General features: G+C 33.6%; 2 protein-coding genes and 2 long non-coding RNA genes across 5 annotated transcripts; 1 reads left to right on the top strand and 3 right to left on the bottom strand.

Annotated features, from left to right (window-relative positions):
• Positions 1 to 7,709: 7,709 nt before the first annotated feature.
• LOC111881899 (uncharacterized) lies at positions 7,710 to 11,910 on the bottom strand. 2 transcript variants are annotated; one of them, XR_008232407.1, is made up of 5 exons: positions 11,328 to 11,910; positions 10,996 to 11,120; positions 10,184 to 10,239; positions 10,008 to 10,075; positions 9,796 to 9,933 (listed from the first exon to the last, which is right to left on the bottom strand). It is a non-coding gene; the product is annotated as an uncharacterized LOC111881899 (long non-coding RNA). The 2 variants fall into 2 exon arrangements; XR_002846980.3 differs by lacking the exons at positions 9,796 to 9,933; positions 10,008 to 10,075; positions 10,184 to 10,239 and adding an exon at positions 7,710 to 8,910.
• A 17,078-nt stretch (positions 11,911 to 28,988) lies between these two features.
• On the bottom strand, positions 28,989 to 30,689 carry LOC111881902 (uncharacterized). The gene is made up of 3 exons (XR_002846981.3): positions 30,279 to 30,689; positions 30,015 to 30,064; positions 28,989 to 29,783 (listed from the first exon to the last, which is right to left on the bottom strand). It is a non-coding gene; the product is annotated as an uncharacterized LOC111881902 (long non-coding RNA).
• A 4,175-nt stretch (positions 30,690 to 34,864) lies between these two features.
• On the top strand, positions 34,865 to 37,030 carry LOC111881844 (putative glycerol-3-phosphate transporter 5). Its single transcript, XM_023878234.3, has 2 exons — positions 34,865 to 36,098; positions 36,174 to 37,030. Exons 1-2 carry the CDS (start codon positions 35,114 to 35,116, stop codon positions 36,716 to 36,718), a joined length of 1,530 nt encoding a protein of 509 aa, XP_023734002.1. The 5' UTR covers positions 34,865 to 35,113; the 3' UTR covers positions 36,719 to 37,030.
• A 12,567-nt stretch (positions 37,031 to 49,597) lies between these two features.
• Positions 49,598 to 52,127, bottom strand: LOC111881882 (probable protein phosphatase 2C 27). The gene is made up of 4 exons (XM_023878265.3): positions 51,812 to 52,127; positions 51,193 to 51,384; positions 50,883 to 51,094; positions 49,598 to 50,297 (listed from the first exon to the last, which is right to left on the bottom strand). Exons 1-4 carry the CDS (start codon positions 51,911 to 51,913, stop codon positions 49,736 to 49,738), a joined length of 1,068 nt encoding a protein of 355 aa, XP_023734033.1. The 5' UTR covers positions 51,914 to 52,127; the 3' UTR covers positions 49,598 to 49,735.
• Between the last annotated feature and the right edge of the window lie 19,962 nt (positions 52,128 to 72,089).

A 72,089-nucleotide genomic window follows, 5' to 3' on the forward strand; every position in this document is an offset into this window, starting at 1 on the left:
AGAAAATCAGGTGGTGTAGTAATGTGGTTGTACATATGCTTCAGCTGGTTGTACATTGATTACATGTTGTAAGAACAAAAGCAGTGTGCTTGGACTATCTCCGACACATCTCAAATTTTCCCCGAAGTAAAAAACATAGGAAATAGTCTTTCATCTCTAATCTTATTTCATTTTTTATCCTATTTTTTACTCTAAAAAATATATTTTTATAATATTTTATTTTTATAACTGATATACATTGTCAAATACACTCCTCTATTAATTAGATTTTAACAAATATATATATTATATTTTTTTATTACAAGAATATTACAAATTATATTATCATAAATAAAACGTTTAAATACAATAAATTCATATTAATTACTACTTTATTATAAATAATTATTAAATAAATAATCTTATATTTATAATAATTATATCAAAATAACGATCATATTTGATTACTATATTTTATAAATTATGTTATTATGTTTCAAGTCTTTAGTATATATTTAATTTTTTATATGAATTCGATAAATAAATATTAAACTGTATATTTATGATTAATTAATATAAATTAGTATATAATATGATATTACAAATATTAACTATTGCATTTAAATTATAATTAGTAGACAAAAACAAACTAAAAATTTATAAAATAAAAATGAGAGAGACTAAAATTGGCAACCGAAACTTCAACTCCATTTTTAGAGATATGAATAGTATTCCCTCATATTTTATTTTCTGAGATATAAATAGTATTTGGGGAATACTATTCATATATCCAAAAATGGAGATGAAAATGAGGTAAGGTTAGAGGAGAACGGGGGAAGAAATGGGAAAAAAAATAGAGTTTGGGGGTGGGTTGGAGATAGCCTTAGTGGCGGTGATGAGTTTTCTGGCAACCAAAGTTGGTGGTAGGAGAAGACGACTCCACCATGGAGAGGGTTAAGTTTACTTATTCAAGCTTAATAGGGGAAGGATTTTAAAACATGCTATTTGTAATTTGTTGTTGTTTTGAAGTTTTTTGAATTTTTTTTTACATTTTTAATGAAATATATTTGAAAGACCCTAACTTTTGTATGTATGAAAGATCCAAACTTTCATACTTGATAATATAGTTACTCCAAAACATGCTACTTGCATATTTATAAAAACAATATTTTACATTGATAAAGAGGTTACAAACTACTGGATACAAACAGATTATTTTAAAGTGTTATATATTACTTCCCATGATTCTATAGTTTTATACATATGTGAATGCAAAATACAATAGTTTCAAACTATTCATAAGCTTCTATCGATACAATAGTTTCAAACTATTCAAAAATCTTCTACTAGTATATAACTATATTGGATGCTTATCTCCTGCAATTTGTTAAACGTTGAGAGGGTAAGCGGTGACGCTTAGTGAGTTTAATAATAGATACAATATAATGTTATATCATATATATACTTCAATATGGCAGAAGCAAAGAGGAACAAGGAACAACAAGACGATATGTGAATCATGTGACAAACTTTCCATATCAATCATTGATTTGATTCAAAGATATACAATCAATGAGACATAACAATTTCCATACTTGATATACATCAATAAAGCTTTGGCCCAAATGGCACAGAAGACATACAACTTCAGATTTAACATTTTGGTAGATTTCAGGCTTATAGCCCTGTCTAACCTTCTGCCAATACCATAGAATAGAAATCATTCTCTTACGGAGAAATGTTCTACATGGACAGAGGCTACATACCAGTACCAATGTGAATCTAAGTCCTTTCACTGATCACATGGTCAAATGTATTTCTTTGCTATTAAAAATAGTGAATAAAAATAACACGGCAAAATAACCCGAAATAATAACACTAAAAAGCACGTAGCACATATAACACATAGCATACAATTGTTCCTATATATTAAACTCACCGTGAAATAACCGGGGGCTAAAATATTAATTTAGACAGCACTTTGGCTCTAAATATAACTTTATTCTTTGAAAACCGGAAGATTTATTGAAAACCGGGCTCTGTGAAGGTAGACTTTCAAAACCGAAAAGATAAATTTTCCGGGCTTCTCGGGAGTCTCGGGACATGTTTCGGGCTTTGGAATTAGTACCGGGGCTTTGGGGGGAGTGGAAGTAGAAGAAATATAAGTTTAGGGGTAAAAAGTGGCAAATTTCTAACATTTACCTGGGAGGTCTCGCACCCCTTATATAGGGCCGAGGTTCGGATCCAAAGCGAGGGGAAGAGGACAGGTGGCTGCGAGGCTCGGACCAGCTGGCTACTTCAGCGAGGCTCGGGTGCAAGCGTCGTAACAGCTGGCTCGCAGACAGCAGCTTCGGATTGGACCTAACTTCGGTCCAATGGGCAGGCTTCACGTAGGTGCGAGGGTCATCCGAGGGGTGTCTCATGTGAAGGTGTCCGAAGCTTAGTGGACCGCGGAATTGGTCCAATCAGAAGGCGACACAGCAAACCTCGGTCCTATCAGAAGGCGACACATGGAGGTTGCATGCGAGGGATGACGTGGCAGCATTATTCATGCGAAATTTCTCGAAAAATGTGCCAAATCTTGTAAAATCCATAACTTTCTCATATGGGCTTTGTTTTTGACGTTCTTTATATGCACGCGTAGGTAAAATTATGCTCTACAACTTTCGTTTAGACTTCTTCGGCTAATTTTGACTTTATTTTTAATATTATTATTTTTAACAGACCGGGACAGGAAAATCTGTTAAAAATTCATAACTTCTTCATTTGACATTCGTTTTCGTCAGACTTTTTACCGTTATACTAATAATGAAGAGAAATTCAATTCTCGTTTAGGTTGTGTCGGCTAAAAATCACTCGATCTAAAATTCGAGTTTTTAGCTGTCTACTGCTAAGCTGAAACTTTGAAAAATCATAACCTCCTCATACGAAGTCTGATTTTGGCGTTCTTTTTATCGAAATTCTCGGTTTAACGAATACTACGACTTTAATTTAGATTACTAAGGCTAAAAAGTAGTTTATCAAAAAATCACTTTTACGTCATTCGGCGCCGTGCCCGTTTTTGTCGCGGATCTTCGATTGATCATAACTTCTTCGTTATAACTCGGATTTCGATGAGGTTTTCGCCTAAATGTTTCTAACAAGATTATCTACAACTTTCAATAATAAAATTTTACTTATTCCAAATTTTATATTTTCGTTAAATTTCACTATTTGACATTTGATTGGAATCTCATAAGACTTCCAATACTTTCTGAATGATTCTAAGCATAGTTTTACTTCAATTCTAGTAAAAACAATTTTTTAGAACTCAACATTCAAATTCACATAATATTATTTACTTAAAACACAATTTCAAAACGTGTATGTTACAATATTTCATGTTTTGAGACGCACATCAAGTACTCGATAAAATGCCTGATACACACACCACTGCTAGTTTAATTTGTTTGGGACATTATAATGTTTTACTATTCAATTTATACAAAATCCTTCTTCAATTGTGATCTTGAAGGTAGTTTCTAATTTATAGTTGCTGAATGAAACTTTTCTTTACTTGGTTTCCTACTTTGTACAAGAGAGAATCTATCGGCTACATACCTGGTATTTGATTATTTATTTATTTATTTATTATTATTTTTTTTAATATTTAGCACTTACTGAGTGTTAATCAACAATTCACACCTAAAATAATGGTAATATTGCTTAATTGGTTTTTGAAAGATATTTTCCAAATGTGATTTTGGTCCTTCTATTAAAGCTTAATCAAGTTAGAGCAAATAACAGTTCTTTTCTTTCCCCCTGTTTTTGGTGTATTTTAATAGCAACAATGTTGAATATTTTGCGATGTAATTAAGAGCAAAGAGCTGCTTAGCATATCTTTACAATTTTTTGTTATGGAAAGTTCCAACATTGTTCCTGCATATAACCAATTTAGTGTTCTGTACTTCTGTTTACACTTAGCTTTGTACTCGACAGTTCCAATAAACCATCATTGTAGGAAAATGTTATGATATTTACTCAAAGTGGAGAAGTAGAAGCAATTCAAGGCAAGTCATGTTAATGTGTACACATATTTTCTCCTTTGATCTATTAATTATGTAGAAAGTATTTGTCTTCTTGCATTAATTTCATTACTTTTTGAAAGATAAATTTAGGTTTTGCTCCTTCTTGATCTTGAGACTCTGCCAATTTAGCAAATAGGAGTATTTTGTCATCCCAACTTGTATATTCAAAGATGTAAGGGTATGATGATAATTTTTATTAATCGATAACAATTGGTTTCTTAACTTAGCCTACTTATGGGACAAAAATGTTAAGAAACGGTACTAAAATTAAATTGTTTTTTCTTTATTGTTTAGAACACTTATATTTGACATAATAGTTCTCATGCTATTGTATAGTCCATAATTATCTATTTTTGTTGTTTTATTTGCTCTTCAACTTCAAGTTTAGTATTGCCATAGTAAATGACTTTAAAAGTATATGAGGAAAAAGAAAAATGGGGCTTTAGGTAATTCTTTACGCTTGAAATTTTCATTTTTATTTATCTGCTTTTAGTTTAATATAATATAAATTATGATGATTTTGACCTTGCTATGTTATGCAAATAGAAATGTAGTTTGGTTGATGTTGATGTTGCTATTTGATAATTTGATATAGGTTGGTGTCAATGGGTATTTCATGCGTGGTTCTCTTTCTATTGCAAGTTCCATTTTAGTCCCTTAGGTTGATGCTGGTGTTGCATTTTATGGATTTCCTCCTAATGACCTTGCACATCTACCAACATTAAAGTATTTGTACAGCCTTATTTTGGTGAAGTTCATAGTATTGTTGTATTTTCATGTATTAAGGTGTGATGAATGAATGACCATATTTTAAATCAAATTTTATAAAAAGCAAAGCATATTATAAATCAACTTTTACTTTGAAAACAAATTTGATATAAAGCAAAGCATATTTGAATGTAAAAAAGATCATTTTCTTCGTTTTGAATATGCAAGTTAACATTCCACTCAGAAAGATGTATTTTTTTTAAATTACTCGATTTATATAACTCCCCAAAATATCATATGATTAATATATAAATCTTTTTGTATGAACAATACCGCTTCCCTCAAGGTAAGCTTTTACATAAGCTTTCAGTCACACCCGCTCTCTCTTTCTCTAATATATTTAGAAAAATAAAATGTTAATTTTGTTATCAAATGACATTCTTTTGTTTTTTTTCCAGGTCAAATACATTTTTTTAATCATATCACATCTTTTGGTTTCAATGACAAGAGCACTAGGTTATGCAAATGACTTTGAAAATAAGGTAAAGAAGATGTATATATATATATATATATATATATATATATATATATATATATATATATATATATATATATATATATATATATATATATATATATATATGTAATATGTTAGGTTGTAATTTCTATGTCACTGTTACTGCTACTGTTACAATCCCCCATCCCCCACACACATACACACACATAACAGTAGCAAACATTTCATCGAACACCTAACACACACACACACACAATTTTCTTGCTTCTCATCTTAATTTGTTTTCAAATATGTAGCAGTGTGTAGTTTCTTCCTTGGAGACCTTGAGAAGATGTACTTTCTTATATTGCCTTTGAATCTATGAATAATTTTAGGGCATATCAAATTATCAATGATACTTGTTTCTGGATGACATTGCTATAATTGGGTACAGATTTTTCAAAGTAGAATGTTGCATAGGAAGAAATTGAATGCTATAATTTAATGAAGAGTAAATTACCTTTTTGGTACTTGAGTTTGTTCAAAAGTTTCAGTTTTGGTCCTAAATAGTTTCCTATTGTATTTTGGTACCAATTATCAATTGTTGTAACCATTTTCGTCCCTATAGGCACCAAAATTGCAAAAAGGAAACTATTGAAAATATTGTTTTTGAACATTCTTAGGGATCAAAATTGTTACACAATTAAAAATAGACACTAAAATTTCAAAAGGAAACTATTTGGGATTAGAACTGTAATTTTTTACAAAGTCAAGCACCAAAAATGTATATTACCCTTTAATAAATTAAGATGATGTATGTTTCTTTTGCAGTTATCACTGGAGGGCTTGATTCAAAGCTTATAATGTGAGACTTCTCCAAAGGAAGCCCATTGAAAGTTATGAACTTGGGTATGATTATGCCAAATTTATATGTCCAAAAGATGTTTATGACTTGCTTAGTTTTAAATATATATATTTTCTTATTCCTTTAGGTAAATCCGATCCATAGAGCAGCAGTAATAGGCCAGTGCGTCAACCTTGCTTTTGTCCATGCAATTGCGGTTCCTGAAGTTGATATGTTGGAAAAAATTGACAATATTTGTGTAGTGGCAAGAAGTGGTAATTACATTTACAATTGGAACAGTAAATTTTTTCTGATTTTTAACAGGACACACATATGTTGTCTCGAAAGGAGCCATTTCAATTTGTATATGTAAATGTTTCTTTACTCATTAATGAGTTGATGATGGAAAGAAAAGAAAATCCCTCATATTAGATATTATCTACCATATTCTTTAGATTTGGATGAACACGATTCCTTTTTCTAACCCATGGAAAGCATGGGCTTCCCTTCTAGTTTTTATAAAACTCCATGTGAATATACAATTAAAATTTCCACTAACACGACAATTTTGTTAAATGCAATTCGAACTAACAAATACATTGAATATGTTTTCTTGAAACATGGTTGCAAATTTGACATAATTTTACACTGTCATTTTCGTTCAATGATCTAGTAATTGTCTTCGCCTTCAAAGATTTTCAATCTTTTATCTATAAAATGTTGACATCAAACGTTAAAGATAAAGATAAACACACGAATAAAGTTAGGAAATAATTATGAACCTATATATGAAAAATAATATATTCAGATATATATTGTACTATCACAGTAACAGTGACATAATTTTTCATCAGAGAATATTTATTGTGGTGGTTATTCAAATTCAAATATGAATATAGCAAGGGGATGGAAGCCAGCCAAGAGATGATTGAGGACTACACGTATTAAAGATAAATAATATAAAAACCTAGACTATTTAAGTAGAACTCAGATATACTAACAATCATTGTTTTCAAGGTATCTCCTGCCTCAAATATTATTAGGGCTTCTTCCCCGCATCCGAAAACGAAGAATCAACCCTCGAGAGACGACTAAACTATACACGACGGGTGGTTTAAAAGGGAACATATTAATATGAATAATATCGTCTTCCATTGAGAATATATAACAAATAGTCACAAATAATATTTATGATGAAATATTAAAATTATCATAAACATAATCAAATTAAAATGCATATAACAATATATTTTCTTCCATGATAAAATACAAAATGACAAGAAACATAATCAAACTAATATTCATTTAAGAAGTATGAATAATTTTCAATATATGCCTACTAATAAAACTAATATTCACATAATAATTAGAACGAAAGATATGTAGGTGGACATATGAATCTAATATGATTTTTTCGTAGATCAAGATTATAATTTTTTAAATGAAACAAATTTATAACTATGGTAGTTTTATAACCTATTAGACGAAACTCATATTACATGGTTAACACTTTAAATGTAAAAGATTGTCGAGCCAATCATTTTCCGATATGATAATATAAACCGATAACAATAAAGGCATTATACAGTCAGTGCAAAGTCTTATGGAAATATACTTGTTAGAAAATCATATGAAATTATCATTAAACGCATTTACTTTAAACTATCATATTCATGTGACCATATTGTATTTCAATAACCCAATATCAACTCATAAACTAATTAGTGTCAATGTGAGTCCAACTTCCCAATATGTCATTAATTAGTGTCGATGTGGACAAGTTAACAATCACTCCGCCACAATCCCCCATCCCCAACACTTCTGAATAATCACGGATCCAATGCCAATGTTAATCCAAACCTCGATCGTTTGTTTAGATCCATGCAATCGACTTCACAAGTAGCTGTGATAAGCGCCCTGCGGGAAAACTGGTGCTGAACTAGGGCACTTAGTTTACCCATACTACTTGCACGGGCCTTAATGATCGTCTCTGGGTTTAGGGATTCAGAGTTTCAGCTATGGTTGCTGATGAAACCAACCTCCAACGCCACCTCTCAACTTTCAAACGAGCAATACCCACCTCCTCCAGCATTGCCCCTTCGCAGACGACACCAACCTCCTCTTGGTGAGTTATTATCTGAAATCGAGATAAAATCGTTTTTGTTTTCTGAGTCTTAGAAACTGTGGTATAAAATTGAATTCATATGACAGTATGAGCTTCGATGTATGTTTATAGTTCCAACTGAGCTTTCAATCAAAGTACTAATAAGTCTATTTTTTTTTAACACAAATGATCATGTCAAACTTCTTTCTGTTTGTGTATACCATTCTCATGTCTTGGATTCATGTGTATATTAATCATGCAACTTGCAATATAGAACATGTTTTCTTTGTTTCATCATAATGAGAAAACATGTTCTATATTTACAATTTTCTAATTCATTGTGTAATAGTCAAACCACATAAGTATGTCAAAACTAAAGGACAAAATAGATGAGAAGGAAGAGTCAGTTGCCTTCTATATTTTACAAGTAGAAAAATCCACATGTCAAATTGTGTCATTGGATTTCTAGATATTTTTTATGATTATAAAAAGTTTGAAGTCCTTTCACCTCATTATCTGACCATATATAGTATTATATTAAGTCAAACTCATATTGTAGAATGTGAAAAGGTTCTACAACAGCCATAATGTGTATAATAGCAAATACATATCTTTTGCTTATTAGATGTGACATTGATCAAATGATAAATTCTTGGGATGTATAACTCTGATCACAAGATTATTCTCTATCATTTATGAACTAGTATATGTTCTATTTTTTATTTTATTTTTATTTATTATTATTATTATTTTTTTTTTTTATGTCATTACATACAAGATTCTACAAGAATGGGGGGCTTTTGCTGCTCAAAAACTTTAAGAAGAAAACAGGAGGTTCTTGACTTCTTTCTCTCTTGGCATTTAATTTATATTTTTCTTGTAAATGTTAACACCATTATTTCTGATTTGAAAATTGAAAATGTATTATTGTATGTAATGAAGACCTCATATATAAAGATTATGAGACCGAGTCCAAGCTGAAGCTATCAACCCATTCTGCCAACGGGGTGGTATAATTCTAAGATTATTCATATTTTAAGAATATATTTTTCCGACTACCGTATTAAAGTTTTATTTTTCACAGGGTCTTACAGCTTCAGCCTCAAAGCTAGGGAAGATGCATTTTGCTGATGTTAATTTGGAGATGAAGCGCCAAGCAATCACTTTCGGAATGAAAGTAAAATCTGACTCGAATGTAAGAAATTTTCCTATATGTATATGTATATGTATACGTATACGTTAACTTTTTTCCTATTGATTATAGGTTGCGGTGTCTGCTATGCTCGGAGACCCTAACCGGGATTTGACAACACATCTCACTTTGAAATTGCCATCTAAACATGCAATGGTATTTTAGTAAATATATATATATATATATATATATATATATATATATATATATATATATATATATATATATATATATATATATATATATAGCATGTTCAATGTTCAATATTTACTAAAATACCATTGCATGTTTAGATGGCAATTTCAAAGTGAGATGTGTTGTCAAATCCCGGTTAGGGTCTCCGAGCATAGCAGACACCGCAACCTATAATCAATAGGAAAAAAGTTAACGTATACGTATACATATACATATACATATAGGAAAATTTCTTACATTCGAGTCAGATTTTACTTTCATTCCGAAAGTGATTGCTTGGCGCTTCATCTCCAAATTAACATCAGCAAAATGCATCTTCCCTAGCTTTGAGGCTGAAGCTGTAAGACCCTGTGAAAAATAAAACTTTAATACGGTAGTCGGAAAAATATATTCTTAAAATATGAATAATCTTAGAATTATACCACCCCGTTGGCAGAATGGGTTGATAGCTTCAGCTTGGACTCGGTCTCATAATCTTTATATATTAGGTCTTCATTACATACAATAACACATTTTCAATTTTCAAATCAGAAATAATGGTGTTAACATTTATAAGAAAAATATAAATTAAATGCCAAGAGAGAAAGAAGTCAAGAACCTCCTGTTTTCTTCTTAAAGTTTTTGAGCAGCAAAAGCCCCCCATTCTTGTAGAATCTTGTATGTAATGACATAAAAAAAAATAATAATAATAATAATAAATAAAAATAAAATAAAAAATAGAACATATACTGGTTCATAAATGATAGAGAATAATCTTGTGATCAGAGTTATACATCCCAAGAATTTATCATTTGATCAATGTCACATCTAATAAGCAAAAGATATGTATTTGCTATTATACACATTATGGCTGTTGTAGAACCTTTTCACATTCTACAATATGAGTTTGACTTAATATAATACTATATATGGTCAGATAATGAGGTGAAAGGACTTCAAACTTTTTATAATCATAAAAAATATCTAGAAATCCAATGACACAATTTGACATGTGGATTTTTCTACTTGTAAAATATAGAAGGCAACTGACTCTTCCTTCTCATCTATTTTGTCCTTTAGTTTTGACATACTTATGTGGTTTGACTATTACACAATGAATTAGAAAATTGTAAATATAGAACATGTTTTCTCATTATGATGAAACAAAGAAAACATGTTCTATATTGCAAGTTGCATGATTAATATACACATGAATCCAAGACATGAGAATGGTATACACAAACAGAAAGAAGTTTGACATGATCATTTGTGTTAAAAAAAATAGACTTATTAGTACTTTGATTGAAAGCTCAGTTGGAATTATAAACATACATCGAAGCTCATACTGTCATATGAATTCAATTTTATAGCACAGTCTCTAAGACTCAGAAAACAAAAACAATTTTATCTCGATTTCAGATAATAACTCACCAAGAGGAGGTTGGTGTCGTCAGCAAAGGGGCAATGCTGGAGGAGGTGGGTATTGCTCGTTTGAAAGTTGAGAGGTGGCGTTGGAGGTTGGTTTCATCAGCAACCATAGCTGAAACTCTGAATCCCTAAACACAACAAAAGAGCAGCATTCGTATGGAAATCAATAACAACATTAACTTAAACATCAAAATTACATTACACTTTATTCATAAAAAAACTGATCAATTTCAAATCTAATTGACATTGATAGAGTAAACAGTCGATGATTTGATGATTTCGATAATAATCACCCAAAAAAACCCTCGGTTCATAGGTGGAGAAGAGAATCTTACCGGCTAGGCGCTGGGGTGGCGGCGCTTATGTCTGGTGGCCGGAGGTAGTCGCTGATGGAGTGGCGGAGGAAGTCGCTGGAGTGGAGGCGTTAGGGTAAAAGCACGCTGATGGAGTGGCCAGAGGTATCGCTCAGAGGTGGGTATCGCTAGTTTTGGAGGAGCACGCTGGTGGAAGCCTGAAAGGGGCAGCCTTCTTTTTCGTATAAGCACCGTGAGTCTCTTAATTTAATTAATTGATGTTGTTGTAACACGTTTTTTGTTCTCCCTACCCCTTAATTTAATAGTTTGCATTTTTATCATGTGCCTACATCTCGTGTCATTTTTGGGGATAATTCTCTTGCAATAAAAAAAGTGAATTTACACGGTCTATGATGACATCTAGGAATCTAATTATCATCACCCTTGGTCCTGATTCTAAGGCTGGAGGGAGTGGTGCCACCGAAACCGCACTCCCTCCCTCGCCACGTAAGTGTCACGTAAGCGCCACGTCACAGTTTACCACTTAAGTGTGGTTTCTTGCCACACCAAGGGTGTGGTGTCATATGTATATATAGATGGAGTAAAAGGTTTAAAAAAAAAAAAAAAAAAAAAAAAAAAAAAAAAAACAATTGCATGCAACCAATCTTTGAACGGTCAAGGGGAGAGAAACCAATCACAGAATTGATGGGTTTTATGCATAAGAACAATCTTATGTGCTCATACAAACCCTAATGCTTGGATCTAGGTTCCTCTATTGTACATGCTTTGAATCCAAGACTAACAAACTTAGATCTAACATATTATAAACTGAATTAGGGTTTATAGAATTACCTTTGATTGTTATATAGCAATAACAATCAATTCCTTGCTTGGATTGGCCTTAGAAAGCTTAGTGCCTCAAGTGCTGCACCTCTAATGGAGTCACAAACACCATATACAACTTGGATGAAGAGGAGAAGAAAGGGGAGGCACCAAAAACGGCTGGAAACCCTAATGGAAGTGTTGTCCACGTTTTTGGGGCATAGGGGCCCTTTATATACATGTAGGCTATTAGGGTTTACAACTAGGAAACCCTAATTTGACTGCTTAGGCCCTAAGCAGCCCATGGACTCCTTAAACATATCCCTTGGACGATTTCTAATGGGCTTCCCATAGAATTCGTCCAACCTATATATTATTAGGTGATCCATAGCCCAATTATAATTATCTTATAATTACAACTTCAGTCCCCTAAGTTTAATTAATCTCTTTTAGCCACAAAATTAATTAACAATTAATTCTTGACTAATATTAATTAAACAATATGATTTCTCCTTTAATATATTATTCTCATAATATATTAATAAACCATATTTAAACCTTTCTCTGCTTAAATCATCCTACATATTGCTATGGTGAAGGCAACCCAAAAGGACCATGCTCATAATCGGGTCAAGTACATACCAAAATAGTTATGGACTTAGACACTAATCCAACAGTCTCCCACTTGGATAAGTCTAATAACTATTTTCCATATGACTTCAGAACCTGATCAGCAATCGTAGCTTTCAAAAGCCGCTGTCAACTCTGATCTTATCAGATAGCGTGTCCTCTAGATAAGGGATTATATATTCCTCCATTCTCAAGATATCGTATAGACAAAAGACATGAGTTTCAATCATTCTCTCTATACTATTTCCCGACTTCCGATTTATGACGACTGACAACAGACTACAATTGAACACATCAACTTAGTCCCGGCTTGGCCAAGCGCTTAGGTGTCATCATTAAATCATCGAGAGGCCCACAGATATCGCTTTTATCCCACTTTGGGTAAAAGGAATGGATAAACTTCGACTCAAATGCTCGCTTGCATTTATTGATCGAGTCACACACAACAATAAGTTTTATAACACCAAGTTACTGGTGCGTTTACTTATTATCAATGTGCAACCGACCAACAAATAACAACTCACATGTCTCGGTTTCAAGAATATACAATATTATCGTCTCACTAATCACTCGTGATAAAACCATGAAGTGATCCAAGTGAGCGTGGGTTTAATCCAATACTTTAATCTTATCAAAGCATTCATGAACTCTGCAGCAAACTTGTGCTATGTCTAAACACTTCGGACAATCTACAGACAGATTCATGACAATCTTCCTTCATACTTACTCCCAACGTATGACCGACTGTGGATGTTTGAATAACCTAGTTATTCTGGAAGTCAAAACATACAAATTGAAACATAACAATAATTCTTAATCCTATATGGCCCCAAACTTGTGAGATTAAATAAAACACTTCTATTTAACCACCATATTGATTACTCATTATTATCGTTTACTGTTTCATAAAATCAACTTATTACTTAAATTACAACAACAGTTGTCCCATGCATAAAGCGTGCACACTATGTTTCCTATGGTCCTTACTTTGTGAAAATAGATTAATTGAAAAACTTTTTCAATGATGCTCATTTCACAATTCCTTAATCCCCATTGTTAGTGTAAGAACACAAGGTTCTTGCCACTACTAGAATATGCTAGATTCTAACATTTTACGCAACGATCCTTTCGTAAAGTCATAGCACAAAAGTCACCAAGACTTGGCTAATGAAATTACAAAGTACTTTCTTAGAAATTGTTACAAGACAATTCCATAGACGTGAAGTCTCACATTCAAAGTACATTCCTTTGAACATTCTTCTTGCATAAAAGTTTCTAATCTAGACATAGATTCTCAATATCCAACTCCCAATATGGAAACATTTCCACATTTGCCATATGACAACTCATTCTTAATAGAATCTTATCTATTCATAATAATGTCGATATGGTCCATCCAATACCATACTTCCAACTACTCACAAGCGACCAATCCTCAGCGAACTTTGGATCGTCCTTTGATAGTTGTTTAATTATTTTAGTCAAAACCAATTCTAGTCCTTTTTCCTTCTTAATGCACTAGACATTTGGAAAATTTTAGAATGGTAAAATATTATAGCATTTGCAATCGATCCTATACCCGAAGTGTATGGGACACGATGCATAATATCTTACATAAAGATATGATACTTTACCAATCTTTTGCCATAATATTTTATGTGTCATGTTCTCACAATTCGAACTATGAAGAGGGATGCCGTAATCATAATCGAATTTTAAGAACACACAATATATCCTTTGACTGAAAATATTAAAATTTCTCAATCTAAGCTTTAGATTTTGAAACGAAGTATAATATTCTCTCCCTTAATTATATCAAAACAACTTTTCAACCCATGCAACTTTGCAAATTGAATCTTTGTTTTTCTATAATTAATATTGCTAACTTGCAATACTCGCCACAATAATCATACAATCATAACACTTATGCTCCCACTATCATGATGATTACTATCATATAAGCATAACACTCATGCTCCCACTAGCTTTGACATGTATTCAAAGAACAAATGAAGTTTCAGAAAACAATGCCTATTGAATATCTGAAATTTATATTTCTAATACCAAATGCTTCGATAAGCCTACACCTTTGCCTTAGATAGCTCATATGTGTGTTTAAACAATTTAGAATTTATGTTACTAAGTTCCAAATGTTCAAACTAATTGCCAAATCTCACAATTCGAAATATGGAAAGGGATGCTGTAACCATAATCGAATGTGAGAATACAATTTTCACAATTGCTATCTTCTTAAAACCTCTCTTAGTGAAAGTATTTCCTCACAGTCATTTTCATGAAGGAGGGAATCTTATGACACTTAGATTTTATGGTGTATGAGTTCCTATCCATGTGAATTTGCCAAAACCAAGGTTTGCGACAAATCCAAACTCATATGGACTGAACTTTCTTAATCTTGATTTCTTGCCCTATGGTAACACGAGTGCCCACCATGTCTTCCAAGTAGTTTAGTAACTTGTCCTTACATATCAATGTACTTTACATCGACTAAGGCTCTAGTATGCATTCAAATGAGAACTCATAGAACTCACATACGCAACTAACTCAATTGGAATGGCACAGAAACAAGATAATGTCAGTACGACAGGTTGTAAAACTCAAGTCGTGTGCTAGTGATGATCTATAAAGTTTATTCTTGATTTGTTCTTGAAACCTTTCAAGACCATTAAGACTCCCACTGACTCCTTGATATATAAGATTCTTTTGTCAAGAAACATTTCTTGACAAAGCAAATATTCAAGAGTTAGTGTAGTTCTTATCAAGATAAGACACTTCACATAATTGGTCCTAGTTGGTCTTTGTCTTATCCAAGACAGCACAACTTACCAATTTCAAATGTGCAAGAATAAGAAAACTTTTCCAAGTTCCACATTTGATGAGTGTTATAAACCTACTTAAGACTTTTCACTCAATGTCACAATCTTGGAGTATGAATCCAAGACTTGATATTGGAACGAAGTACGATTGACTCTTTGATTTAACCATTTCTACAATTCTTGATTTCTCTTCTTAGACATGCAAATGCACTAAGACTCACTTAGAGGATCAATTGAGATATGGTTCTTAATCATTAAGACTTCATCATAAAACACAATAAAAGGTACTCTCCCTTCTTCTTAGAATGGAGAAACTTTTATCTTTCTGCCTTCTTGATTCTTCTTATTCATTCTGCTATTGATTGAAACTATTTCAGTTAACTCAGAATTATACTCAATCTTATAAGTATAACCATATTTACTAAACTTTAGTAAATCATGACGAATGTCTTTGTCACTCTTGTGGTAGACTTGATCAACGTACGACCTAGTGTACTCGATCTCCTAGTCCTTCAATTGACACTTTGCCAAAGAATTAGTCTAAGTTTCCCAAATGTGAAAGTTTTTTCATTCATCACACAATACACATTGCATGATTCCAAGTTTCTGTCCAATTGAAACTTGGGTGATGAGAAACTCTCCCTATTTGGTAAACTTTTGACATTTCCACAAATAACATAATTAAGAATCAAATCCATTATTGCTAATAATAGAAACATTCAAACATCAATTTTTCATATATTTCACTGCAAGGATAAACAAATAAGATAAAAACCAAAATTTATTTTATTCATAAAAAACAGCGGGAAAAATTTTGTCCTTACAATGCAATTCAATTGAAAAACTATGTTATTACATATTTCTTAACAATCTATTCTAACTCTAAGTAGTAGCTCAAGAATCCATTCGTCAAGTAATGCGATCGAAATCCATTTCTTCATGATTAGATTCAGCTCACTTCTTTTCTCAAGCTTCCTCTCTTTTCTTCGATCCTACAAAACATCAAAATGTAATCTTATCACATCATGTATTAAGAATCTAGAATAGGAACTCAAAAGAGTTAGGTAATGGATTTTACCTGGAGTAGATTCATACATCTTGACTCTCCCATCTCTTAGATCTTTCAGGTAGTTAGGGCAGCTTCGTCTCCAATGCCCCTTCTCTTGGCAATAAAAGCAAATGGACTCCTTTGCCACAGCACATCGGACAATCACAGACTTAGTTCTTTCTGGACTTCCAATGTTGCCAGTGTCTATTGAAGTTTGGGAGTTTGATTCACTAGACAAATTTGCTTTACCAGCACGCCAAATCATTGCTGATTCAGCAGCTATAAGCAAATAGGTGAGATCAATTGGGGTCACGTCGTGGTCCATCATATAGTACTCTCTAATGAACTCACTATATGATTCAGGAAGTGACTGAAGAACCCAGTCAACAGCCAACTCGCTTGAAATCTCGACACCCAACATGCTTAACCTATCAAAGTGTGACTTCATCTCTAAGACGTGTGCGCACACAGGTTTCCCATCTTCGTGTTTACTTGCCAAAAGGGCTTGAGTGAGCTTGAACTTTTCAAGCCTTTGAACTTGTGGGTCAGGGAGAATAATTGGAGGAGGTGGAGGAAGTGAAGCATGACTCTCATTTCCTCGATCGTATCTCAGAATGTCATCTTCATTTGGAAGGCTTGTTCCAAAGGGTTTGGGAAGACCATTGTAAGATTCAGACATCTACAAAACGGGAGAAAATTCAAGTTAAGTTGATTAGAATTCTTGATGCAACACCCAAATGAAACATCAAGCTAGGATCCAACACAATACTCTACAACCTAGAAGAGGGATGCCGTAATCTAGTTGTAGAATATTTGAAGGTAGGTAAATGACGATTTACCAATTTCCACCATGAAAAACGAAAAAGAAGTTTAAGTTTTAAATGAATTGAAACTCCTAGATCTTTTGAGATTCATTGAACTTTTCAATGGCATGTTTAATCTTGATTATGCCCTACTATTTGTGATTGGGATGCCGAGGATCACAAATAAGGTGTGAATAACCATACGAATCACGTGGTGCACCCAATGCTACAATCACCTAATCAATGTGCCGGTTAGCCACACACGCTCCATTGATCTATGATAAGCATCGAGCCACCCTTCGCCACCAATGTCATCCCCAAATTAGTGTGCCGATTAACCACACACGCTCCACTAACGTTTGACAAGGGTACGAAGTGTAATTCCATGGGTTAGCATACAATTTCACATTTTTCCTAAAGTAACTATGATTTGGGAATTTGTAAAAGCATTTAGTTACTTCGTACTTCATTATACTTATAATGGAAGGTTTCTGTCCTATCCTACCCGTTCGGCTAACGACCCTCCACTAGTCAAGAGTGCGGTGGGTAAGAGTGGATACCCATTCAATCGCCATTTTATAGGCAATTTCCTTAAACACCCCTTATAGACCAGCTTCGTGAATGAGGCCTACTAACGGTAAGACTGACTGTTTACTCATACATATATATAATATTAGACTTTTAATGTTATATATAGTATAGGGTGTATTTTACACTTTTAAAATACTAGGTGGTTTAATTTAGTAAATTATACTTTTAATTTAATTAAATGTAAACCAAAAGCTTTATGGGTTTATTAAATCACTTTTAACTATACACTTTAATTAATTAATAAAAACCATAAGGGTGTGATTTGAACTTTTCAAATTACTAGGGTTTTAGAATTTAGCATTTCAAAATTAAACTTTTAATCAAATTTAAAATTCCAAAACTTGAGGGCTAGTTTTGAAACATTTCAAAACATTTGGGTTTAACGTATTTAAATTTCATAAACGAAACTTTTAAGTTCAAATTTAAACTATAAAATTTAAAGGGTGCAATTGAAACTTTTTCACATCACAAGGATCAAATAACAAATAATATAAGTTAAACAATTAATTTATTCATTATCTATATTTGACCTAATCTTATTTTAGTCATTAGATAATTACCAAATAATTTGAAATAATCCATATTTATCATATAAACAACCAATATTTAAAAGATTTGAAATTATCTATTGTTTTGGCAAGGATAATCACTAATTTAAGATAAAAATCGGATTTTAACTTCAAAAAACGAATTAGGTATCAAATCCAAGTCAAAACAGCAGCAAAAACCCGGAATTCCCTCTGTCTGACCCCTGAACTCGCCGAGTCAGGGACAGACTCGTCGAGTTCTCCACTGACTCGCCGAGTCAGGTCGGGCAGAGGCCAAAAATCGATTTTCCAGCAAATAAAGCAGTTAAGCATCACATACAACTGAAACCAATCAAGGCTCTGATACCACTGATGGGTTTTATGCATAAGAACAATCCTATGTGCTCATACAAACCCTAATGCTTGGATCTAGGTTCCTCTATTGTACATGCTTTGAATCCAAGACTAACAAACTTAGATCTAACATATTATAAACTGAATTAGGGTTTATAGAATTACCTTTGATTGTTATATAGCAATAACAATCAATTCCTTGCTTGGATTGGCCTTAGAAAGCTTAGTGCCTCAAGTGCTGCACCTCTAATGGAGTCACAAACACCATATACAACTTGGATGAAGAGGAGAAGAAAGGGGAGGCACCAAAAACGGCTGGAAACCCTAATGGAAGTGTTGTCCACGTTTTTGGGGCATAGGGGTCCTTTATATACATGTAGGCTATTAGGGTTTACAACTAGGAAACCCTAATTTGACTGCTTAGGCCCTAAGCAGCCCATGGACTCCTTAAACATATCCCTTGGACGATTTCTAATGGGCTTCCCATAGAATTCGTCCAACCTATATATTATTAGGTGATCCATAGCCCAATTATAATTATCTTATAATTACAACTTCAGTCCCCTAAGTTTAATTAATCTCTTTTAGCCACAAAATTAATTAACAATTAATTCTTGACTAATATTAATTAAACAATATGATTTCTCCTTTAATATATTATTCTCATAATATATTAATAAACCATATTTAAACCTTTCTCTGCTTAAATCATCCTACATATTGCTATGGTGAAGGCAACCCAAAAGGACCATGCTCATAATCGGGTCAAGTACATACCAAAATAGTTATGGACTTAGACACTAATCCAACAAGAATGCGGTCTTCTAGGGCCGTAGTGCGGTCTCCACGGTTCCAAACCGCACCCTGGGGGCGGTGTTCATGTCCCACGTGGCATGAGTGCGGTTCCAAACCGCGTCCCACACCGAAGAGTCTAACATAATATCTCTATTATAATAAATGGCTTTAATGAATGAGGTTTTCATGGATTATATTAAGAAATTTTTACTGTTTTTTTTCTGAAGACATTTTGATTTTCAGTGACAGCCTCGATAGCCACTTGCAACACTTGAGGATAGTGTTTTCAACTTTAAAACAACACAAGTTGTTTGTGAAGAAATCGAAATGCTCTTTGGTCAGACTCATTTCTACTACCTGACATTTTTAGAGCTTCATTGGTTCAATGTTAAATTTCAAAAATACCCTCCTCATTACGATTCAGGTTTATTTCATGTACAAATGTATTATTGTCGAATCCCTTTTCCCGTTAATGTTGATTCTTATTCTAATCATCCCCAAATTTAAGACCATATTTTTTTCATTCTCCGTATAATCAAATTGAAAATTTAAACCCAGCCATAGCTTTTCATACTCTTTTGATTTTTTTTTTGTTCAAAATCCGATTTCAAGCCAAAGAAGATAAAAATCGGTTGGTTTCAATTCGAAGGAAACTCCATAAAGCCGCTATCATAAGCCATTTCTTTCTACACATTGTAAAAAACCTTCAAGCTTGAGTCAAAGCGATTAGACCATGTCTGTTAGCATACACATTTATTATGTATTGTATTTGTATTTAGATAGTTAGCCCATTCGTGGCCCTTGGCCCATTGATGTATATCTGTATAAATATGTGTAATATCCGGATTCCCAGGTATATTATTGTTGGAATAGTGTCTAAGCCCGTAATTATATTTGGTATGTACTTGACCCGGTTGTGCATGGTCCTTTTGGGTTGCCTTCTCCAAAGCAACTTGACAAGGTAATTTAAGGAGAAAGAGAGAGTATTATGATTTATTAATATATTATAAGAATAATACATTAAAGGAGAAATCATATTTATTTAATTAGTATTGGTCATAAATTAATTAGGAATTAATTTGGTGGTCAAAAGAGATTAATTGAAGAAAGGGGTATAAACTGTCAAATGTATGATAGTTGAGTTTTGGGTTAAGGAAACCTAATGGGCTTAAGGGGGAACGAAATTATGATGGGTAACCATCATATTTTCGTCCAAGGGCCTTATTCCAGAAGGTTCCATGGGCTGCTTGGTGGCTAAGCTGTCCATTAGGGTTTAGACTTAAACCCTAGTAACCTGTAAGTATAAATATGACCCCTAGGGCATGAATTCGGCTACCACCTTGATTCGAAGAGTATCCTAGGCCGATTTCTAGCCTCTTTATCCCTCTCTCATATTGCCTTCTTGCTTGTGGGGTTTGTGAACCATTAGAGGAGTTGCATTTGTGACTCTAGGCTCAAAAGAAGAAGAAAGAGAAGAAAGGTATGTGGGTGGACATATGTGTCTAATATGAATTTTTAGTAAATCAAAATTAGAATTTTTTAAATGAAACAAATTTATAACTATGGTGATTATATACGTATTAGTCGAAACTCATTACATGGTTAACACTTTAAAAAGCAATATTTAACATTCTAACACAATATTTGAGTGATTATACATGGAAAAACGTAAATGTAAAAAGCTTGTCGAGCCAATCATTTTCAGATATGATAATATAAATCGATAACAATAAAGTCATTATACAGTACAAAGTCTTGTGGAAATATATTTGTTAGAAAATCATATAAAAATATCATTAAACACATTTACTTTAAAATATCAAATTCATGTGACCATAAAATCAGACTAATATTCTACTTTAAAATATCAACTCATAAACTTGGTGTCATTATATAGTTAATATTCTATTTCACCAAAATCAGACTAATATTCTATTTCACTAATATCAAAGTGCAAACTATAATCTTATTTCCAAAAAAGATCAAGATACCTTAAATAAAATGTAAATAACCTTGATCACCAAAGGTAATGGTATGGAAGATATTGAGAATTGTGATGAGTATATATATTGACTATAAATAATTGAGTAAATTACACCAAATGGTCGCTATGGTTTGGGGTAATATACGTGTTTAGTCTCTAATTTTTTTTTTTTTTTTTTTTAACTCGGATCATCCCTATAATTTGTTATTATTGGACGATTGGTCCATGTCTCAACTAAAAAGATTATTGTATCCTTATAAATATCTTTTTTTAATTAATTCTATTATTTATGTATTTCTAGATAGGCCCACTTGACCCAACCCCAACCCCAACCCTCGTTCCTTTCCCTTCCCCTCCTATCATGTGTCATGTTTGCCATTTTTGAAACCCGTGTAATACCAAGAAAATGAAATTAAATCAAACCGATTAAATTGAGCTAACAACCAAAGAGTTTTGATGAAGAAAATTGTGTCTTGGTTTCCTCTCCTTTTTCTCACGGGTTCTTATCTCTATCTATCTCTCCAAACTCTCTCAGGGTGTGTTTGGGTTAGTTTTTTTATCGCAAAAGTGATTTTTAAGAAAAATGTTTATTAGCTTATGATTTTTAGAAAAAATGGATTTTAAAAAATGTTTGGATAAGAAAAACTGTTTTTTAGGAGTAAAATGACTAAAAACTAGGATTTTCCATCTTTTTGAAAGCTTTATTTTTTTCAATCCAAAAGGTTGTTTTAAAAAACGCTTTTTAAATACACAAACACTTTTTTAGCTTATTAAATTTTTAAAAAACAAAAAAGCTAATAAGCTATTTTCAAAACTATACCAAACACCTACTCAGATCGGTATGGTTAAAGAACATGTTTCCACATCCCCTCCCTCCCCGTCTCTGATGGTAACAGTGACTCGAGCCATTGTATTCGCCAGGTTAAAGGTTAAATGTTGGTGAGTTGGGATTCGTCATCATCGACTCAAAGTTCATGAGCCGTACCCATTGTCATGAATCAATGGTGGATCAATCAGATTCAATGAATTCGAGTTTTTGGTAAATGGTTGATATCATCGGTGGTGGTGTTGTTGGACGGAGAAGACGACTAGTACAAGTGGTAGTGCTTGTTAAAGAATATGACCAATGCCCGGGTAAAGAAACCCATATTGTAATCACAGGGGTTACTGGTGGGGGTTATAGATTGATGAGAGGCGGCGACGGTATTTGGTGATGGTTCCATCAAAGAGAGGAAGGAGATGGAGGAATGGTCTTCTTTTTTCAACGTAATTGTCTCCGATTGATTTCTTTGTGTGTGGGGGTTTTCTGATCAGAAAAATCAACGGCGGCGATTTTGATTTAGATTATCAAATTTCTCATATGGTTACTAAAGTGGTTTAGTGGTTGCATCAGGTTTTTTTTTGGATTTTTTCTGGTTTGATTTCTTTGAGCTCACTGGAGAAGACGATGTAGGTGGGGAGGGGATGGTGGTGTGTGGTCGGAGAACACAGAAAAAAAGGGAATGGAGAAAATCAGGTGGTGTAGTAATGTGGTTGTACATATGCTTCAGCTGGTTGTACATTGATTACATGTTGTAAGAACAAAAGCAGTGTGCTTGGACTATCTCCGACCCATCTCAAATTTTCCCTAAAGTAAAAAACATAGTAAATAGTGTTTCATTTCTAATCTTATTTCATTTTTTATCCCATTTTTTACTCCAAAAAATATATTCCTCTACTAATTAGATTTTAACAAATATATATATATATATATATATATATATATATATATATATATATATATATATATTATATTTTTTTATTACAAGAATATTTCAAATTATATTATAAATAAAACGTTTAAATACAATAAATTCATATTAATTAATACTTTATTATAAATAATTATTAAATAAATAATCTTATATTTTTAATAATTATATCAAAATAACGATCATATTTGATTACTATATTTTATAAATTATGTTATTATGTTTCAAGTCTTTAGTATATATTTAATTTTTTTATATGAATTCGATAAATAAATATTAAACTCTATATTTATGATTAATTAATATAAATTAGTATATAACATGATATTACAAATATTAAATATTGCATTTAAATTATAATTAGTAGACAAAAACAAACTAAAAATTTATAAAATAAAAATGAGAGAGACTAAAATTGGCAACCGAAACTTCAACTCTATTTTTGGAGATATGAATAATATTCCCTCATATTTTATTTTCTGAGATATAAATAGTATTTGGGGAATACTATTCATATATCCAAAAATGGAGATGAAAATGAGGTAAGGTTGGAGGAGAACGGGGGAAGAAATGGGAAAAAAATAGAGTTTGGGGGTGGGTTGGAGATAGCCTTAGTGGCGGTGATGAGTTTTCCGGCAACCAAAGTTGGTGGTAGGAGAAGACGACTCCACCATGGAGAGGGTTAAGTTTACTTATTCAAGCTTAATAGGGGAAGGATTTTAAAACATGCTATTTGTAATTTGTTGTTGTTTTGAAGTTTTTTGATTTTTTTTACATTTTTAATGAAATATATTTGAAAGACCCTAACTTTTGTATGTATGAAAGACCCAAACTTTCATACTTGATAATATAGTTACTCCAAAACATGCTACTTGCATATTCATAAAAACAATATTTTACATTGATAAAGAGGTTGCAAACTACTGGATACAAACAGATTATTTTAAAGTGTTATATATTACTTCCCATGATTCTATAGTTTTATACATATGGGAATGCAAAATACAATAGTTTCAAACTATTCATAAGCTTCTATCGATACAATAGTTTCAAACTATTCAAAAATCTTCTACCAGTATATAACTATATTGGATGCTTATCTCCTGCAATTTGTTAAACGTTGAGAGGGTAAGCGGTGACGCTTAGTGAGTTTAATAATAGATACGATATAATGTTATATCATATATATACTTCAATATGGCAGAAGCAAAGAGGAACAAGGAACAACAAGAGGATATGTGAATCATGTGACAAACTTTCCATATCAATCATTGATTTGATTCAAAGATATACAATCAATGAGACATAACAATTTCCATACTTGATATACATCAATAAACCTTTGGCCCAAATGGCACAGAAGACATACAACTTCGGATTTAACATTTTGGTAGATTTCAGGCTTATAGCCCTGTCTAACCTTCTGCCAATACCATAGAATAGAAATCATTCTCTTACGGAGAAATGTTCTACATGGACAGAGGCTACATACCAGTACCAATGTGAATCTAAGTCCTTTCACTGATCACATGGTCAAAGGTATTTCTTTGCTATTAAAAATAGTGAATAAAAATAACACGGCAAAATAACCCGAAATAATAACACTGAAAAGCACGTAGCACATATAACACATAGCATACAATTGTTCCTATATATTAAACTCACCGTGAAATAACCGGGGGCTAAAATATTAATTTAGAAAGCACTTTGGCTCTAAATATAACTTTATTCGTTGAAAACCGGAAGATTTATTGAAAACCGGGCTCTGTGAAGGTAGACTTTTAAAACCGAAAAGATAAATTTTTCGGGCTTCTTGGGAGTCTCGGGACGTGTTTCGGGCTTTGGAATTAGTACCGGGGCTTTGGGGGGAGTGGAAGTAGAAGAAATATAAGTTTAGGGGTAAAAAGTGGCAAATTTCTAACATTTACCCGGGAGGTCTCACACCCCTTATATAGGGCCGAGGTTCGGATCCAAAGCGAGGGGAAGAGGGCAGGTGGCTGCGAGGCTCGGACCAGCTGGCTACTTCAGCGAGGCTCGGGTGCGAGGGTCGGAACAGCTGGCTCGCAGACAGCAGCTTCGGATTGGACCTAACTTCGGTCCAATGGGCAGGCTCCACGTAGGTGCGAGGGTCATCCGAGGGGTGTCTCATGTGAAGGTGTCCGAAGCTTAGTGGACCGCGGACTTGGTTCAATCAGAAGGCGACACAGCAAACCTCGGTCCTATCAGAAGGCGACACGTGGAGGCTGCATGCGAGGGATGACGTGGCAGCATTATTCATGCGAAATTTCTCGAAAAATGTGCCAAATCTTGTAAAATCCATAACTTTCTCATTCGGGCCCTGTTTTTGACGTTCTTTATATGCACGCGTAGGTAAAATTATGCTCTACAACTTTCGTTTAGACTTCTTCGGCTAATTTTGACTTTAGTTTTAATATTATTATTTTTAACAGACCGGGACAGGAAAATCCGTTAAAAATTCATAACTTCTTCATCTAACATCCGTTTTCGTCAGACTTTTTACCGTTGTACTACTAATGAAGAGAAATTCAGTTCTCGTTTAGGTTGTGTCGGCTAAAAATCACTCGATCTAAAATTCGAGTTTTTAGCTGTCTACTGCTAAGCTGAAACTTTGAAAAATCATAACTTCCTCATACGAAGTCAGATTTTGGCGTTCTTTTTATCGAAATTCTCGGTTTAACGAATACTACGAATTTAATTTAGATTACTAAGGCTAAAAAGTAGTTTATCAAAAACTCACTTTTACGTCATTCGGCGCCGTGCCCGTTTTGTCGCGGATCTTCGATTGGTCATAACTTCTTCGTTATAACTCGGATTTCGATGAGGTTTTCGCCTAAATGTTTCTAACAAGATTATCTACAACTTTCAATAATAAAATTTTACTTATTCCAAATTTTTAATTTTCGTTAAATTTCACTATTTGACATTTGATTGGAATCTCATAAGACTTCCAATACTTTCTGAATGATTCTAAGCATAGTTTTACTTCAATTCTAGTAAAAACAATTTTTTAGAACTCAACATTCAAATTCACATAATATTATTTACTTAAAACACAATTTCAAAACGTGTACGTTACAATATTTCATGTTTTGAGACGCACATCAAGTACTCGATAAAATGCCTGATACAAACACCACTGCGAGTTTAATTTGTTTGGGACTTTATAATGTTTTACTATTCAATTTATACAAAATCCTTCTTCAATTGTGATCTTGAAGGTAGTTTCTAATTTATAGTTGCTGAATGAAACTTTTCTTTACTTGGTTTCCTACTTTGTACAAGAGAGAATCTATCGGCTACATACCTGGTATTTGATTATTTATTTATTTATTTATTATTATTATTTTTTTTAATATTTAGCACTTACTGAGTGTTAATCAACAATTCACACCTAAAATAATGGTAATATTGCTTAATTGGTTTTTGAAAGATATTTTCCAAATGTGATTTTGGTCCTTCTATTAAAGCTTAATCAAGTTAGAGCAAATAATAGTTCTTTTCTTTCCCTTGTTTTTGGTGTGTTTTAATAGCAACAATGTTGAATATTTTGCGATGTAATTAAGAGCGAAGAGCTGCTTAGCATATCTTTACAATTTTTTGTTATGGAAAGTTCTAACATTGTTCCTGCATATAACCAATTTAGTGTTCTGTACTTCTGTTTACACTTAGCTTTGTACTCGACAGTTCCAATAAACCATCATTGTAGGAAAATGTTATGATATTTACTCAAAGTGGAGAAGTAGAAGCAATTGAAGGCAAGTCATGTTAATGTGTACACATATTTTCTCCTTTGATCTATTAATTATGTAGAAAGTATTTGTCTTCTTGCATTAATTTCATTACTTTTTGAAAGATAAATTTAGGTTTTGCTCCTTCTTGATCTTGAGACTCTGCCAATTTAGCAAATAGGAGTATTTTGTCATCCCAACTTGTATATTCAAAGATGTAAGGGTATGATGATAATTTTTATTAATCGATAACAATTGGTTTCTTAACGTAGCCTACTTATGGGACAAAAATGTTAAGAAACGGTACTAAATTTAAATTGTTTTTTCTTTATTGTTTAGAACACTTATATTTGACATAATAGTTCTCATGCTATTGTATAGTCCATAATTATCTATTTTTGTTGTTTTATTTGCTCTTCAACTTCAAGTTTAGTATTGCCATAGTAAATGACTTTAAAAGTATATGAGGAAAAAGAAAAATGGGGCTTTAGGTAATTCTTTACGCTTGAAATTTTCATTTTTATTTATCTGCTTTTAGTTTAATATAATATAAATTATGATGATTTTGACCTTGCTATGTTATGCAAATAGAAATGTAGTTTGGTTGATGTTGATGTTGCTATTTGATAATTTGATATAGGTTGGTGTCAATGGGTATTTCATGCGTGGTTCTCTTTCTATTGCAAGTTCCATTTTAGTCCCTTAGGTTGATGCTGGTGTTGCATTTTATGGATTTCCTCCTAATGACCTTGCACATCTACCAACATTAAAGTATTTGTACAGCCTTATTTTGGTGAAGTTCATAGTATTGTTGTATTTTCATGTATTAAGGTGTGATGAATGAATGACCATATTTTAAATCAAATTTTATAAAAAGCAAAGCATATTATAAATCAACTTTTACTTTGAAAACAAATTTGATATAAAGCAAAGCATATTTGAATGTAAAAAAGATCATTTTCTTCATTTTAAATATGCAAGTTAACATTCCACTCAGAAAGATGTATTTTTTTTATTTTACTCGATTTATATAACTCCCAAAAAGATCATATGATTAATATATACATCTTTTTGTATGAACAATACCGCTTCCCTCTAGGTAAGCTTTTACATAAGCTTTCAGTCACACCCGCTCTCTCTCTTTCTCTAATATATTTAGAAAAATAAAGTGTTAATTTTATTATCAAATGACATTCTTTTATTTTTTTTTCCAGGTCAAATACATTTTTTTAATCATATCACATGCTTTTGGTTTCAATGACAAGAACACTAGGTTATGCAAATGACTTTGAAAATAAGGTAAAGAAGATGTATATATGTAATATGTTAGGTTCTAATTTCTATGTCATTGTTACTGCTACTGTTGCAAACCCCCCACCCCCACACACATAACAGTAGCAAACATTTCATCCAACACCTAACATACACATACAATTTTCTTGCTTCTCATCTTAATTTGTTTTCAAATATGTAGCAGCGTGTAGTTTCTTCCTTGGAGACCTTGAGAAGATGTACTTTCTTATATTGCCTTTGAATCTATGAATAATTTTAGGGCATATCAAATCATCAATGATACTTGTTTATGGATGACATTGCTATAATTGGGTACAGATTTTTCAAAGTAGAATGTTGCATAGGAAGAAATTGAAACATGAGAATCGGTGAATATATAATTTTTTTAATATTTGCCATATTTTTTTTTTCAGGTAGAACTCATGAATATAAAGAAAAATCTAGCACTGAGTGAGAGTATCGGTATACAAGGGCATTCATTTCTGAGTTGTTCAACTAATGTTGGAAACAAGAAGATCTCACTAGGAGCAAATGTCTCTTTTGGTATGAAATGCCAACATCCCACTACATGTAATATTGGTTTAAGCTACACCAAAAATGATCTCATGACATCGTTCACATTGGTGAATACCTCTCTCTTTTTCGATTAAAACATTGTACTTTTTTACATGGCTTTATCATGTTTTCCGGGTTTGGGTCCTTCGGGTCCGGATAAACTGATTTTGACAACCGGACCAGTTTTTGAAACCCGATTTTCTAGTTGTAGACCCACTTTACCCGGTCCCGTACCCAATTCCAGTATCGTACTTTGCTATTTCTTGATTATGTCCTCCTTTAATATAGGTCGGAGAAAGGAGACATCCTTAGCTTTGCTTATCATTAGGATGTAAATCCTTTCATGAAAGAAGCTGTTGGGGGTGAGCTGACGCATATTGTGTCGAGCAATGACTCGCTGATTCTTGGGTCCAACATGACTTGGACCCAGAGACGATCATTAAGTCCCGTGCAAGTAGTTGTAAACTAAGTGCCCTAGTTCAGCACCAGTTTCTACATTGCGCTTGTCACAACTACTTGTGAAGTCGATTGCATAGATGCAAACAAAAGATCGAGGTTTGGACTAACATTAGCACTCGATCCGTAATTAACACCAACACTTCCGAATATGTCATTAATTACTACTAATTAGTGTCAATGTGGACAAGTTACACTCAAGTCGGATTTTACTTTCATTCCGAAAGTGATTGCTTGGCGCTTCATCTCCCAATTAACATCAGCAAAATGCATCTTCCCCAACTTTGAGGCTGAGGCTGTAAAACCCTGTGAAAAATAAAACTTTAATATGTAGTTGGAAAAATACAATCTTAAAATATGAACAATCTTAAAATTATACAGGGTTCATAGCTTCAGCTTGGACTAAGTCTAATAATCTTTATATATGAGGTCTTTATCACATAAAATAACACATTTTTAATTTTCAAATCAGCAAATAATGGTGTTAACATTTACAAGAAAAAAAATTAAATGCCAAGAGAGAAAGAAGTCAAGAACCTCCTGTTGGAGGTTGGTTTCATCAGCAACCATAGCTAAAACTCTGAACCCTAAACACAACAAAAGAGCAGCATGCGTATGGAAATCAATAACAACATTAACTTAAATATCAAAATTACATTACACTTTAAACATAAAAAACTGATCAATTTCAAATCTAATTGACATTGATAGAGTAAACAGTCGATGCTCTGATGATTTGATGATTTCGATAATAATCACCCAAAAAAGCCCTCGGTTCATAGATGGAGAAGAGAATCTTACCGGCTAGGCGTTGGGGTGGCGGCGCTCATCTCTGGTGGCCGGAGGTAGTCGCAGCGCTCAAAAGATGGAGTGGCGGAGGAAGTCGCTGGAGTGGAGGCGTTAGGGTAAAAGGGTATCGCTAGTTTTGGAGAAGCACGCTGGTGGAAACTTGAAAGGGGCAGCTTTCTTTTTCCATTAATACATTTCAAACTGTTTTGAAAACCGGACCGGCTGAACCAGTTTTGTAATAGCCAAAAACCGCTTCCAAACAGAACCGTTAAGAACCATCGGTTGACTGAAAAACCGGTCAAACCGTACCCGGTTAAACCGCTGAAAAACCCGTTTTTTATAAAAATAACTGCGAATTTTAATGGGCCACAATGGGAGGTCCACAAACTTTAATTGTCGGGATCCTACTCATGCAACAACGCTTCTCCTGATGCTTAGCTACACCTTCTTTTTTATAAAGGGTCTCATCACCTCCCATTTTGTTTTTCTACCGATGTGGGATTGATTTTAGTTGTTCTTTGTATTAATATTTAGTACTTATTTTCTTAAAATAACACTCATTTTAAAAAGCTAGAAAAAAAACAATCGATAATATTAAAAACACACACACACACATATATATATATATATATATATATATATATATATATATATATATATATATATATATATATATATATATATATATAAAAACATACACATGCAAACACACACACACACACACACACACACACACATATATATATATATATATATATATATATATATATATATATATATATATATATATATATATACCGGTTCATCTGGTTCTTGAGACCGGTTGAACTGGTCCGACCAATCGAACCAATTAGACGGCCGGTCCGGTTTTCAAAACATTGACATTTCAAATCCGGCCATTCAGATGGTTACTGAACCATTCAGAAGCGTACAAGTGACCAAGTTACAAAACAAGGGCAGTGTCAATCTCTTAGGGGCTGTTTGGCAGGATCTTAATTTTTAAGAGGTCTGAATTTCTAAGAGGGTCTGAATTTTTAAAATCTGAATTTTCAAATACTGTTTGGTTGAAACCTCTGAATTACAGTGCTGAATTATAAAAATGACAATTTTACCATTTTGTGTTGTTTTTTGTTGAATTTAACGTTTTTGCTTATAAAATAACCGAATCAACTACTTGAATAACTATAAAAAAAATATAAAAACACCATATAAAATCTAAATTAAACATAAATGAAAATTAAACATTTATCCAAATCAAACATACCTCTATCATTACTTGATTATACTCAAAGGAACTAATTAGAATAATACAAGAAAATCAAAGATTATACCACAAATAACAAACCTATTTCTTAATTGTTGTACCCAAAACAATTAAAAGTTCCAAAACAATGATAACCTAAAACATATCTAAAAAAGTAAAAATCTTCTATTCTCATGTTAATTTCCACTTATTCCCAAAATACCCTTTCCGTGTAAACCATAATTTCTTTACTTCAATCCATAATAAATATCATAATAAATATGATGTTAATGAATTCTTGGTATGAAAAACAACAAATCAAAAGAAAAAAAATACTTCATTTGTTGTTGTTGGAAAGTAGAAAAACAAGAGAAACAACAAAAATCAAGATTTCACAGCAATGTTTTTCACATATTTCAGCAACATTTCACAATAAAAACGAAGAGAAATAAGAAATCAGCAAGATTTTCAGAAAAATTCAAGAAAAAACAAAAAGAAACAAGATTTCACAGCAAAAACGAAGGAAAAAAAAACCCGCGATTGCATAAAACTATACGCCATCTAATTTCAAAAAAAAAATAAAAGAAAAAAAACAACAAATTTTCTATGAAATCACCCAATTCATGGAAACAACAAAACTATACACCATCTGATTTCAGAAAAAAAATAAAAGAGAAAAACAACAAATTTTCTATGAAATCAAACATAAACTTGCAAAAATCATCGGTAGCAGAAAACGATAGCACATCTGAGTAATCACTGATTTCAGAAGTTATTTGTGTGTGTGCGTTGATGAGAATAAAAGACCGAAGGTGTGATATTACCTGTATGAGTCGTTGCACAAGTCGTCGAAGGTGGAGCCGAAGGTGCTGTGGCGTAGCAATTGGAGGTGGTGTCGGAGGTGCTGTGGCCTAGCAGTCGGAGCTGGAGACGGAGAAGAGGCCGACGACTGCGACGACAGGGAGGGAACACAACTTCGATAGATTGATGGCTGCGTCTTTTTTTTTTTTTTTTAGATGAGGGGTGAAGTCTGATTTTCTAACACCCTGCTCCCGAGTTGAAGCAAAGAAAAGAAGAAAAGAGAAAATAAAGGAATGAGAGAAAATAAGAGAAAAGAAAGGAAAACAAATTTGACTTTTGTGCTCCCGAGTTGGAAAAAAATGAAAGGAAAATTAAACATTTTATTTTTTCTTTTCAAATCCTCCCAAATCGGAAGGAAAGTTAGGAGGGAAAGTGATCCTTCAATTTCCTTCCAATTCATTCCTTTAATGAAATTCGAGAGCATCAATCTCTCTTATTTTCCTCTCATTTCCACCAATTTCCTTTCTTTTCTCTCCTTAAGTTGAACTCGGGAGTGGGGTGTAAGAGGCATTTAACAAATTCAATGTGTATTTTAAGAGGGTACCAAACAAGCCATATCTGAATTTTTAAGAGGTTGTCTCTTAATTAATGAAACCCTTAATTGATATTGTTGTTTTATATAGTGGATATATAACACAATTTTTGTTCTCCTACGTATGAATTTAATGGTTTGCTTTTATATGTCATACTAAAGACAACATGACTTGTTAAGATAATTAATTTTTTGGTTTGTTCACATTTGGATAACTAACTTTTTTTTATATATCTAGGTAACTAAATTGTTGGAAGTGTTCACATATGACCATTATGACATGTTGTAGTAGGTTACATCCGGCTACAGCAGGTCATAATAGTCATATGTAAACACTTTCAACAAGTTCATTACCTAGATGTGTACAAAAAAATTGTTACCCAAAACGAAAAGTAAGAGTAAATTACACGAATGGTCCCCGTGGTTTGTGGGAATTTGTGAGTTTTGTCCATAATTTAGTTTTTTAACTCGGATGATCGACACTGTTTATTTTTATTGCGCGCTTGGTCTCTATCTTACCCACTGTTGTAAAAATCCCGACTAGGTCCCGATTAATCTCTGATTAATCCCTAGGCGCTACCTGACCGATTAGAGGGCGTCTAACACTTAATCCCTACCTACAAAATGTGTAAAGTGTTAGAAAATGATGAAATTTTAACACTTTGAATAAGTTCTAACTCAATAGAAACTATTTGACGAATGATTATTGTTATATTAATCATATTAACTTATTTTATTATGACATTAGTGGTATTTACGATTTTTTTTATAATATTAGTCATATATATATTTTTTTAAAATTCAACGAATTAGAAATTAATGGTCCGCGATTAATCCTCCGATTAATCCCCGCCTGGCTGATTAATCCGTTAACCTTAGTCCACCGACTAGCTAACGTCGAACGGTTTTTTACAACTTTGATCTTACCTAAAAAGACTATTGTGCTCTTATTAATTAATTTTCTTATTTATGTATTTATTCTTTATATATGTTAAAAAATTAATAGACCATACATATGTGTATCTCCTCACCATCCTATCTTTCATCCTCCTCAACTTCTATTTCTTTTCTATTTTTAGTGATATCGACGTCTTCATCATTCCTTGTTTTTTCGGCCTTTCAACTTCGTTAAACCAACACCACAACCCATTAAAGATAAAGAGATAGTGAATTATGGTGTTGGTTCGCTAGAGTTGAAGGACCAAAAAAAGAAGAATGGTGAAGACGTCGATGTCACTAAAGATGGAAAGAAAATAGAAGTTGGTGACGATGAGAGATGAGATGATGACCGGTGAGACCTAGATTACATTTCTCAAATGTGGTTTCAGGTTTACGGTGAAAAAATACATATATGGGGGTCTATTAATTTTAAATATATCAAAAATAAATACATAAATAAGAAAATTAATTAAAAGATAAATTAATAACGGCACAATAGTCTTTTTTAGGTAAGACAATGATCAAACGCGCAACAAAAATAAATAGTAAAGACCATCCGAGTTAAAAGAAATAAGTTAGAGACCAAAAGTACAAATTCCCCCAAACGACATGGACCATTCGTTTAATTTACTTTTACTTTTCGTTTTGTTCATATCTGGGTAACTATTCTTTTTGTACACATCTTGGTAACAAACTTGTTGAAAGTGTTCACATATGACCATTATGACCTGCTGTAGCCGGATGTAACCTGCTACAACAAATCATAATGGTCATATGTGAACATTTTCAACAAATTTGTTACCGAGATGTATAAAAAAAAAAGATAGATATTCAGATATATGCAAACCAAAAAGTTAATTAGCATAATAAATCATATTTTCAAACCAAATCAACAAGAAATTATAAAAAATAACGTAGTGTTGTCTATTCTTATCTATTGTCGGTGGTACCATGAGATAAAAGTAGTGCTTGAAGGCCATATTTCGGAACCAAAAAAAAAACATAGGTTTTATATATTTTTATTTCCGCAATAAGACCATGGTAAAAGGTTTCACCTTTCAATAAAGAAACCGATTTGAAATAAAGTCAAACTTCGTCAAAATAAAAGTCAAACTTGAATTCTAAGAAATCTGCAAAATCTTGAAACACACTCTTTCCTTTTTCCCTCCCCTGTACCAGAAACTTGAATTCTAACCTACCATCCACCATCATTCCTCCATCCCAAATCCTCTGTAACACAATTCGAATCCAAATCACTGTATAATCAATTTCATGAAAGATCCAAAAACCCTAACCCTAGATCCACCACCACCACAACCACCGCCGGCCTTTTCCCTTTTTCCTACCCTCAACCCACCACAAAAGACCCTAACTTTCCACAAAATCTCCACCCTTCTCATTACATTCGTTGCCTACGCCGCCTTCCACGCCTCCCGGAAACCCCCCAGCATCGTCAAATCCGTCCTGGGTCCTGACCCCAATTCACCACAAACCGGATGGCCGCCGTTCAACTCCTCCCGCGGCCCCCACCGTCTCGGCGAGCTCGATCTAGCATTCCTATCGGCCTACGCCATTGGTATGTACTTCTCCGGTCACGTAGGCGATCGGATTGACCTTAGGGTTTTTTTAACAGTTGGGATGATCGGTAGCGGCGTTTTCACTGTACTTTTTGGATTAGGGTTTTGGCTTGATGTTCATTCGTTAAGCTATTTCATCATGATTCAGATTTGTTGCGGAGGTTTTCAGTCGATCGGGTGGCCGTGTGTGGTCGCCGTGATGGGGAATTGGTTTGGTAAATCCAAAAGAGGATTGATCATGGGTGTTTGGAATTCACATACATCCGTTGGTAATATCATCGGATCCATCATCGCATCATCCGTTCTAGGGTTCGGTTGGGGTTGGGCATTTCTGTTGCCCGGAATTCTCATCGTCATCATCTCCATTATCGTCTTCTTGTTTCTTGTCGTAAATCCCGAAACCATTGGTCTCAAATTACCCAGCGAAGAAGAAGAAGCAGAAACAGAAATCAGCACCGAAGGAATGGCATTGGTAAACCTCCAAAAAGTCGACTCAGAAGAAGACGATGATGATGACGATGAATCTACTTCAAATGGCGTTGTTTCTTCTTCACCTGCAATTGGTTTTTTAGAGGCATGGAAGCTCCCCGGAGTAGCACCATTTGCATTTTGCCTCTTCTTTTCAAAGCTCGTTGCTTACACCTTCTTATATTGGTTACCCTTTTACATTCGTAACACAGGTAAGCTTATATTCCACCATTTTTATTTTTCAACATCGATCTTCTTAAACTTACCATTCGATTTCCCATTATTAGCTGTTGCTGGTGAGCAATTATCTCATAAAACAGCTGGAATTCTCTCAACAATATTCGATATCGGAGGAGTACTCGGTGGGATTTTGGCCGGATTCATTTCCGATCAAATCGAAGCTCGTGCAGTCACATCAATCATGTTCTTGACACTATCAATTCCATCCCTAATTTTCTATCGTTTATATGGAAGCATTTCAATGTTCAACAACATTTCCTTAATGTTTTTATCTGGGTTACTTGTAAACGGGCCATATGCCCTTATTACAACAGCAGTTGCAGCCGATCTTGGGACACAAACATCGATTAATGGGAATTCCCGAGCCTTAGCCACCGTGAGTGCAATAATTGATGGGACTGGTTCGATTGGTGCAGCCCTTGGTCCACTTTTGGCTGGGTATATATCGACTAGAGGGTGGAATAGTGTATTTTTTATGCTTATATTGTCTTTATGTATAGCGGGTTTGTTGTTGATTAGGGTTGTTAGAAGTGAGATTAAAGGAAAAGTGAATGAAGGGAAATGGCTTTGGTTTAGTGCGATTGCATGTTGATGAATGGTTTTGTGATTTGAAAGCTGTTTTTTGGAGCAATGTTTGATCACATCGATTCTTCCTACAACTCCTGAGCTGACCCATCATGTAGGATGAAGCATCATGTGAGATATATCAAGTAGTTTCAACACGATCGAATGAGTATTTGTGTATTCTTTATTAGCGAAAGATGATTCTTCTTTTGCATGGGGTGTAAATCCATTCATTGTAATGTACATCTTGTCAGATATAAATGTATCATATGAAACAAGTATGTATTGAGGTATCAGTTTACTAATTATGATATTATACAAAAAAAAAATTATTAGGGCATTTTGAAAATTCTACAAAATTATTCTAGTGAAAATTGTTTTATGTTAAGATGATATTGCCGTAATTGACGTATTTGACAGATTTTTTTTCAATTACAATCTTGTAATTAGAACAAATTAAAGTGAGATACAGTAATAAAAAAAAAAAAAAAAAACAAAGGAAGAAAATACCTTTTAGAAACAAATTATTAGGAGATATAGTTTTGATTTTACTTGGACCTAATACATAGGCGGATCTATGTAGGAGCGCAGGATAGCCCGTGCTACCCTCAAATGGAAATGTTTTGAGAAAATTTTCGGTTATAGTGTAAATTTTCCGGTGTGCTATCCCTAAAATTTATAGGTGCTAGTCCTGACATTTCATTCTGGCTACGCCACTAACATAGGACATCGGTGATTAAGGTATTATTAGAATGTATAATACATCTATCCTCTCTACATGAATATATTTATAAAACCTACCCAATACAAAAATAAATAAATAAATAAAACAAACAAAAACAAAACAAAACAAAAAAAATCAAAAGACTATTTTACCCCTCTAGTTGGAATTTAAAACTAAGCAACCCTTCTGCCGAAATACTCTTCCTAATCCTAACTCTCTCCACCGCCACCTGTGGCGGCACCTCCTCCTGAAAACATATAACAACCACCGTCAAATTATCCACCACCCCTCTCTTCAACACCTCCTCCACCATCTCCTTACAACATCGCTTCACATCATTATGTTCTTCCAATATTCTCCTAACAAAATCCTCCGCATTTTGATTCCTAAAAACATCCCAAATCCCATCATTTCCAATAATCAAAAACTCATCTTTTTGAGTTAAAGTGACCATTTTAACCTCGGTTTCGGCACTTAATGGGCTAAAATTTTCAACATTTCCTTTCGGACCTTTGATGTGAAAGTTTACCTATAGCTCGAGTTATAGTAGGTTGGCAGGTCCATAGATTTTTCATTCCCTGGGCTTACAAACTTAATTATGCCCCTAGTTTTAATGCTTATCTTAGATTATATATATATATATATATATATATATATATATATATATATATATATATATATATATATATATATATATATATATATATATATATATATATATAGTGTAAGTACAAATTACTTCTATTTCACAATATTACATTATTTTTTTTATTATTATCTGTTCTTTTAAATTGAATACTTGTACCAACTAAAAATGCTAATGGTTTTTTATGAACGTCAATAACTACATAGAAAAAAGAAAAAAAAGAGAACCAACAAAAGTTTGGCAACATTATAGGTGAGGAGAAAAAGATAAATTACATATGGACTGTTCTATCCCTAACTAGCAAAACAACGTAAACACATGCTACACCTACATAAAACATAGAAATATGGCCCCAATTTTAATTTTAAGGTTAGTGTCGTTCAAAAGAAAAGAGCAGCCCAAGGACCATAAGACCTATCACGGCATCCAAAGTTAAATCTTTTATACAACCAAAGCAATTTCTTTCTTTTCTTTTTTTTTTTTTTTCTTTTTTTTTTTGTAATATTGTTTGACATAGTAGAGTAAATTACACGAATGATCTTTTAGTCTTACAGTTTTTCTCTGAAATGCTCTTTACAAAACTTTTTCCCTAAGATGGTCTCCTACGGAACAAACCTTGCACACAAATGGTCGTTACCATTAATGTACGTTAGAATAATATGTTAAGTTGAAAGAATTTTGGATAAAAACTATTTATGCTATTGAAACTTACCATTTATCAAATTTTACAAAGGGACCATTTAAAATATTACACTTTTAGTCTCTTATTTTTTCTTTTTAACATTTCGGCCCACTTTTTTCACAACTTTTTTCTTATATATTTTTTTAAATATATAAATAATTTTTGTTGTCTAGATTTTATCTATAATATTTAAATTACAATACATAATTAAAAATTTTCGTTTTCTATTTTTTATCTAAAAATATTTGAAGCGTAAAAACATCTTTTTATTACTTTTTAATTTTTATATTATGTAATTTTTAAGATTTATCTTTATTTATCTTATACCAATATATTTATTTTTATGAAAAAAACATGATATGCTATTATAAAAAATATGTTATTATAGAAATAATAGTATGTTGCTATTTTATTTTAAAAATATAAATATGTGGTTTTGAGTTAAAGATAAAAATAAGTTTCGGTTGTGAGTTCATAATATAAGTACAGTAAATTCTATATTGCTTCGATATAAAATTTTGATATTTAATTAAAAAAATATTTAGTTTATCAAATTTTGAATATATTCCTTAATAATACATAAACTTTTTGTAACACCCAGAATGAGAAAGATCAAGAAAGGAAAGAAAACTGTAAGTCAAATGGGTCAACTCGTCGAGTCCAAGGAGGAACTCGACGAGTCGGAGCGGGAACCAGGGGATCGGGTAAGTGACCAACTCGGCGATTCGGCCTCAAGGACTCGGCGAGTCCGGTCTGAAGAGGGAAAACCCTAAATCCGGGACTTTGGGCACTATTTATGCATCTTATTCTCTCAATTAGGGTTCCTTGTAGCCCCTATAGTCCAGAACCCCAAACCCTAGCCACCATAACCGTTTTTGGAGCAAGATCTACCCTTGGTGAAGTAATTTGAAGCTTGGAAGATAGGAGATTCATAGTGGTGCAAGAGGAGGCCTTGGATCCAGAGTTGGTGGAACTTTTTAGAGCATTTGGAGGTAATGAATGGTTATCCTTGGTTTTCTCCTTTTTAGATCCATCTTTCATGGAGTTTTAGGGTTTCTTTGAGAGTATGTGATGAGAAGTTGGTGCACAAGTTAGATCTGGAATTGAAACTCCAGATCTGAGCTCTATTTGGATCGAAAATGCTGAAAGCCATGTTAGTTGCTATGCAAAAGCCTTTCCCCATGAGTTGAGTTCCTTTCTAGCTTGGTTTTTGGTATTATGAGATAAGAAGCACGTAAAGTTAGCAACTTTATGTTGCTAATGGACTCTAGGAACCCATATTTATTGTTTGGAGCAAAGGAGAAGCTCTGTGACTCGAAATTATGGAAATGCATGTATGGACTCGACGAGTATGGGAGATGACTCGGCGAGTCGGGCTAGATATCAAGCTTGAGTTGCGTAGTAACTCGACGAGTCACATGGGTAGACTCGGTGAGTTGGATGAAGATAGTCAGGAACTCGACGAGTTGGAAGAACAACTTGGCGAGTCTGTTGAAGATTGCCTGGGACTCGGCAAGTCTGTTCTTGGACTTGGCAAGTCAAGTCGCGAAACCCCAAACCCTTCGAGTTAAGACTCGAATCAGTGAGTGGAGTGGGGACTCAGTGAGTAGGACAAGGCAGAACTCGGAAATCGGTAGACTCGGCGAGTCAGGAGCTGACTCGGCGAGTTGAGTCGCGAATGAAAGGATCCTGAGGGTATGAACTCGGCGAGTCAGTAGGCAGACTCGGCGAGTAGGGTTAACCTAGAAGGTTAACTTTGACCAGGACTTTGACTTTGATTAGAGTTGACTTAGTTTGACTGTTGAAGGGCAGTTGGGACTAAGTGTTATATTTGGTATTAGTAGATCGGGGAGTCATTGGAGTAGCAGTGCGGGAGTTGTCAGATAGCAGTCAGAAGGGTATCAACAAGAACTTTAGCAGTGCAGGTGAGTTTCCTTCCAGTAGGAACGGGTCTACGGCCACAATGCCGACCCGTTTAGTTAGCAGTAGTTCCGAACTTCGGTCTGATGCAGTCGTTCAGTATGCTTGGTGTCTCTGTGATTCAAGCATGCTTATGTGTTATGTGTTCCGGACTTCAATTCGATGCAGTATGCAGTATATGTGTTTATGCTAATTGATATGTGTTTATGTTATGCTATGATCAGTCAGTTCTGGACTTCGGTCCGATGCAGGGGACAAGGTCCCAGTTAGTCCGGGCTTCGGCCCGATGCAGTTTCCGAACTTCAGTCCGATGCAGGGGACAAGGTCTCAGTTAGTCCGGGTTTTGGCCTGATGCAGTTTCCGGACTTCGATCCGATGCAGGGGGCAAGGCCCTAGTTAGTCTGGGTTTCGGCCGATGCAGTTTCCGGATTTTGGTCTGATGCAGTGGGCAACGCCCAGTAAGTGTTTTATATGTTATTGTATGGTATGTGGTAGATTGGGGGAGCTCACTAAGCTTCGTGCTTACAGTTTTCAGTTTTGGTTTCAGGTACTCAGTTTTCAAAAGAGGAGCTCGAGAAGATTGCAGTGCACACACCATAACTAGTCAGCCTGGGATGTTTTACTCTGATAATAAGTTTATGTTTGAAATTAATTCTATGAAATTATGTTATGACTTATGATACGGTTTTATAAATGTGGTTTTAGTAATGTTAAAACGAAAAATTTTTAGTCGTGAAGATTGAGCCGTTACACTTTTCAAAGCAAAATTAAAAAATATTTGTTAGCTAATAGTTAACTTCGTTGCTACACATGCTAAAATAATTAATCATATGAATAATATGAAATTATATTCCGTTTAATTCATTTTATTTAATGGAAAATATTTGTTTAATGAAATTAATGTTATATTATTTTCATTTAGTTCCGTTTAATTTGACATTAATTCTGTTCAACTCATTTTATATAAATATATAAAGTATTTTTATTTTCTATTAAATAAAATGAATTAAACGAAATTAATGTAATATTATTCATATGGTTAATTATCTTAGCATTTGTTTGTAGTAACATACTTGCTAGTCGACAAACCTTTTTTTTTTTTTTTTTTTTTGCGTTGAGAAGCTTACGTCTTATTATGGAATATATTCAAAAATCGATAAAAACTAAATAATTTTTTAAAATTAAATATCAAAATTGTATATCGAAGCTCCGTTCAATATAAAATTTAGTGTCTTTATATTATAAAATCAAAACCGAAATATATTTTTATCTTTAACTCAAAACCACATATATATTTAAAATAAAATACCAATATACTATTATTTCTATAATAACGTAGTTTTATAATAACACATCATGTTTTTTTTCGTAAAAATAAATATATTTGTATAAGATAAATGAAGATAAATCTTAAAAATTACATCAACAACATCTGACACCAACCCAATTAGCGAACACCTTGAACGCCAAACAAAGGAACCATTCCGTCGACAGGACGTGCCACACCAACACAATGCGCGTCCGAAGAATTTTTTGGGTTGTGAGAATGAGAAGAGGTTGTTGATTTTTATGGTTTGTCTAATGAAAAACTCGTCATCAAATCCGCCCAATGAACTATGGTTTTTTGAACTCTTAGGGATAATTACTTGGTCACTAAGTAATTATCCAAAAATATTTGACTTTCAAATAATTTCAATTAAAAGTCCTTAAGTCTACAAGTTTCTTATTACCTAATCAAACCTTTAATTACTTAACAAACTAAACACCAAATAATATTCTCGTGTCATTAGTTGCTTATTTTTGTCCTTGCATGTAACCCAAAATGACCCTACTATTAATAATAATATTACTAATTGTTGTGACTGTGGGCACTATCTTCCAACAGGGATAGATGCAAAATGAATAATCATTGTTGTTTGATGTTGAATTATCCCAAAGTGTTTATATAAGCTTTAAAACTTGGATTCTATTTTGGCTAACCATTGTTAGCTTTGTTCTTAATGTTGGTTTTTAGTGAACATAGGATACAATACCATTTTTATATTTGGTTTTGTGTCATAAAAACCCTATATTATTGGTGTAATATGCTTACATGTTTTTAATTGATTGTCGGGGTTTGTCTCAGGTACTATGATTTCTACCATTTCTCTAAATGAGACAACCTTGAGTATTCTCACTAGGAATTCCTTTGTATAACCATATTTTGATATGTGCTCAGATTGAAAACCTTACAGAATTAGAAGAGAGCTTGGACAATTAGAAGAACACAATGTGTATTGATAGACTTTAGCACTCTATTATGATATTAGATTGTTACAACCACACTCTTTCTAAAACTCTATCTTTAACTTTGGTATTTGGGACCATTGTTTTTCCTTAAACTTAACTTAAAAACAATGTTTTGAAAATGTTATTTTAAAACTACCTTGGCGAGGGATGTTTCAATTGGTATACAACATGAGTTTAAGTGAACTATAAGTACTAGAATTAGTGCTTAGACTTAAACTATAAGTGCTGTAGTGATGTATGGCATTTAAGGATAGATGACCTTAGAAAAAGAAAGTAAGAGTTTATGTGTATATGACTATAAATGCTTAATTGTTATATTAGAGCTAACATGAAAATGACTCAAAATGGTGAACGCAAGAAGTTGTGCTCCGACAGTGGAGGAAAATAAAGTGGAAAAAATATGGAAATTAAATTTGAACCAACCTTGGTGGATACGATCCACACATTCATGATTGACATTGTTGAACACGACTCTTTTATATGGGAAACAACAATACTTTTATTAAGACACTTAAGAAGATTTTACACTTTGAGACTACTACACACTTTGCTCTCTTTGAGGCTTTCTTGGATGGTTTGGAGCAAATGAGCTCCACACCTATTTATAGGCATCTTAGGAAGGTTCTAGATACTAGTATACACTTACTACGTACCAGATAACTCTAGAACTATCTAACATACTGTATAAGCTTCCATATGTTTCTAGAATATTCTACCATGTTCTGGAGAGGTCTAGGTTGCTCCAGTGTCTTCTAGAATGATCCATAACCTTCCAGGGTCTTCCATGTCGTTCTAGAGTATTCTAGACTCTCCCGGTATATTTTGGAGTCTTCCATAGTCTTCCATAATGTTCTAGAATCTTCTGGAGCGTTCTAAAACAAGCTAAAGTCTTCTAGATAATATTTGTTCTATTAGGCTAGTGATAATCTTTAACACTCCCCCTCAGCACTAGCTCTCATTCTTCGTACCATGTTAAGCTGACAACGAAAACCTTCACATTTTCCAATACTCAGTCGTTTGGTGAACAAGTATGCTATTTGGTCATCGGTCTTGATCTGTCGCATCTCAATTTCTTCCGTCAAGACTTTCTCTCTGATAAAGTGATAATGCACTTCCACATGCTTTGTTCTAGCATGAAATACTGGATTTTCTGCTAGCCGAATTGTAGATTGGTTATCGCAGTGAAGTGGTACTGCATAGTCAACCTTTTGATGTAAGTCATCCATTAGGAATACCAACCATGTACTTTCTTGAGCTGCTACGGCCGCTGCTTTGTACTCGGCTTCTGTGGTTGACAATGATACGGTTGGTTGTCTTTTACTACACCATGATATTGGCCCCGCCCCAAGCTTGAACACATACCCAATGGTTGATCTTCAGGTATCATGGTCTCCTGCATAGTCAGCATCACAATATCCAACCAACTTAGTCTTCTCCTTTTTTTATACAAGAGACCATAGTCAATTGTACCTTTGACATATCTCAAGATCCGTCGGGCAACATCCAAATGAGGTTTCTTTGGACTTTGCATGTATCGACTCATAACTCCAACTGCATAAGCAATGTCAGGCTGAGATAAAGTTAGGTAGATAAGACTACCTACTAGTTGTCGATACATCGTTCCATCGTCCAACTCTTTTCCTTCATGAGCACATATCTTAGCATTTTGCTCTATTGGTGTTGATACTGGCTTACACTCCAACATGCCAAACTTTTGAAGTATATCTCTTGTATACTTTTGTTGGCAGAGGAACAACCTTCCTTTGTACGATCAACTTCTAGCCCCAAGAAGTGTTTAAGCTCCCCCAGCTCTTTCATTTGGAATCGTACTGATAGATTTTCTCTTGTTTGATGGATTTTTCTTTCGTCATCCCTGATGATGATCAAGTCATCCACATAAACCAACACAATAGCCAACTTCTCTTCTTTTTCTTTGATGAACAGTCTTGAGTCTGCATGTGCAACTGAATAACCACTTCGGGTAAGAAATTCAGCAATCTTACCATACCAGGCTCTTGGTGCCTGCTTTAGTCCGTAAAGAGCTTTTCTCAGCTTTCACACATGATTGGGATTAACTTTATCCTCAAATCCCTTTGGTTGGTTCATGTAGATCTCCCGGTCTAATTCTCCATGCAAGAAAGCATTATTCACATCCATCTGCCATAATTTCCAGTCTTTACTAGCTGCAAGAGCTAGCAGCACCCGTACAGTAGTTATCTTCGCCACTGGACTAAATATTTCATCATAGTCCAATCCATATTGTTGTGAGAACCCTCGAGCCACCAGACGAGCCTTGTATCTCTCAATTGATCCATTTGGGCGACACTTTATTTTATAAACCCACTTGCAGGAAATGGGTTTTATATCTCTTGGTCTTGGTACTAGTTCCCAAGTTTGATTCTGCTCTAAAGCTGTAACTTCTTCTTCCATTGCCTTCTGCGAAGCTTTATTCTTAAACGCTTCTTCATACGTCTCCGGCTCTTTAACACCATATTCTAAAATGACCGCATTAGCATATTTGGGATTAGGCTTTCAGATTCTTTCTGTCCTTCGAAGTTGTGGAGGTGACGTCTCCCTTTCATCAGCGTTACTTGTTTGAGTTACTTCTTGCTCAGTGACATCAATGTCACTTGGATCTTCAGGTGTGTCAACACTTGGCCAAATGTGTGCATTTTGCTCCCCCCTCTTTTGTTTTAGAATTTTTTCAATAATTTCCGAGTCTGGTAATACTTTCTTCTCTGATGACCACCATGAAGATGCTTCATCGAACATTACATCTCTTGAAGTGTAGTATCTTCCACTTGTTGGATCACAACACCTCCATCCTTTTCTTTGATTGTCATATCCAACAAATATACATCTGAGTGCTTTCTTGTCAAACTTGCTACATAAATGACTAGGCACAAATACGTAGCAAACGCAGCCAAATACTTGAAAGTAGCTAACAGTAGGTTTCATGTTCCATAGTGTCTCAAAGGGTGAGATGAAACCTAACCTTGGTTGGGGAAGTTTATTGATCACATGGGCAGCAGTTCACATTGCTTCAGCCCAAAATCTTCCTGGGACATTCTTCGCGTGTAGCATGCTTCGACAAATTTCTGCAAGATGTCGATTCTTTCTCTCAGCTACACCATTTTGTTGATGTGTGTTAGCACATGTGAATTGATGACGTATACCACATTCTTTCAGATAGCGATTGAATTCTTCCGAGGTGTATTCTCCTCCATTGTCTGAGTGTAGACACCGAATCTTCTTTCTCACTTCTCCTTCGACCGTTGTCTTGAATTCTGGAAACTTTGAGAATGTTTCAGATTTTTCTTTCATGAAGAAAACCCACACATATCTCGAATAATCATCAATGAACGTCACCATGTACCGCATCCCGCTAACTGATGTTTGCTTGACTGGACCGAACACATCCGAGTGAATTAACTCTAGTGATTTCTTTGCTCTAAAATTTGACCCCTTGTATGGTAATTGATGAGCTTTACCATACTGGCATCCAGCACAAACAATATCTGTTTTGACTTCAAGTTGAGGTAAGCCTTTAAGCATGGATTTCTCCATTATTACCTTCAACTTGTGATAGCCAAAATGTCCCAATCGTGCAGGCCATAGATTAGATGTCTCATTCTTTCGAGTCTTGTCTACATATGCAGACTCCGCTGAGAGCACATAGACGGACTCCACTCTCCGTCCTTCCATTGTTGGCTTTTCTGATATTTTCAGATCTCGATAGACCTTCACATCTTGTGGGCCAAACAAGACGTAGTTGCCTGACGATGTTAGTTGCGATACCGACAACAAGTTCTTCTTCATACCTGGCACGTGATAGACATTATGTAGTGACACCATGTCAGATTTATTACCAGGCATGATCGTTGTTTTTCCAATCTGAGCAATTGGAAGTCGTGCATTGTTGGCTGTGAGTACCATACGACTCCCTTTGTACTCCTTCACGTCTTGCAGTTTGTTCTGATCGCCGGTCATGTGATTGGAGCATCCTGAATCAATGATCCAGTCATTCTCATAGTTGATACACTTTCCCATCATTTCCATGAGTGCCCACTCATTCTCTTCTATGGAACATAATGCCTCAGCATCCCATTCATCCTCTATTTCCTTTTTGGAAGTTACGACATTGCTTTCCACAGACTTTTTCTTTGACCAACAATCCTTGGACATGTGGCCCCCCTTTCCACAATTGTTGCAGTTGCCTTCCAACCTCCTCCCTCGAGAACTCTTATTGTCAGTCTTTTAAGATCTCCATGGTTGTGAGGTTCCTGACTGACTCTTCCCTTTGTCAACATTTTTGTATCCTTCTTTAGAAGGTGGCTTGAAATTCCTCAGACTTTTACTTGTATAGAGTGTTTCTTCTTCACTCTTCAGTGTGATGCCTCCTATTTGCTTAGCCATAGCTTCTTGGCTGGCCAACAAATTCTTAAACTCTACAAGTGATGGTTGAACGGGCCATCCTTGTACAACAGTAACAAAGCTTCTATGATCCTCTTCATTTGAGCTTCTACAATGACGGATTGCGGATCTAGTTCAGTAATCTCCCGACATATTGACTTGACCTTGTGGAAATATTGAGCAATCGTCATGTCACGTTGTGAGATTGATAATAGCTCGTTCTCCAAAAGTTGTAGTCTCGTATCATTCTTCTTTGAGAAAAGCGTCGTAAACGTGTCCCAAGCTTCTTTCGGGGAGTTCTCATCCCGAATATGCTCTAACATCTCTTCTTCGATTGTGGTCTTCAAGGCAAACATTGCTTTGCCTGCTTTGATTTTCCATTTACGTAAAACACCATTAACGTCTTCCTCTGGTGGCGTAGTTTCGCTTCCACCAACGACCTCCCATAGATCTTGTCCTTGTAAGTAGGACTTCATACATGTTTCCCACGTTTTGTAGTTGTTGTTGTTGAATTTCTTGATTCCTCCGACGACTTGGAGATCACCCATCATGTTGGCAGTACCTCGGTAATACCAAACAAGCTAGTTTCGAAACTAAACTTGTAGAGTCACAAACTACTCACGATACAACGAGAATCACTCATTCTCACTATCAAGAAACCTTGCTATGATACCAGATTGTTGAACACGACTCTTTGTGTGGGAAACAACAAGACTTTTATTAAGACACTTGAGACATGATAGCTAAACAAGATGAGAAAGTGATTAGGAAAATGCAAGAAATTCTTGAAAGGTAAGAGACTCGACGTTAAAATAAAGCAAGGAAAGCAAGGATAGTATATGGTGAACATCATTGTAATGAAGCAAGATGTGGCAGTTATGGTGGATCATATGGTAGTGTGAAGAATGAACCTCACATGGAGAGTGCACCAATGGAGGATGAATGATGAAGAGGAAATGCATTTATAAAGATTTTAGCATGTGTAAACCACCAATGTAGAACTTTGGATTCGGTAGTGATGCACAATTGGATCATTGAGATTAAGATGTCCTTATATGCTTTCCAATGTATATATAATCAAAAGGTGAACTATCTGTAACCCCAACTTGACTATTGATCAATAATATAAGCCATATATTTCTCCCTGTCGATGTACACCATCAACCCAACGGTGAAACCACGTTAAATGCTCGTGTATTGTAATTTTTTTTGTTTGTCATTTACTTTTGTTATATCATGGTATGTGTTGCTCTCATTGTTAGACATTGTGATCGTATTTCCACATCCTAGTTTGTTATTCGTTTCGTTGTTAAGTTTAACATTTTTTTATGGGACCAAGTGTTTAATATCTCTTCGAGATATCTTTAGACTACTAAGGTAATAGTTTGGATCCACCATAGGACCCCCAACAGTAAGTGATATAATCAATTTGGGACAGGTTTAATTGGTGCATCCCTTGGTCCACTTTTGGCTGGGTATATATCGACTAGAGGGTGGAATAGTATGTTTTTATGCTTATAATGTCTTCATGTATAGCGGTTTTGTTGTTGATGAGGGTTGGAAGTGAGATAAAAAGTAAAATGAATGAAGGGAAATGGCTTCCGTTAAGTGCGAATAAATGATGATGAAGGGTTTCGTGATTTGAAACTTGTTTTTTGGAGCAGTTTTAGATGTTCGATGAGCACATCGAACATCCGAAACTGCTATCAGAATCTTAGTTTTGTTGTTGTTTGTTATCTTTCTGACAGCTCCTGAGTTGTTCCATATGATCAAGTAGTTTCTACACATTGTAATACATCGTATAGATATTGAATAAGTATTTGTGTATTGTTTATGATCGAAAGATGATTCTTAACTTATTCATCGGGTGTAAATTCATTTATTGTAATATGAATCATGTCGGATATAAATATATCATGTGAAACAATAATGTTTTAAAATATTGATTTACTAGTTATATATAGTATTATTCAAAAATATTATTAGGGCGTCTTGAAAAATCTACAAATGTTGCAGTGAAAAGTGTTTTATAATAAGATAATGTTGTTATAATGAAACTTTTTTCCAAATACAGTGTTGTAATAGTAAGAACAAACTAACGTGTCATACTATTATAATTGAACAAACAGATAAAAGTACGTTTTAAAAACCAATTATTAGCCATATATATATAGTATTGAATTTACTTGGACCTAATAGAATGTATAATACGACTTCTATTGCACAAAACACATGTGATTAAGACATTATTCATCTCAAATTAACAAAATCATTATCCATTTACAAATTGTTTCTCTTCTCTACATCAATATATTCACAAAACCTACCCAACACACAAAAACAAAAGAGAAAAAAAAGACCATTTTACCCCTCAAGAGTCGAGATGGAATTTAATATTAAGCAACCCTTCCGCCGAAATACTCCTCCTAACCCTACCTCTCTCCACCACCACTTGCGGCGGCACTTCCGCCTGAAAACACACAACCACCACCGTCAAATTATCCACCGCCCCTCTCTTCAACGCCTCCTCCACCATCTCCTTACAACACCGCTTCACATCATTATGTTCTTGCAATCTTCTCCTAACAAAATCCACAGCATTTTGATTCCTAAAAACATCCCAAATCCCATCACTTCCAATTATCAAAAACTCATCTTCTTGAGTCAAAGTGACCATTTTAACCTCCGGTTCAGCACTTAATGGGCCACAATTGTCACCAATTCCTTTCAGACCTTTTATGTGAAAGTTACCTATAGCTCGAGTCACACCTAATTGACCATTTAAGTAGCCATCTTCTATGAAGCCACCTAAAGATTCGACACGTGTCCTTTCTTTGTGACAACATGGACGGTGGTCTCTTGACATCTCCAAAGCTAATCCATGGCGGGAAAGAACCGCCCTACAATCTCCGGCGTTGGCCACAAGTAGAGATCTGACAAGAAATAGCAACATACTTTCATCAGCATTACACATGTATGTCCTATGTGGTGGATGATAGAAATTATTGTCTCATTTTAAGAAACATGTTTTACTTGTGTAAACATGAAATGATAAAATATGTCTTAATAAAATTAAAGTTTGATGCTATAGTTATAAAATTCAGTGATATATCACACATGTATGTCCTATGTGGATGATGATATTGTAAAGAAACATGTTAATTTTTGTCATGTCATCATAATTCAAATCAACATGTTACTTATTGTTATAATGAGTATATTTTGTAATGTACAATGGTCTAATAAGAAATAACTTGAATGTACAATGTTTTAATAAGAAAAATTGAAAATATAATGCTCTAATAAGAATAAAAAATGGAAACCACATTGCTATTTCTTGAATTTTACCCGTTGCAAAAACATGGTTTTTTGAAAAATCTACCTAACTATAGCAAATTCATTCAAGTACAAAATAAAAATAAAATAAAATAAAATCACTGCTATAGTTATGTAGATTTTCTAATTAATGGTCTAAGAAAACAAAAAAGAAAATAAATAAAAGTACATGACTGACTAACCTCCCAAAGATCATAGCAGTAAGAGCAGTTGTGCCAGAAGATAGAGAGCGTTCAATAGAACATGACTTTGCAAATTCAGCATCTGTTTCCATAAATGATCTCATGATAACTTTCTCAAGCTCTAATGGAAAATTAGCATCTTCAATTATGATTCTTGGTAATTGATCTCGAACAAAATGTGATGCCCCCTTTCCTCCATGCCCATCAAACACCTTTTCCCCAAAAAGAAAAAAAAAACGATCGTTACTCTTGAAGATCTTCAAGTTCTTTGAAAAGAAGCTAAATTTATAGATAAAAAGTAAGAACTTACGCCATAGAATGAGACAATTTCTTTGTGGGAGACTTCATCACCGAAATTTTGAGCTAGATTTGGAATGCAAATGTGTGTATCCTCCATGTATGAACGACTTCCGATATCAGACCAGTCTCCAGATCGAAGAACAGGGATGAAATTACCCTGTTTTTCATGTGTAACAACTGCATTCTCACCGATGCTATCCATCTGATGAAAACGAACAAAATCATGTAAAACCCTAGAATTAATCAGAATTCGAATCAAATTAACTTCTGATAAAACATAATTGAACTCATGGAAATTCAAAGTTTCTCCAAAAAAAAGGGATCAAACATGTAGAAATTAGTAAGATCTAATAAAGAAACATTGGGAAGGAACTTCATGACAGATCGAGAAAAAGTTGGCCCTACAAGGACAACTACAAGTTGGCCCAAAATTGAAAAGTCAGCACTTTCATTAATTAGATTTAAAAAGCTGACGATAATCTCGAAATAAACAAAACCCAGTTTGAATTATCAAAACTACGAAGAACCCACGAAGGAATTTGGTTCAAAAGGTTGAAAATCGAAGAAAAGCATATGATCGAACGGGTTGTAGACAAACAATATGTTGAAGAAAGGAATAAAGTAGTTACCGGAAAAGAATTTGAAAGAGTAATCTGATCGGAAGCAAGCTGTGCGCTGCTATCTTCTGCTGAATGGCTTAGATTATCCTTGTCTGTGTCGTGCACACACATATTAATGGATGAATTTGAGATCGGTTTGTAAGTAGAAGTAAATTGCTTTTGTCTCTCAAAGAAACAACGAAAAACACAGAGATGAAACTGGATCAAGAAATGTCTTCTGCTGTAGACTTTCTTTGCGGGTGTGTGGACACTGGGAGAGAGAAAGGGAAGAAGAGGCGAGAGGACGATGGTGGTAGTTCTGCTTTCTGGTAGATTATGTATTTCCAACGTTTTATTTGACAACTATAGTCTATATATATACATTAATTAAATGTTAATGATTGAATATTTAATATATGGCAATATAAATACAAGCCATTATATTCTACAACTTTTTTATGACTCAACCGTTAAATTTTAGTTTGGTTAATAAAACCATTTATTTTTGAAAGAGTTTTTTATTGCGATTGTTGTGACTATTATTTTTGATATAACATATGTCAAAATTAATATGACATTTCATTAAACTATATATGTATTTTCTAAAATATTAATGTCATTTTAATTTTCTGAAATAGTTTTTCATTCACCATATTAAAATGACAAACAAAAAACCAATTCAGAAAGTAAGATGATATTTCATAGAATATATGTTACCTTTTACACTGGGAAAAAATTGTCTCTAGTTGACCGAAAATAAAATATACACATAAAAACACAAAAAATATAATGGATTTTATGTCTATTATCATATAATATTAATAGATCCAAAGTAAAAAATCAGAAAAAAGAAAGAATTAAAATTTAAACTAATTAAAATTCAGAAAAGAAAATTAAATGTCAATGTTTAAATATTAATTAAATAAATATAAAGTAAAAGTATTGTGAACACTTGATAAATTTTGAATTGACAAAAGTAATATTGAAAAAGAAAAAGTATGATGCTTGGTAAATAGAGAATCATGGTAATTCTGAATAAGTAAATAAGTGATCAGAGTGTGTATAGTGGAATTTTGTTTAACAAAATAAATGTTTTTATTGATCTAAATAAAATACAATGTTAAACGGTAATAAATAAAAAATTCGAACATAGTAATTTTGTGCGGATTGCTCTATTTATTAATAAATCCAGAATTATAAAAAGATATTAAATTTATGCTACATATCTTTAGAGAACACAATATAAAAACTAAAAATCATTTTGTTTCCTCGAAGATCAGTGCGAACACTAGTGTTTGAATTTGAAACTTCTAGTATTATCACCGATCGTCCATTGAGTATAACAATTGATTTTGGTTAATGATGGTATCCAACATTTTACGGATTAATTTCATAGGATTCTAAACAATTATTACATGTGGACAAACCAACTAAAATTATTCATTTCATGTGTTAGGTGCATGACTTTTACCACCTTGGACATCCATTAGGCTTTTTCAATAGTTATATTATTAATTTTAAAGTCTTTTCCTATGCTAACAAATATCGTAATTGCTTTCTTATTAAAATCACAATAGGTAACCTTTTTTAGATGATAAAGAAGTAGTGGGTTCAGAATTGTTTTTCGATGAGGACATTGCAATGGCCCGGCTAAATATACCGGGTCAGGAGCCGATATATTTGGCATATGGTCTTTGTACGGCTGAATATACCTACGCCATCTAACATATCATCAAGTAATGATTTTTTGTGTGTAATTGTTTATTACAATCGACCATTCAATTTCAGCTTCAATATCATTCGTTTTTGTGTCTATAAGTTTAAAGCAATTTCATCTTTTGGCTCTTCAATTTCTATATAATCATCATTACCATGTTCATTACCATGTATATCATCATTTTCATCATGGTTAGATGTAATATTATCAACATCACCTAAATTCTATTAATTTGTTGGATCAATATAATAAATTTGTGGTTCTAGCGACGATTGATGTGGAAATACCAGCTTTTGATATGGAAACATGGTGTAAAATCTAGTCTTAAATTTATATACTGACCTACCAATTTTATGGATTATTACACAGCTAGACAAATGTACCTAATCGTATGGCAATATAGTTTTTGTAAGACTGAATCGTCGAACTCTAGGGGAATTAATATCATTCAGTTCACAAACTCTAATTATCAGTTAACTAAAAACATCAAAGTAAAAGAGGAAATTTGTTTAACTAAGAAACTAAAAACAAAAAAAAAAAAAAAATCTGATTTGCAAACATATAAATAAATGTAATTTTATTTGACTCGAACCTCATTCAGTTATGGTTGATTACAAAGTGCAATTAAATATTAGATATTGTTCACCGATTCCTAGTGTGGTTAAGCCTTTTGGTCTGATTCTAACCTTAATGATGTTAAGGATATGAACTCAATGCTCATGATGTTAATTAATCTCTATTATCAAATTTTAGTTCGTATCATGCAAGATTTAATTTGAATTGATCTCAATGGTCATGATAATCAATTGGTGCACAAGATGGTAAATTCACACACATTAAAGTTAATTACTTTATAGCCTAACTTTATGATTTGGTCCATCTCTAGTCATAATTGTCTTAATAGTCATAAAACAACTATGATTCAAGCAAACACAATCAAATTGCTCGTCTAGATTATATTAACTCAGCAACAGACAATAAAGATACAAACTTTAACACATAACGGTTTTTGATTAAACAGTCAATAAATTGAGCAACTAATAGTATCCAAATAGAAATCAAACCATGAATTTGAGGGTTTATTTACATTTAAACAAAAAGAAAGGGTAATTAGCCCAAAATCTGAAACAACGAACATAAGGAAATCATAATAGCTTGCTAAATATAGACAATAAAGCAAACCAAACACATCCCTAATGATTATGCTCTTGATCCTTTAGATTCCTACTCCTAGTCAGTTTTTCAGCCTTGAAATCAGTTTTTGGACTTTGAAAATGACTCCTCTATGTTGTATCTCTAGTGTGTATCCTCTTTAGTTCAAAGACAAAGGTGTATTTATAGTTTTTCTGCCAATGTAGAACATGGTGCGTAAGTGCAAATGTCTTCGTACAACTATAAGTCTCCTATGTGGCGCATGTTATGTATATACACGAAATGTTCGCTTCAACTCATCATTGATTCCCGCTTGATGTGTTCTTGAAAGATCTAGTATGCCTAAGAGTCATTAGAGAATGATATTGCTAATAATATATGATCCTAGAGGGTCACACCATCTAGCAAGTTACCGACAATTGATTATTTATTAGTATAATTTGATTATTAATAAATATATCAACACTTGTATTTAATTGAAAAATTATTATTTCATGGAAATAATGTTTTACTAATTGAGAATTTATTATTTGTGGAAATAATATTTATTGGATAAATAACAACTTATGAAATATATCATACAGTATGATTATTTATAAGTTATATTTATATCTTAATAAACTAGTTCAATTTATATAAAATACTCCCCCGTCCCAAAATTATTATCCACATTTGACTTTTTAAGTTTCTTTTGTTCAACTTTGACCTCAAATAATATACTTTTTGATATATATATATATATATATATATATATATATATATATATATATATATATATATATATGCAAGATATATAAAGAGATTGTTTTTTAAATGTATTTTCATTGTTATAAGTTTCATAAAAAATTATATAACACAAATAAAGTTTATGGTCAAAGTTGACATAAAAAAACTTTAAAAGTCAAACGTGGACAATAATTTTTAGGACGGAGGGAGTATAGTTTATATAAAATAAGCTTGTTGCATTTTGATGCCAGACAAAGCTCCTTTGTTGCTTCACCTTTGAACATATATTTGATATATATTTCAAGGCTTGTGAACAACAAATTACAAGTGAATACTAGTATGTTTTGATGGTTCTACTCTTGCTTGGTGGATACTTGTAGAGAACTCTTGCTTTAGAGTTTCATGCCACACTTCATCAAATTCCAACCTCCCATGAGGATCAAATTCTTCAAAGGTTGTTATGTTTTCCCTTCTATGGTTGTTTTAATCTTTCTAACTCTTGCAAAATGGTCCTTGGTGTGTAAAATAGTTTTAGTTGTATTCAACATTTTTAAAGCTTTCGTTGTCATTTTTACCGGTTGTGAAACCAGATTTTTGAATAAAAACCCAACAATTGGTATCAGAGACATTTTTGCAAGATTAGTTAGATTATTTATTTAGTTGATGAAATCTTTGTTTTTGGAAAACATGGATGATTTTCTCTTTGCAAGAAAAATCCATACAAATTAATTTTCTATGACAACTTTAAAATGTTTATAATTTCTATTTTTTGACCAAAAGTTTACATGCATCTTTCTGGTCATAAAGTTGTCTTAGAAAAACAAAAAGTTGTTCTATATATTTTTGATTATATATATATATATATATATATATATATATATATATATATATTATATATATATATATATATGATGTGCATAAACTAGTCATGGACCTTTGTGTTGTTGCATGTGTTGATTTATTTAAAATGGTTGTAACTATTTATTTATTCATATGGTATGTAATAATTAAATATATAGTTTTCTTTTGTTCATTTTTGTAAGTAATAGATTAGTTTTAGAAATAGTTTATTTTTATAAAAAAAAAAAATATAACAAAAATAAAGATGGTGACCATTTTGAAGATCAAAAGTTTATAAAGTTAATTTTATTAAAGTTTCTCAAACTTTATAAAATTATTTTTATAAACTTGCTACAAGGTGTTGAAGCAAGTGGGAGCACATGAAGATTTTACAAGATAAATGTCCCTTATGTCCCTTTAGGAATGGACTTGATAATTTTATGATGGCTCACAAAATTATTACTAGTTAATGGCTTAGTTTATGCACATATGTTATAATTGTTATGCATGCTTGTGTTGTTTTATGTTTATGTTATTATTATTATGTTATGGTTGATAAATTAGTTTTTCAAATCCAAAATAATAGTTGAACATAAATAAACATCACGGTGAGTTTGGTTTTAATGAAATTTACCTTTTAACATAAGATGCTAAAAATAGTTTTACAATAAAACAAGCTTTATCGTTAAACCTAGTAACTTGTAAAATTTCGGGATTAAAATTATATAAGTTTAAAATAGAGATTTATAAACTTATCAAACTCCAACCCTTATTTTATAAAATGAAGTTTTATTAAAAGGTTTCCAAACGCTCTAAAGTTCTCAAACGATATAACTTAATACTAGTTAGTAATTTAAAACTTTGATCGTGTCAATTATATAAAACCGGGTTTTATATATTATATATAGAACATTGTTAAAAATGTGATTTTAACATCAAATAAGTTTTTAAAGTATACCATGATTTATTGAATGCATGCAATAACCATGATATGCCTTGTTTTTTAAACTAAAATTATAAAAACATCAAAGACCCCTTACAAACCTCAAATCAATGCAATCCTTTTTAAAGAACACTCACACGTATCTTGTATGCACTGGTGGGATAAAGAATACCTAACCACTTGGTGTTATCTTTTGATGGTCGAGGTGTTTTCGCGATTTCTATAACCAAATTATAGGCCGATTACACAAGTTTTTCAAATTGGACGATTTGATTGGAAATCTCTTGTGATAAAGGATACCTAAGCAAGAGAGTTCCGAGGCACAGATGAGATCAAACATATCTAATTAAATTTGTTATTAGCGATCCCATAAATCTAGGAATTATATATAGTAGTATATAATTGATAATCGATATCTATCGGGTTAAATTCGGATGAATGAGATAAATAATAACTAACCATTTATTTGTTTTGCAACTTGGATCCTAGACTTTAATAATTAATGTTTTTCAAAAAATAAAAGGGTATTAATTATTAAAGATTAAATATTAAAAATACTAAATGAATTTTTTTAAAATTTTGTAGATATATAATCCACTCTCGTAACCATGAAATGTCATTTCTCTTTAAATGACTTAATGAAACAATAACATTCAGTAGATACAACTTTAATGAATGAGTTCATGTATTAAGAGACAATCTCATGAGAGATGTGAAATTGTATAACTTAAAGGTCCTAATCGTAAACAAATTACTTTGAGCAATAGACCTAAATATGTTACCTAGTAAAGGCATAATTGTGATTCTCAAGATGCTTCTAACATCATACTAGGAACAATTCATGACTTCTAGGAAGTTTTGGATAGTTTATATATATATATATATATATATATATATATATATATATATATATATGATAATATAACAGGTTAAACAATATTCCAATAAATATAGTGATATTTTGCTGGAATAGTGCAACGATGAAAGAGTCACCTTGTGTGATCTAGAAGGCCCATGTTTTATGGAATAAATACCTTTAAGCCCAAGAAATCCAATAAGGCCCACATAGATGGATCTTGTTTCTTTTGTGAAGAAACTAGACACTGGTAGAGGAACTGTTCCTCTTATCTAGAAAGAAAGTCTAGAAGAGACTAGTACTTCAGGTATCTATCGGATAGAACTCATACTTTTTGAGTAACACTCAAGTACTTGGTGCTTAAATGTTAATATAGTATTTGTAACTTGATTGCAAATATTTATAGAAGAGTAACTAGCTGAGCACAAGCAAGTTGGAACTACACTCTTGAAGTTTAGTTTATTATTTATGCTTAGAACATAAATTGCTTGTAATATAAAACAATGTTTGTTTTGGAACAATGTATGTTTTAAATTTAGCATGTCTAAATATTTATGTCTCAGTTATTTATTTAAATGTTTGATTATTTACTAGATCTTTTTTCATAACGATAATGAAGAGAATTGTTATCGAGATTTACGAAAACAAAATTTGATTTGAGTGATTGAAGAGTTAGGACATGAAGAGTAAATATTAATCAGATCTTATATTGATGAAGACTGATTACAGAATAAGTAGAAAGGATATTTGCGTTTCCGAAAGTTATCCTCTACTTCTATCCTCAGTCCCTATTTATAGGGAACATGAGTATACAAAAAATATACTAAGTCTAAACATTACACTTCGCACAAATATGACTTATTAAAATAACATAAACATGCAAAACTATACAAACACAATATTCGACTTTTACAATTTTGCTTCTACAATCTCCCCCTTTGTAAACAGTCGAAGCTATTCAGTCCATAAGCTTTTGAACAACAGAGTGAATTGTCTTTCGCACCTCTCCATACCAGGAAATCACCTTCTTGAGATCCTTCTTGTCTCCTTCATTGTTCTTCTTGCAATTGTTCATACGAACAATAAAGTGCGTATATTGCGAAGAAGTATATCTTTCCACCTCTGAGACTTTAAACAAGAATTTCTTAGGCTTCCCCTTCGTATCTCTTCCTGAAAACACCATGGCGAAAGGTTTCAGGCATATTTCCCCAACAACATATTTTGATAATGCTGATTGAGATAAAGTTTCTTCCCAAGGAACATTCACTTCTCTTCCCACTACAGTCGCCAATTCTTCATCAGTAAGAGCCAAACAATCGAAGTAATTGTCGATGTATGTCTTAACATGTGCGAAGCCTATCTTGAACACTTCAGTCTCAGAGCCTTTGAGCTTATTCTCTTCTATATGCTTCAAAATCAGAGCCACTTGAATCAAATCATTGCAGTTCATCAGAGGAAAATCAGCTACAGTGAAGTCATACTGCTTGTTGTCTGCTCGAATAACAAAATAACGGAAATTTTGTAGCATGTCTTCAAACAATGTATCTTTCTTGATTGTTAGCACCTTTTTGATCTTCATTAAAGACCAAACTTCATCCGGATTCTTCCCCAATACAGCATGAAATCTGATTTTCATGTGTATATAATCATCAGGATTATCAAACTTCTCGCTAATCTTGTACTGAGCAGTAATGAAGAGTAGTTCGTTGATTGGAAAATCTAGTTGACAATTGTCTGAATTTGCAATATCATAACTTCTCTTTGGCTTCTTCTCGAATTCATACATTTCCCTCCCCACAACTTTTGACTTTATGGTTTCGTAAGAGTACAACTTCGTAGAATCTCCTTTGTTCATCGTGGGAGGATCACTTGCCCTTTGCCTCATGATGCTTTGTACTTGCCTCATCCTTTCCAACTCTGCCTCAGCCTCAGCTTTCTTCTCCTCCTTCGATTTTTCGTACAATATCCCTTTTCCTTTTCCCACTACATCTGTTTGAGGTTTTGAACTCGAACCTCCTTCTTTTTCCCCAATAGAAATTCCTTTGGCAATCGGTTTTGTGGTTATTGTAGTTGAGGAAATTGGATTCGTAAGTATGGGAAGAGTAGTTTTAAGCTAGGTAGGTATAACTTTTCCCACTGTCTTCACATCCTCCTCTTTACTTAAATTCTTCTCTCCCCCTTGCACCCCTATGAAAGCAGGTGGGGCACTCTTCGGTAGTAAAGAGGTAAAATTGGCGATTGGTGCAAGAGTTTTTTGAATTGCTTGTTCTAAAGTATTAACCTTTAGAGACAAGAACTCAGGAGTGAGAATTTGTGTAGATGAAGATTGCGAAACCACCGTTTTGAGCTTAGTCACCAACTTGATCAGCTGATCAAACTTCTCCTGGGTTTCTTTGTTATTAGCTTCAAGGATAGGAACATCAACAACCTTTTGCACTTTTGAAGAAACCTCATCAATCTTCTTTTGAACTTCGACATTTTGAGAATTAATATCCTTGAGCTCCTTCGCAAGTTCGGTTTTCAACTCTTCAAGCTTAAAGTTGACATCCTCCCGAACTTTCTTCACATCCTATACAAAGAGAACATGACGTTCTTTTGCAACAGTTTTCAAATCCTAGACCACCGAAGAGAAATTACTCCCTTGAGCTTTAATGCGAAGCTCATTATTTTTATCAGACTGATCAACCTCCTCCATTATACGCTTCTCAGCACCTTTAAGCATTATATCAACCTCCATTGCTGAGATAGAAGACATCCTGCCAGAATCAGCTTGCGACTGAATAATGGCATTCAACTTATGATTTAGGATTTTAAATTGCTTTCCTGTCATAAGCATATGATCAGGAATATCCTCCTCCTCTGAATCAAAATGAATGTCTTCAAGTACTCCTACAAAGCCACCTCCTTCAGTTTCATTATCAGATAAAGTTTGCGAAGGTTGAGGAGTTTCTGGTGATTGTGAGGGAAAAAGGGTTGTAAATGGGTTTTGAAGTGGATGATCAAAAATTGATGAGGTTGTGGATAGATTTGTAGATGGAAATGAAACAAGTGGTAAAGAAATGGGTAAGGTGATTGGTAAAGTGGTTGCAGCACTCGTGATAGGTTCCCCCGTATCAGATACGTTGACAACCGCATCAGAAATAGGTACCTCCTCAGAAACTGATTTGGTAGTGACTTATCCGAGTGGTTCTGTGAGTGGTGTTGTGGTAGAAATTTGCGAAGTAGGGGTAATGGAAATGATTGGTAAGGAAACATTTAACGTAGATGACACCGGTGGAGTTTCTGTAACTATCTCTTCATCAGATGATTCATTGCGAACCACCAGCTTCCGTCTTTTTATTAGAGTATGTTGCATGTTTTTCGCAATGTCTTCAGCTCTTTGCCTTTTCTTTCCTGGAGAGACCGAAGCTGGAATATTGCAAAAGGTAACCCCTTTACTGCTCACCTCAGTCTTGCGAATCTTTTTCAATACCCCAGACTTGGAAGGTATTGTTTCTTTCTTCGATTTAGATGAAGTCTCTTCAATATGAACATCTTCATCCTAAGCTTGTTGCGAAGATGGACCTTTCGCATCCTTCTTTGTGGACTTCTTCTTCTTTGATGGTGCAGCAACATCTAATAACAATCCAGTCGGCACCGATTGATCAATTGTTTTCAAATATCTCACCAAGACCTTGTGAGTTTGAGAGACCTTGCGAAGCATCGCATCTGGAATGCGAGCAACATGAGTAAAAATTGTCTCATCATCTTCCACTACCTTCGGAAATTGATATAAAGAGAATTCAGCAACTTCAACATCCTCAGGGACAGCAATCCCTTCTCTTTCATACACTTTCTCTAGAATCAAACTCCAATACCTCGCACACGAAATTCCTTTTTCAGAGTTTGTGTTTTCTAGACTCTTGACAAATTCCTTCCACAACTGGGTTGCATAATCTACACTGATATCGTAGTACAAGCCCATAACCATGGCATATACTTCCACTCTCCCTTTATCCAGTCCAAATGTTCTTCCTGTTAGGCATTGGAGAAAAAAATCCAAATAAGAAATTCCATATGCACGACAACCCAGACTTTCGAAAGTCACTTATCTTCTCAAGCTTTGGTTGATGGCCCATCTCATTGAACATGTAAATGATTTGAGGGTTAACAGGTTTGAAAAATGGAGGATTGTTTGGAATCTGCAAGAATTCAACAAACATCTTCTTGGAAAGTTTTACCCGTTTGTTGTTTATCAAGTTGAAGGTTATCACATCAGTTGTATGGTTGTATGATGCCGTTGAAGCTGCTAAGGATAACCATGTCATCGGAACGGAGAAGGAACTAAACATGGCGGTGGACAGGGGTGACCGTTTTAGGGCAACGATGAGAATCTTCAAGCCTTTGGGATAAGAAGAGACATTTGGATCAACTTGATAATTAGTGCTTTGGATTTTCATCAGGGATTAAGAAAGAACTTCATCAGTGTTGGATTGAGTGGCCGCCATTGTTAGGGTTTGAAAGAGATGAAGTTTGATCAAGTTTGAATCTTTGGAGGTTTGTGAGAGTTCTGTTTGCGTAACCGTATATAGTGTTCTTGACCCCCCTTTTATAGTTTACCCAAATTGATTTGAAATTAAAGCGGGATGCATTTAATGTTATCCGATGTGGCACCTTAAAAATCGGATCATGACAGCAAAAGATAACCATGCTTCTAAAAGTAACTGTCACATCTCCTTGAAAACCGGATAGAATACCAATCATCTTGAGTACACAGCCTGTCAAGTTTCCCGTTATAGAATCTGAACCGTTAAAACCCTTCGCATGGAGGCAAAGCTCTTTCACTTTTGGGATGTAAAGTGAAGTCATATGCCAGATTTGCGAAATCATCAGCCTGAGTTGGTTTTACTCAGAACCTCAAGGATTTCGTGTGTGCATTGTGTCAACAGAATAAGATGAGAAACAACACAAAAAAATTTGGAATTCTGTGAAGTCAAAAATTCAATTTGACATGAATGCAGTTAAACCCCAAGCAAAGGTTGCTTCGTTAATCATCAAGAGAGATAATCAACAGCTTGTGTAGTTTCCCGTGAATTACAATCAAATACTTTTAGATAAGTATCGAAGGGCTTCTTTTAAAAGATATTTTGGGTTGGTTTCAAATTTCATTACATATTAGCCTTAACATAAGGTGATAAATTGTAAATGAAATTACTTGTATGACCAGTGTAGTCAGTGACAAGTTGGCTTTTGAAAATATTTATCATGACTAGGATTTGCGAATAAAACTCACATAGAAATCATATTCAAAAAAAAATTTGAACTGGATCTTGTTGGGTAACATACATCGTGGGCTGAGAATGTTTGATCAAGACCACACATGCGAATTGAATATGATTTGGAGTTTCGAAATTTTGGTACTGAAACAAAAGTTTCGTTAAAATCTGGAACGATGTTCCCCGTTAATTCCTTAAGGTTTATGATTTTTGGGTTTCACTTCCATCATGGTCTCATGATGTTAGATCATAAACACAGACTCGTGATTTGTCTAGGTTTTGATTGGTTTTGATCAAAGACCTCAAGGACAAATCTCTTCAAAAATTTTGATTGAAAGAATTGTTTGGTATAAAAAGATTGGTTAAGAATCGAAGTGTACCTCTGTTATAATGGACAAAACAGAAAACTCTTAACTCATTTGAGAAGAGTAAGGTAGCTCTTTTGACTTATGCGAATATAAGCCTTTTGGGAAGAAATTTTCATGTGATAATTTCATTAAGGCTTTCTTTTCACACACATAGAGTCTTGTTGAGGCTTTTGGTCTACATACATCAGCATGCTTCTAGGGACATCCTAACTAGTTTTAAAAAGAATTTAATACCTTCCCATAGAAACACATAAGCATGACCTCTTCGCATTAAGCCATGTACTAAATTCTCAGCACACAATATTTAAAGAACAAAGAAAACAAAAATATTTTTGTGATTTTTGAATTTTTCAAAATTAAAAACATAACAAAATAAAATCTTTTTGGATTTTTAATTTTTCAAAAAAAAAATGAATAAACATAAAATCTTTTTGGATTTTTGATTTTTCAAAAATTAAAAACTACAAAATGAATCGTAAACCTAACCTTAGTTGTTATGATCGCAAATGCGAAAAGATGTGGATGCAAAGCCATGCGAAGCCTCTGGATGAACAGTAACATCTGAACAAGTTTGACTCATAACTGCTGAACGACACTGTCATGCTTGAGTTTTTGGAATTGAATTCGCATCAATCATCCCCAAACCTGCCAAAATTCTAACAAATGATTTTTCATCAAGAGGTTTTGTAAAAATATCAGCAAGTTGTTCAGTTGTTTTAACAAAATGAATTTCAATATTCCCATCTTCCACATGATCTTTGATAAAATGATATCGAAGAGCAATGTGTTTTGTCTTTGAATGTTGTACTGGATTATGACAAATGCGAATTGCACTTTGCGAATCACAATACAAGGGAATCTTTTTCATGTTTATTGCATAGTCATGAAGTTGACTCTGAATCCAAATAATTTGCGATGTGCAAGCAACATCAACAATGTAATCAGCCTCAGCAATTGATATAGCCACACAAGTTTGTTTCTTCGATTGCCAACTCACCAACTTCCCATCCAATAGTTGACATCCACCACTCGTACTTTTCTTATCCAAAGTACATCCTCCTAGATCAGAATCTGAAAAAGCTTGAATGAAAAACCCCGTTTTCGAAGGATACCGAAGTCCTAACGAAACCGTTCCCTTAAGATAGCGAAAAATATTTTTCACTGCAGTCAAATGAGGTTCTCTGGGATTAGCTTGATATCTAGCACAATTGCAAACCGAAAACATAATATCAGGTCTACTTGCAGTTAAGTACAATAAAGACCCTATCATGCTTCGATAAAGTGTTAAATCAACAGCAGGAGCATCGAACGAAGGAGTTAGTCTTGTTCCTACTGACATTGGTACTCTTAATTTCATGCTATTAGTCATTCCAAACTTTTCAAACAAGTTTTCGTATATTTTTCTTGATTGATTAAGATTCCATCCTTGTTCTGTCTTATATTCAAACCAAGAAAATTATTAATTTTACCCATCATGCTCATTTCAAACTGACTTTTCATTAGATTTTCAAATTCAATTGACAATGCTGGATCAGTCGAGCCAAAGATAATATCATCAACATAAATTTGAATAAACATCAGATGATTCCCAACTTTCTTGCGAAATAATGTGGGGTCTACTGATCCTTGTTTAAATTTAGATTATTTCAAGAAATTTGTAAGTGTTGCGTACCAGGATCTTGGTGCTTGTTTTAATCCATATACAACCTTATCTAGGATATAAACATGATCAGGATGTTCATCGTTTATAAACCCTGGTGGTTGTTCAACATACACTGTTTCTTCTAGTTCTCCATTTAAGAATGCACACTTAACATCCATTTGATAAACATCAAAGTCTTTGTGAGCTGCATAAGCTAAAAATATGCGAACTGCTTCAAGTCTTGCAACAGGTGCAAATGTTTTTTCATAGTCTATTCCTTCTTGTTGCGAATAACCTTTAACTACTAGTCTAGCTTTATTGCGAATAATATTGCCATCTTTGCCAGTTTTATTTTTAAAAATCCATTTTAATCCGACAATTGAAACATCAGAAGGTTTAGAAATTAATCTCCAAACCTTGTTTCGTTCAAATTCAGCCAGTTCAGATTTCATAGCAACAACCCAATCTGAGTGTTCCATAGCATCCTTTACTGTCTTTGGCTCTATTTTCGAAATAAAGACATTAAACATACATAGTTCTTGGTTCGTATTCAATACCTCATTTTTCGCACGAATTTGAGCTCTTGTTAACACACTATCTTGTGGATTTCCAATTACCTGTTCTTTTGGATGATTTCTTGTCCATTTCTCAAGTGGTGGAAAATTAGGATCAAATTCTAATGGTGCATCTTCATACATATCTTCATTTTCAGATCCTGCAACAGAAAAATTATCATTTAGTTCATGAAACTCATCATTTTCATCAAGATTAATTGTCTGTGTTTCATCATGCTCCCCCTCAACATGATATTCATCTTGATGCTCCCCCTTAAAATGATGTTCCTGTTGATTTTGCGAATGCTCCCCCTCAACTTGATGATTCATATTTTCATTCTCCCCCTCGAAAGTTGGCTGACAATCTTCATGGATACTCGTATGCTCCCCCGCCATACGAGCATCAGGCATACTTTCGCAAGTTATTGACCTTGTAGTAATTGTCGAATCATCATTATGTTTTGAGGATTATGATGTTTGATTATCAGGAGCATTATTTTCCGCTTCAATTGCCCTGTCAGGAATTCCGAAAATTAAGTCATAATCAAAATCATTTATTTCAAAAATATCAATTTGAGTATTTGAATCAACAAGTATTGATTTATTTTCAAATTTACTATCTGTTTGTTTAAGATAGTAATCATCAAACGTTAAATTGAAAGTTTCTTCAACTTTTCTAGTTCTTTTATTAAGCACTCTGTATGCAACTGAATTCTGCGAATATCCTAAGAATATGCCTTCATAAGCTTTAGCTTGGAATTTGGATAAATTATCTTTGAGATTCATGATAAAACACCTGCAACCAAAAACATGAAAGAATTTGACATTAGGTTTCCTATTATTGATTATTTCATATGGAGTAACATTGAATCTTCGATGAATGAATGATCGATTCTGAGTAAAACATGCAGTGGAAACTGCTTCAGCCCAAAGATATTGAGGTAGATTCGCATATGTTAACATGGTTCTGGCTACTTCGCATAGAGATCGATTTCTTCTTTCAACAACACCATTTTGTTGCGGAGTATATGGTGATGAGAAATTATGCGAAATGCCTTTGCTTGTGAGAAAGGAATCAAGAGTTTGATTTTTAAACTCAGAACCATTATCACTTTTAATTTTGCGAAGACTTTAAACTAATAAAAGAATTACTTTTCTTTATTTTATAACTTATGGAATTAATTAAGGTTACACTTTATTTATATATTTATTAATGAAGTGACTCTTGAACCTCCATAACTTAAGGACAAGACTCTTCATCTTTTGTAACCATCCAAAACTTTTCATTTCATAACTTATGAATTAAAGGTTCATAAAATGAAGACTCTTCATTTTATGTAACTTATGTGTTTTTAATGTGTGTTAAAGAAAAGTGACCTTTGGATATCCATAACTTGAGGACAAATTATGGACTCCATTAAAACACATAAATGATCAAGAATTAATTCCAAACAATTCAGCAAATAATTCCTATCATCTTCTAAATTCATAAGAACATGAACATGATCATCAAAATTTCAAGAATTATATGAACACATAAAAATCATGGAATTTTGATATATGCTATTGTAAATGGATTAGAACAACAATTACACCAACTAAAACAAGTTTTAAAACACCAAAACAGTTTAGGGTAATATTTCTAGTCCATTTCCAGCACAAGTCGAAATTCTGTTTTTTTTTATTTTATTATTATTTTGCATCAAGTATCAAACAAGCAAGCCTAGTCTCTGATACCACTGTTGGGTTTTGAGCAATCTAACACTTCCTAAGTGTGCATGCAACCCTAATAAACCTTGGATCTATGTTTGTCTAAATACATGCAAAATAATAATTGTCCAAGGTTCATAACCTATCTAACATGGCATGGAGTACTTTTAAACATAAAAGAATTAGATGAGATTACATACCTTTTGATGATGAGCTTGATTCCTGAGGAGTTTGAGGGCCAAGCACCAATAGTGTGAATGCCTCAAATGGAATCACAAATCACCACAAACTCTTGGAAAACTTTGAGAGAGTGTATACACACTATAATTTCGGCCACACACAAACACACACACTCTAGTGACACTAGTCACACTAGTCACACTAGTGGCTATTTCATGCAACATAAGCATGCTTATATAGTGTACATGATTAGGGTGAAACCCTAATAACCCATGACCTTTCCTTTTCCAAGGATCCATGGGTTAAAAATTCCATGGATCATCCATGGACTTCCATATAAGCCTAGCCCATTAACAAATGAGTGTTAGCCCACACCATATAAAGCAATAGCCCACAATATAATTAGTCTTCCTTTTAATCTCTAAATTAATTCATAATTAATTTAAGACTAAGACTAATTAAATAACATAACTTCATATTAATATATTATAACTTATAATATATTAATAAACATGTGTGTATAACTCTCATAAAATTATCCATAAATAGTTCGGATGAAATGCAACCAAATGGACCATGCCGGGTCGGGTCAAGTATATACCAAATAAGTTATGGACTTAGACACCTTATCCAACACTTCAATCATTACTTATATGCATCTAGACAAGCACAGACATACATCTAACTACGCTTGAGTGTGTAACAACTGGATTCTTATCGTGAAGTATAAGTGTGCCAAAAGTAAGTGTATCACAAAGTAGAGGCGATAACAAGTGAAGTAGGAGCGGTCGCAAGTGAAGTAGGAGTGTCGAACAAGTATAAGGGTATCAAGTATAAGCGATATAGAAGCAATAACAGGTATAAGCGATATAGAGACAATAACGTGTATAAACGCATCACGAAGTGAAAGCGTTATCGAGTAGGAGTTTAAAATACATGAAAACGAAGCAACGGTATCTAGCAAGTAAAAGTATACGTCGTGAAAGGGAACTTTGATGTAAAACCTTTATACTCGGGGAAAATCACAATTTGTATTCTTTTGTAAAATATGTGTAAAAACCTTTGGAAATCTTTCATAAACCAGTTTTTGAATGAATTTAGATAAAACAGTATAAGTAAGAGCTTTGAAACAATTGAAATCCCTTTTGAAAACCATTATAGTGTCCTACTCGGTAAAACAGTGTAAAGTGTGGTAAAACCTTGTGCATGCGGGTTATCAATCACATGTGATTGATATGATAACTGGCATGTTTAACTTGTATTCCCCCCCTATAAAACATGTAAAAACATTTAAAAGGTTCATTCAGGGGTATGAACTCACCTGGTGGAAGTAGGTCCGACGAAGGTGCCGTTTGGGCGTTCGGTGTCACGCAAGGAATCGAACACACACAATGACCTATTTAACATATGATAACATATGTTCACATACAATTAGTATATTTAATACTAATTAAACAAATATACGCGCTCAAAGGAGCGGAAAACACTTTGGTTAAGTGTTTGGGGTGTCCCGGGTAGCGTCTAAATGTGTGTATGGCTTAGGAATGGAGTTTACTCTCCGAGAGTAAACTCCCAAAGCTTAGTTTACGGCCCAGGGACATCTCACCATGAGTTTATGGCCGTAAACTCATGGTGAGGGTATCTAGTGTGTTTCAAAGCTAAATCTTGTTGGTGAGATTTTTCTAAGTACAATTCTAAAAAGGCATGAGTGGGTTTGAGGCTTCTAAGGGCTTCATATAGGAGTTTACGGCCTAAGGACAACTCCTAAGGGAGTTTACGACCGTAAACTCTCATATCATGGATTTAATGAAGTTTTAAGCGCTTAATTCACTTCTAGTAATTATTCAAGGCTATAGGGGGTGTTTGGGGTTCCAAAAGGGGACTCCTTTAAAGTTTATGGTCCAAATGACCAATCTTTGAGAGTTTACGGCCGTAAGCTCTATGGCTTGGCCGTGAACTCTCATACACCCACCATTCTTTGATTTTAAGCCCTTAATACCTTCCTAGCATTTTATAGAAATAGTCTAAGGCCATTTGGGGGACAAAACTTAATGTTTTGACATGTTTAAGGGTGTTTACGGCCCTGGTACATGCCTGGGCCGTAAACTCCTTTTGTCCCATCATTTTGTTGTGTTTAATTGATCAAAACCCGAAATATCAAGTCCCTAAATTTTGAATTAAGCCTAAGGGTGGTTTGGGAGTGTTTTTGGGGCTTTTTGACATGCTTAAGAGGTGTTTACGGCCTTGGCATATGCCTAGGCCGTAAACTCTCTTTTATCCCCTAAATCCATGAGTTTTAATGTTTAAACACTCCTAGGCTAATACCTCAATTTATTTCCAAGCCATTAGGGACAAGTTTGGGTCATTTTGGCCTCATTTTAGGTGTTTACGGCCTAAGGAGGAGCTTAGGTCGTAAACTCCTTGTCCATTGCTTCTAAGTCCGATTTTTGGGCTATAAACACAAATCATAATGTTTAGAGTAAGCTAGGGTAAGCAGACTTACAATTTGGAAGCGTTTGGTTGCGGATTCGGTTCGAAAATGAGTCTAGAGAGAGAGTATAGAGAGAGAGGGTGGAAAAGGTTGAAATGGGGTTTACTCCCCTTTATATATGGGTGGGAGTTGGAGCACAGTGGAATTTTACCCGATACTGCCGTTAAACGGGGCTTTTGGTCGCACCCGATTTAGTGGTCGTAATAATAAACTTAACTTTTTCCAAATAAATGGAAATGTGTGTTATGTGTTTTTATTTTCTTTTATTACGACTTAACGGCATAATAGGTGTAAACAAATGGAATGTTTATTGAATTGACGACCTCTAATTAACGGAACTTTTATAAACTGGAATATTCCCTTAACGGTAACGGGGAAATGTAACGGAACGACTTGGGTTGTCACAATTTATTTGTTTATGAAAACTTGAATCTGTTTGTTTATTTTTGCTTTGAAATTTTGATGATGTTGTTTTTGAAATTTGTTCTTTTTCAGCTCTTGGTTTGTCATTTGACACAACTTGCCAGAAAATTGCTTTTCTTGCTTTTCTTTTTGAAACATTATTTTCTGTTGAATAATTTCCAACTATCAATTTGAATTCATGATAATTTAATTTCACTTCAGCCTTTGGTTTTTCAACTTTTTCAAAAACTTTGTTTGGTTTTTCACCTTTAACCACCCATTTTTGTAATGATTTTTGTTTTTGAAACACATAAGAATTTTGAGTTAAATTGTTTTCTTCTGTGTTTTGATTTGCGAAAAAACCTTCAGTGGTTGACCTTAGATTATCTTTTTCAATCATTTTGTTGAATTCAGGATGAATTTTCTCAGCATTTCCAGTAGAGACAAAAACTTGATTTGGAAAAATGGTTTTATCAGTGCATACAAAATTTGGATATACCACAGTGTTGGTTTCCAAATAATGTGCGCCTTTGTCATTTAAAATTTTGTCAAATTCTTTTGTATTCTCAAACACTTGATCAACCACAACTCGTGGAGGTATTTCATGTGAATCTTTCACTTCTTCTTTGTTTTCTTCATTATCATCAGATTTCCAGCTTTCAACTTCCACATTATCAAAGTTACAATGTTGCGAAGTTGAAGGTTTATCAATTTCATCCTCTACTATCGAATCAACAATAATTTCTTTACCTTTGATCTTAGATGTGATATTAATGATTGACAATTGAGAACAATCAACCTCTTCTTCCTCTTCTATCTCACTGATTTCACTCACATTATCTGAATTGTCATCAATATCAACATAATTGAATTGAGAGGCAAGAGTTGAAGTTTCTATTTTCTTTAAGATTTTCACTTGTTCACTCTTTGTCAAACTTTCATTGACAATGTTAACCAACTCATCAGCATTCAGAAATTCATCAATTTTGACAATACCATATGGATATCTATCATCAGGTATTTTGTAAAATTGAGCAATTGTACTTTCACAATCATAAGAAACAACATCAACTTTTTCACGTTCATACTCAAGAAAAGGTAAAAGTTTCCTATGTTGTTCTTTGCTAATGTCAGAAGAATGATGTAAAGCAGTTAATTTTGCATACAATCGTTTGGCAGAATTACAATATATGTTCCTTTGTGCTAGCAACAACCTAACATCATTTGTAAGATTATTCCTATCACAATCTACATTTTTGATCTGCATTTCAAGTTTATCTACTCTGCTCCTTTTTATTTCTAATTCTCTTCGTGTCTCACCTAGTTGCATATTTAATTTTTGAGCTTCAGTACTAGCAGACACAATAACAGAATCAAAATAAGACACAGTATCATCAAATGAAATGATTTCAGCATCATAAGCAGATAAAGGAATATTAAAAGATTCAAGTATTGCACGTACCTTGGTGGTT

The sequence above is a fragment of the Lactuca sativa genome, chromosome 5 (genome assembly GCF_002870075.4).
Source record: "Lactuca sativa cultivar Salinas chromosome 5, Lsat_Salinas_v11, whole genome shotgun sequence".
NCBI classification, from domain to species: domain Eukaryota; kingdom Viridiplantae; phylum Streptophyta; class Magnoliopsida; order Asterales; family Asteraceae; genus Lactuca; species Lactuca sativa.

What these genes read in the sequence shown, in the direction of transcription:
- LOC111881844 (XM_023878234.3), top strand. Translation starts at nt 35,114, where the DNA reads ATGAAAGATCCAAAAACCCTAACCCTAGATCCACCACCACCACAACCA. An exon ending in CTTTTACATTCGTAACACAG is followed by an intron (nt 36,099 to 36,173) that starts GTAAGCTTATAT and finishes TCCCATTATTAG; the next exon opens with CTGTTGCTGGTGAGCAATTA.
- LOC111881882 (XM_023878265.3), bottom strand. Translation starts at nt 51,913, where the DNA reads ATGTGTGTGCACGACACAGACAAGGATAATCTAAGCCATTCAGCAGAA. An exon ending in CTCTTTCAAATTCTTTTCCG is followed by an intron (nt 51,385 to 51,811) that starts GTAACTACTTTA and finishes CGTTTTCATCAG; the next exon opens with ATGGATAGCATCGGTGAGAA. An exon ending in ACTGCTATGATCTTTGGGAG is followed by an intron (nt 50,298 to 50,882) that starts GTTAGTCAGTCA and finishes ATTTCTTGTCAG; the next exon opens with ATCTCTACTTGTGGCCAACG.